We start from the raw sequence: 72,089 nt of genomic DNA, 5'->3' as shown, positions 1-72,089 counted from the left end.
GCCTACAGCCTGACACTGGGCAGTACCACCGCCTGACACAGTCTTGGAGACTGTACCATGACGGTTTCACCTGTTTGGTCATTGTTTGGGCCTTTTTCTTGGCCCAACATAGTCCAAACTTGGCCTAATTCTAATCCCTATTATGTGCTAACTATGAATTTTAAGACATTTACTAAGTTAAACAAAGTCTGTAAGTCTAGGTTTCTTTCGGCGTTCTTCCAATGAACTTCTGACGATCTTTCGGTAATGTTCCAATGGACTCCCAACAAGCTCCTAGACTTCATGATGATCTTCTTGGCGAGTTCCGACGAACTTCTTTGGCAAGCTTCAGGACTTCTCAGTCAATTCCAACAGAACTTCCAATGAACGTCCGGACTTCCGATGAACTCTCGAACTCCCAACGAAATCGTGTTCTAGACTTCGAGACTTCATTTTGCTTTATGTCTTGCTATCATAGTTAATCCTACACATGTAAAAACATACTTCGATATAGATAATTATTACTAAGCATAAATCATGTTGTCCGGCATGTTATTGGTCTATCGACACTTCGTCCGATTCTTCGACACATCGTCCTCTCTTGCGGCCTATTGCCCAATCGGCCAGTTGACCTCCGCAACTCCGATATCATTGGCGCAATTTTCGCTCTTCTTAGCCCGATGCTCGAATCCATGGCCCGAAGCCTTCTGTCGATACGTCATCCGATCCTCCGACGTCCAATCTTCTAACATCTTCCACTGGCCTAACATGATTCTTCCTGCTTTAATTGTCTCATCTTGATCGAAGCATCCTGTGTCACTCAAAATGCAGATCAATTCATAAATACTTATCAATTGGTTTCATCATCAAAATTCGAGATTTAATATAATTGACCTCATTCATCCTATTTCATAGATCTGTAGGTTTTCAAGGATATACATCTCCCTAGGTAACACATTTTTCTTATACACGTAATTTTTTAATTTTCAAGGTTTTTACACACCAATCTTTGCATGACGATAAAATCTTATTTTTCTGTGGGAATTCTGGGATTTTATTTTTTGTTCTTCCGTTGTGCATATAATGTCGCCCCAGATTTTCCAACACCCTGAAGTTTTGTGACAACGCAACACAGGTATTGCTCTCTCTCACATTTAGTGCCCTTGTGAGTAATGTCACTCTGGAAGTGAGTTTTATCACAACTTTATGCAGATGTTGCACAGAGTCTTTAGTGTCTTCTATCAGTCGATCGACTAGGGACTCAACCTTATCGATTCGAGATTCAGCTTCTTCTTACAAGCTCTCTACCCCAAGAAAGAAGCCTTCATTCACCTTGGTAGAGTTTCTCCAAGCTCGCTTCAAGAACATCTAGGTGGGTTTTCGCTGTTGCGAGTCTCTCCTTGTGGCTCTTTTCCCTGGTTAACACTCCATATTATGCCTCCTCTACTCATAGAGAGTAGCAAACTTCTCGCTCATCATGTTTATTGTTACGCTCCTCCTAAGAGGCTTCAATAACATGAGAGCGAGTTTGCACTTGCAGCCCACTTTTGACTGCTTGGGGTAATGGTCTGACTGGTCCAGTCTTGCTCAATTCACCATGATGTTTTGCCATTGTGAGATTGCAAAGTTTCTTCACTACTTGCTCGAATTGCTTGCCTGCTTTGATACCATAATGTCATAGACTTAGGTAGAATTACTTAAGCTATGTGACAATTTTCACGGACTTAGCTAGAGTTGCATAAGTCGTGAAGCACTCTTGTACCAACTTCTCAAACTTAGCTAGGATTACCTAAGCCATGAGGTACCCTTGCGATATATATATATCCGTAAAAGGTCAACCTAGTTGCAACCTCATGTAGGTCTAGAAGGACCTATAAAATATCAAATTGTTTAGTTTGAAAACGAGCGACGGACAAGTTCTGATGTCTCACGAAAGGAGAAGCTTTACAAGTAATTCGGTGAGTACCTTGAGTGTAAGAGAGAAAAAGAGAGGAAGAAAAAAATAAGGACTTTAAAAGGTTGAACGAACAATTATAATTCTGCAAACCTCACTGAGTGTCGGGCAAGAAGGCAAGTTCCCACCAAGTTAATATGCGAACTTGTGAAGAGTGTTCAATGCCCGACACTATCCCAAAAACTCATCCCCCCTGATGCCACCCGAGGGGTTCTAGGGTACTAAGATAGCTGACTTTTTTGCCATGTTTTAGCCATAACTCTTTACACAAAATTATGATTTGGGCAAAACTTATTTATTTGAAAATAGACTTATAGATCTTTTTTTCTATCCTGATTAAAAGATTTGGAGTACAATGCCTACCTAAACATCTATTTGAATTAACCTTGTGGATTCTACAAAAATAAAGATTATATTCTTTGATCTTTCGTTACTCGTTGTTTATAACTCTCTATTGGAAATTCTAATTTATATGAAATATCATTCTTTGTAAACTAGAATTATAGATCTATCTTTTAATACCTACTTGAAATATTTGAAATACAAATGTGTACCCAAACATCTATTAGAATCAACCCTATGAATTTTGGAAAATAGAGATGATGTTCTCTAAAATTTTGTTACCAAATTATTTGTAATTCCCTATTAGAAAATCTAATTCATATAAGACTTATTTTATCTGAAAGTAGATTGATATATCTTTCAAATAATATATTTTTTTAGTAAACTAGAGTATAATTGATTATTTAAATAATTTATGCAATATACCTCGTAGGTTCTGTCAAAACAAAACTTTTGTTAATTGTGCCTATTCTTATACTATCTCTTCAAAATTGAATTCATCTAAAATTTTTTCTTCAATTGAGCTTTATGTGATTTTTTTAAACTCTTGTATATTTTTTTTCTTAATTCTTTTTATATTTGAATGCATTATATAAAAGTTTATATTTGTCTCGTATTGTTTCGTATAGGTACATATATGTTTTCATTATTTTGTATATGCTTATAATATATGTCGATTTCATTACTCACTATTATTTATTAGTGTCCTACAAGTCAATCACGTAAGAGATAGTATATGTGACATATTGAATAATCTTTTTGGTTATTATTATTATGACATTTTATCTCTTTATATTGATGATGAATATACATATTATGACATCCCTAGATCTAAATAATAGGAATTAGATTATAATGAGATTATAATAATAAGACTAATTCGCCTATAAACATAGACTCTAAATATTTCTGGTCATAGGTTACTTGAGAGTAATATAAAGATAACCGGATAGATTAATGTGTTATATACTCATCCATATAATGGAGGTAGTTGATCTCATAGCTACCTGTGTAGGGACATTAGGGATATAGTATAGGTGCTTATTAGAGAATGAGTTCACTAAGTGGTCCACTTACGAAATGCTGGTTGGTTAATGATATCTCATTGTCAGATAATAATTTCGTAGTTCTAGTTATGTATCTAATCTATAGACTTAAGACATTAAGGATACCCTATATGAGTATGTTAGAACTCTTACAGATTCTAAGCTTAGGGTTGATCTCTTTAGGGGATCGACCTCCTTGGAACTCTATAGGGGTTTCTTCCTCCAAGTTGCTGCTCAAGGCTACTAAGACATATTCATCTATTGCTTATTAAAAGAGAATGAATACATGACTATTTATAGGCTTCTATACCCCAACTCCTAATAGGACTCCTACTCAAGACTCCTAATAGAACTCCTACTCAAGACTCCTACAGATAATCAGCTCCTAATGCTTCTCTAAAAAGCAACATCCAAACTAATCCTATCCTTAGTCGGCCTCTTTATGATCTTTAATTGGGATCGACTAGGTAGGTTTAACCTGAATACCCCTTTCAATGAAACTCAATAAGGACTCTCCTAGCTAGAGTCCTAATAGACCCGCCCTCTTCAAATCAGCCTTATCCTCGAGGCTGATAATATATGAATTCTAAAAATTTAATCTTTAAGTCATCATATTTCTCCCAAGTGGCATCTTCTGCTTGTAGGTTCACCCACTGTATTAGCACTTCAATAGAGAGTCATCGTCATTGAGTCACGATCTGTTGATCAATAATAGCACTCGACTGGGTCTGGAGTTATCCTTAAGTAGTCATATTTGGTAGATGACTTTCGGCTATCTCGTTTTGTCCCAGCTTGAGCTTTAAACACGACACATGGAAGACTAGATGGATTCGGGAGCTGGCGGGTAAGTCTAATTTGTATGCTACCGCTCTGATGCGCTCCAAAATTTGGTAGGGTCCATAGAATCAAGGTGAAAGCTTCATAGATGCTCTGGTCTGGATTGATGTTTGCTTGTATAGCTGGAGTCATAGGAAGACCCAATCTCCTACTGAAAATTCTCTTTCATCTTTGTGTTGATCATATTATTATTTCATCCTTGCTTGAGCTGCAGTGAGATTATCTTTTAGCAACTTCAGCATTTTGTCTCTGTCCTATAGTTTCCTATCTACTTTTTCTACTTTAGAGGTACCCAACACATATATTGGGATCACAGGGGGAGGTCGACCGTACATAGCCTCATAGGGAGTACAATTTGTGGATGAATGATAAGTTGTATGATACCACCACTTAGCCTAGGGAAGCCATTTTGTCCACTCTTTTGGCTGGTCGATAGTGAAGCATATGAGGTATGTCTCTAAGCACCTATTCACTACTTCAATCTGGCCATCGGTTTGTGGGTGATACGTCATACTCATTTTCAATTTAGTGCCTTGTATTTGGAATAACTCTATCCAAAATCTACTTGTGAAGACCCTATCATGATCACTTATAATAGATCTCGGCATCCCATGTAATTTTATAATATTCTCCATAAAGATTCGAGCAATACTAGAAGCAATGTAGGGATTACGAACAACACAAAAGTGAGCATACTTTGTAAGACGATCAACCACAACAAAAATTATACATTTTCCTTATAACGAGGGAAGTTGTTCGATGAAGTCCATTGATATATCAGTCCATATTGAGTCCGGGATGGGTAAACATTGCAGCTTTTCGGGACTTACCATTGTCTTGCCTTCATGTCGCTGACATACATCACATTATTCCACAAATTTAGCAATAGTATTTTTCATCCCTATCCAATAAAAATATTGCTTAATTCTCTTATAAGTTCTAAGAAACCCAGAGTGCTCGGCCATAGGTGTGGAATGCATCTCTTGAAAGATGATCTTTATGCAAGTAGAATTTGGCAAGTACAATGAATCCCTTATAGTGTAATTCTTTTGAGTCCCAATTATAATGAGCCACGAAGCTTGGTGTTTCCTCCAATTTTTTTATGATCTTACTAGTCTCCAGATCTTCCTACCATTCACTCTTAATATCCTTAAAGAAGTAACTGGTTGAAAGTAAAACGATAAAAAATTCAGCTTGCTCGGGTACCGACAAAAGTGCATCTGCAACAACATTCTCTTTCCCCTTTTTGTAAGTTATTTCATAATCATATCCAAGAAGCTTTGTTACCCATGTTTGCCGCTTGGGGGAAGATATTTTCTGCTCCAAGAAATATTTTAGGCTTTTATGATCGATCTTGATTTGAAAGCGTCACCCGATCAAGTATGTTCTCTATTTGGTCACCGCATGCACAATCGCGAGCATCTCATTATCATAAATAGTCATCTTGAGATGGGAGGGAGATAATGCCTTATTAGTATAAGTGAGGGGGTGGCCATCTTGCACTAGTACAATACCAATCCTGACTCTGGAGGCATCAGCTTCAATAACAAAAGTCTTCCCGAAGTCGGGTAGCGCTAGTATGGGCATTGTCATCATTGCAGCTTTAAGTTCATAGAAGACGATGGTGGCTTTGTCCAACCATTGAAAGGCATCTTTTTTTAGCAAGAAAGTAAGAGGTACACTAATCTTTCCATAGTTTTTCATGAACTTACGGTAGTAGCCTATTAAACCGAGAAAGCTGCGTAGCGATTTTCTATTCCTCGAGGTCGGCTAGTTCTGCATTGCTTCAATTTTATAGGAGTCAACCGCCACACCTTCCTCTGATATGATATACCCAAAATATTCTACCTTATGTTGAAGAAAGTTATACTTTAAATTTTTTGACAAAAAGAACATGTTCTCACAAAATCATTAAAACAAGTCATAAGTGCTGAAAATGACTTTCAAGAGAAGGGCTGTAAATAAGGATATCGTCGAAGAAAATCAGCACAAACTTATAAAGATAATTCTAAAAAATATCATTCATAAGGCTTTAAAAGGTGGAGGGAGCATTGGCGAGACCAAAGGGCATTACCAAAAATTCGTAGTGGCAGTTGTGTGTTCGAAAGGCGGTTTTCGGTATGTCTTTTTCGTACACTCGTATCTGATGATACCCAGATCGAAGGTCTAGCTTTGTGAAGATTTGTGCTCCTTTTAATTTATCAAAAATTCATCTACTAGTAGAATAGGGTATTTGTCCTTGACGGTTATAACATAGAGAGCTCGGTAATCAATGCACATTCGCTATGTTCCGTCATTTCATACAAGGAGCACCAATGAAGAGTAGGGGTTGCAGCTTGGCCAAATAACTCCTATTTCGAGCATCTCTTTGACAATCATTTCTATTTCATTCCTCTGTAAATGTAAATATTGATATGACTGAGTATTTGCTAGAGGTTTGCTTGAGAAAATTGGTATACAATGATCATACCGATGGGTAGGAGGTAAGTTACGCGGTTCATCAAATATATCTAAAAAATCAGCAAGCAAAGGAAATAGGTTTAGATTTTCAAATTTTGTTGGCTCTCTCTTAGTTTGCTACTCAAGTTGTACCAAAAAGTCATTGCATACTTTATGCAAAACCTTCTCCATTCGTTGTGTGTAAATCGTCGTTACGTCGCCCCTACGTTTCCCATGCAGCATCACCTGTTTCCCCTTATTATAAAATTTCATAATTAATTTCATAAAGTTCTAGGAAACATCACCTAATGTCATCAGTTATTCAATACTGAGCACAACCTCATAATCATCAAGAGGGAGGAGGAAGAAATATACAATTATCTCTTAGTCCTACAGTAGTAGTTTCACCCGCGGGCACCTACGATCACACTTCAAAATACATCCGTCAGCGATCTTAACATCAAACTTGCTACAATTCTCAATAGGTAAGGCCATCTGAATAGGAACCTTGCTATTCATAAAATTATTAGTGTTCCCAGTGTCAATAAGAACAGGGATTGGCTATTGCTTCAGAAGTCCTCCCACGCGGGTTCGTGTAATCGACAAGGGCATGCATTGTAATGTAAACCGGCTGTTGTTCTTCATCCATGACCACTTCCTCATACTCTTGGACCTCCTCCTCTATTTCTTCAAGAGGTTTAATAGGCGGCAGAGCCTTTTGCAGCGATGATTGCGGTTCCATGGCTTGTCACAATGCAAATAAAGACCCTTTGCTGATCGGTCATATAGTTCTTCTCTTGTCAATTTTTTTGGCAGCGAAGGATGGTTGGGAGTAGAAGGATGTTTATATGCCATGGGCCTAGGAGAGGTTTTCATCCTTCAAGCATCTTGGTTGAGCTCTTCTTCTTGTATTCAGGTGAAAGAAATCGTAGCTGTCATGGTACGGGGTTGCCATGCCTTAACCTCCCTTTTTATTTCTGGCTTGAGTCCTTCAATGAATGTTCTTAACAATTGATAGTTAGTCCAATCATGAGTAAGATAGGATAACTTCTCAAACCTGGTTTAGTACTCTTGAATCGTAGAGGTTTGTCGAATCTTTACGAGTTGGCCATCGATATTTTCATACTCTGTAGGTCCGAAATGATTCAGCAGTGCATTCTTAAATTGATTCAATGCCAAAGCCCCATGATTGGTTCAAAAAATTCATAAAAAAAATATATCAAAAAATGACACTAAAAACAAAATTGAACCCAAGAAAGAACAAATTATATGCTATGAATTCAAGAAGAAAGGACATTTCAAAAGCGAATGTCCCCAAATGAAGAAGAAACAACCAAAGAAGAAGAAAATGCTCAAATCAACATGGGATGATTCGAGCGATTTTGAAGACGAAGAACAAAGCAACAAGGAAATCACCAACTACGCACTAATGGCTATCGGAGATGAGGTAAGTGGTTTATTATATATAAATTTATCTTTCAATGAACTTTTAAGTGTTTTTCATGATTTGTTCGATGAATATAGAATAATAAGCAAAAAGTATAATTCTTTAAAAAAGGAGCATGTCCTTCTAAATACCAAATTTGAAAAACTTAAGCATGATAGTCCTTCATTGCCTACATGCATTAGTGTGAACACTTCGAAGTACTTAAGAAGGAAAACTTGCTACTCAAAGAAACTCTAGAAAAGTTTAAGGTTAGTAGCAAGTCCTTGAACATGATCCTTGCCAATAAGGGTCACATTCATAGAAGAGACGAAATCAGATTTGTGAGTAGGTCTCACCAAAATCTAACCACCTTTGTTAAAGGCCCTACCTTGCATGTATCACCCCATACCAAATGTAACTTTTGTTGCAAACTCAGACATGTTGCTCATAAATGTCCATTTAAGAGGTATAGTCCACATAAGTTAATTTGGGTCCCTAAAGGAACCTTAAATAACTCAATGCAAAATGATAAGTTAGGTAGATCTATTTATGAGGAACCCAAGGCAAAATAGGTACCTAAAAGAAAACACCCTTTCTTGTAGAAATATTTATCATCACAAGTTAAGAGCAAGAAATGGTACATTGATAGTGTATTCTCAAGGCTTATGACCTGAGATCCAAAATACTTTATAAAGCTCTTTAGCCAAAATAATAAATGAAATATCATTAGAATTAGAACTATCGGTAACAAAATGAATATGGTTTATATTCAATCAAATCATACTTGATGATTATTTGATCTCTTATGTTTCTAACTTCCATATACTAAAGAGGAAAAATTATCCAAATGAATAATGGTTGTTCTTGAGAATTCTTATGCATGAGTTCCTCTTTTATATTTTTCAGATTTCTTAATTTTTAAAAATTGAGTCTTTTTTTTCGAGATCATTCCTTCTCTTTGCAATTCACAAAATAAGAGATCTGATTCTTGGACCATAGGTATGTATGAATGATCATTTCTATAAGAATTCTTCCTTCTATTTACGAAAGTCAAACTTTGAAATGACTTGATATGATATTTATGCAAATAAGTGTTTGCACCACATAATGATTGTAATCTTACTTATCTCAAAAGAAAAAGAGGCAAGAGTATTTGCTTGCTGCATATCAAAAGAAAAATGCTAGATAAGGAAAACCTGCACCAAAACAAAGCACCAATGGTGGCACTATCGGACTAGCGGTAACACCGCCAGTACTCACTATCAGTAGGCGATAGCATCGCCCAACTGGCGATACCACCGCCCACAACTCTGCCCTATAAAAATACTTTTAGGACCAGTGGTAGAACTACAAGGGTAATCCTCAATTTTTTTCTCAATTCATAGATCTTGCTTTTTATAGTTTTCTCATTGATAATATGTTTGGTTCCATGGTATCTAGAAGATCCTCACGGGACAAAAAAAAGAGGAGAGTAGATAAAACCTATGATTCTATATTCTTTGATTCCCCTCAACATGCCCTTAAATTCCCAACCTTGGAATCTATAAGTGTTCATAAGGGAAAATATGTAGATCTAGAAGAATTGAGTAATTTAAAATAAATTCAATGCCAACTTAGTTGTCCTTCCAATCTTCCAAATAAGTGAACTCATTTATTCTAGACTTGTTTGTTTATTTTACAACAACTTGCGTGTTGATGAAAACGATGAGGTGTCCACTTATCTTTTAGGGCATCACATACTTATCATGGATAGTGTAATTTGCAACCTTATAGGAATTCCTGAGAAAATAAGAGGTTGCTACTTTAGAGGGCTATGAGATGAAGAATCAATTGAGGTTACATATTCTGAGGCATTAAAAACTATCTTTAGTAACCCAAATCTGTCCATCATTCCAAAAAGTTGTGAACATTTGCTACCCATTAGCACAAAATTGCTTCATCATAGAGTGATAAGTATTCTACGTCCAAAACAACATCATCATGATGAACTTAGTCAAATGGAATTAGAAACAATGGGACACGATAACTGTTTTGGATATCTGATAAAACAAAACATGATTGAACTATCAACAAAAGATATGATGCTTCCTTATAGTGGTTTAATCACTAGACTAATGCATGCACATAACATAGTTATTCCATCTGATGAAGAAACCTTAAAACTAGATTGATTCAATGTCATCAATAGAAACCTATTAAGGAGATTAAGATACATAGTAAGAAACGGAATTTGGACTAGATTACCTAGAAGAACTGAACCTCCCCCACCTGAACCAAAATCAGAAACACCTATCTATAGGGAAAGTCATTCTCCTCCTATCAGTCCCCTTGAGGTAGCACCTTCGACAGAGCAAGCACTCTCCTCATCTGTCGATCCAATAGTGACTCGACTGGATCGAATTGAACTACATCAAGTTCATATCTTAACCGAGATGCAGTAAATTCATCAGCAACTAAATACTTTGTTTATGTATTTTGATTTACCACCACCTAAATAGGTTATATATTTTCTTTTACTATTAAAAGGGAGTAGGGAACTAAAAAGTACCATGATGAGTTGTGCTCTATATATTCTTCTTACATTCTCTGATGTTTTGTGCTGATGTGCTTCGTGATGATGGTTTAATGCTTACAACACTTGAAGAATTAGGCATGATAAATCTTTTGAATGTATAAATTCCTTGGTATATTTTTCGAACTTCTCTTCTTTTTCTTTTTGTAACTTGAGTTTTCTTTTTAAATTGAGATCGCTTTTTCCTTCCAGTGATATTTACAAAAGAGAAGACTCAACTCATGGACTTTTGGTATTTACAACTTGATGTCTTGTTTTTCATGAGTTCTTCTTTCTTCTATTTAAAAGGAAATGATTTGATTTATGAAGATTTATTCATGGATTTTTTATCCTTCATTTGATGTTTCTTTCCCATGAATTCTTGCTTACTCTTCTCATGAAAGAAGAATTTTTATGGACTATGATGATCATTTCCAATGTCAGGGATGTTAAACTATCTGAATGCATGAGTTCGTTGTATATCTTTTTCGAACTTTCTTGACTTTTTATAAATAAAGCTTTCATTTATTTCATTTCATAAATAAAGCTTTCATGAAATCCAAAATTTCAATTTGCATGATATCAAATTTTCTTCATACTCTTGCTCCATCACTTATTTTTGATACACTTAGACCCTTCACTCATGAATTTGACAAATACATCTCTCACGGATTTCACTCTTATGAATTTTTAATGAGAAATAAATTTTATTGACGGATATTCATGAACTTTCAATATTTTGATTCTTCTTGATAAATACACTATTCATGAATCTTTCCTTCTTGATAAATGCATTATCGTAATAAGTTAAATTTTGCTTGAGACGATTGTCCATTTCCTTTTTATTGATGGCAAAGGGGGAGAAATATGGTAAACTTGGAATTATAAATATTTGACATAATGTGTTAAATGTATCGTATTATAAATGCTTGAATGTTTTGCGACTGCTAGAAATATGATTGGAATCGTCAAATACATCATAAATACTTGAAAAACATAAATACTTAAAATTATTTTATTCTTAAAATCATGCTTGATTTCGTATCAAAATGATTGTCTATCATTATGATTATAATGCTTAATTTCCTACTTACAATTGATATCATGCCTCAGATTGATGAATTATCATCTTTTATCGAAATTTGAATATTTTTAAAATTCATATTTGAAATTCGTATCATACTTGAAAATGATGATTGTCTATCATCATTCTATATTGGACTTAAAAATAGATGTCATGCCTTGATATCATTTGTACTATGATAAATATGTGATATCGTATTTTGAGATGGTAAATCATGATTGGTATCATGATGTGCATATCGATAAGTTTAATTGCATATAACTTATCGGTTCGATGATTGAGTTCAAGAGTGTCTTTTCTCAAGTATGGCATATAGATAGGGGGAGTTAAGGTTAACTTCGTCATCAATTGATTGTCATCATCAAAAAGGGGGAGATTGTTGAATCTTGGATTTTGATGATAAAATCAATTGGTAAATTATTTGATCTAATATATATGTTAAGAAATGTGTGTAGGATTAACTACGATAGCAATCAAGGCATAAAGCAAAATGAAATGCCGAAGTCAATATCGAGATTTTGTTGGGAGTTTAGAATTCAGCGGGAGTCCGGAGGTTCGTCGGAAATTCTACCAGAATTGACCGAGAAGAAACTCGTCGGAACTCGCTAAGAAAATCATCGTAAAGTTCAGGAGCTTACCGAGAGTCCGCTGGAAGATTGCTGAGAGATCATTGGAAGTCTGCTAGAAGATTGTCGGATGCTCGCCGGAAGAAACCTAGACTTACCGGGCTTGTTTTGTTTATTGTATGCCTTAAAAATCGTAGTTGGCTCATAATTAGGATTATGTTAGGAAGGTAATCTCATTAACCTTGTTAAGGGCTAATTGGTCCCGTAATTGGATTGGTTTGGGCCGAATTCAAGGCCCAAACAAGTTGTTAAATATTGTCAAGCGGTGGCATCGCCCAGGGTGGGCGGTGGAACCACCTGAGGCTCAACCTCCCAGGTGGTTTGGGCAGTGGTACTGCCTAGACTGAGCGGTGGTACTATCAGAGCCCAATCTCCAAGACTCTATCAAGCGATAGTACTACCAGACTAGGCGGTGGTACCACCTAGTGGCAGGCTATCAGGCGATGGTACCGCCTAGTGTCAGTGATGCAGGTGGTGGTACTATCCAGCATAGGCAAAGGTACCACCAGTACCCCAAAAACTCGGGATGAGATACTTTTTTGCTCCAATTTTAAAGTCATTAGGGCCTATAAATACCCCGTCCTTTTCTGTATGAAAGGGTAACAAAGTGTAATCAAAGTGTAGAAAAATCTTTAAATGTTTGGGTGTAAAAGTATCATAAAAGTGCAAAGAGTCCTCCTCCTCGCTCTCTTTAGCTCTGTAATCATCCAAGAAGAGGTGTGAGTCTTGTAAAGGTTTTTGTTAGGATCGGAGCGGCACTAAGAGGGGGGGGTGAATTAGTGCAGCGGATTAAAACTTCGATTTTAATCAAAATCTTTCGTACGTTAAGAACGAAACTTGAGAAATTTAACTTGAAGGCGTATTCTTAAAGTTGCGCAGTAAGAGTAATAAGGAACTAAAGCAGTAAGAAGATTTGCAGTAATGTAAATGACAATAATAAAAAGCAAACCAGAGATTACGCCGATTTTTAGAGTGGTTCGGTCAAATGACCTACTCCACTTGCGAGGCCCCTCTTCGATGAGGCTCCCACCTTCCACTAGCAAGTCTCTTGAAATGGAAGGGTAAACACCCCTCTTACAACCTTTTACAAGCAGCTCAACCTCTTACAAATTTTCAATAAGAAAGGAGGAGGAGAACTCTCTAGCAAATTGAAAACAAGACTTGCTAAGACTTTCTAAGACTTTTCTCTCAATAAAAAATGCTTCTCAAAAGTTGTTACCTCAGCTGAGATTTGAGGGGTATTTATAGGCCTCAAGAGGATTCAAATTTTGGGTTTCAAAATTTGAATTCTCTTAGGGTTCCCGGTGCTGGAGGTTCCACCGCCCAGCCAGGCGGTGCCACCGCCCAGCACTCGGGTGCTGGACGGTGCAACCGCCCAGCCAAGGAGGTGTCACCGCCCAGCTCTCGGGTGCTGGGCGGTTTCACCGCCCAGCCAGGCGGTGCCACCGCTTGGCTCTCCGATTCATTGGTTTGGCTTAATTTTAGCCCAAACCAAATCTGACTTTGGGCCCAGTTGGCCCCTAACCAGGATATAGGATTATCTCTTAATCCTAATCCTAATTACAAGTGAACTACATAACACAAAAACATCCTAAGCAAATTTTCAACCGCGAACGTCGAGTCTTGTTCCGGCGAGCTTTCCGACGAACTTCTTCCGACGGACTCCCTGCAAGCTCCCAATCTTTGTGATGACTTTAACGAGTAGCCGAGCCTTCTCGGTGATCTCCGCGAGCCTCCGACGATTTCTTCGACGAACTTCCGACACGTTCCCGATTTCTTCTCGGATGGTTCCGGCAGCATCTCCGATGATTCTTCGGTCTCTTAAACGTCCATCGAGCTCGACTCCGGTATCCTTGCTTTATGTTTGCTGGTTATCGTAGTTAATCCTGCACACTTAACTCAATAATATGGATTAGATCAATTAACCCACCAATTGATTATATCATCAAAATCCGAGATTCAACAATCTCCCCCTTTTTTATGATGACAATCAATTGATGACGGAGTTAAACATAACTCCCCCTATCTATATTCCATATTATGAGAAGATAAAAAACACTTGAATTCCATCCCATTGGATTCAAGCATAACCCGATAAGTTCTAATCGTAGAACTTTATCGTTATCCTCATTAAACAATAGTAAGTACGAAACTTCGATGAAAATCATAAGTTAAATGATACGGGACGAATTTTGCTACGACAGAAGATAAAGATTTTCAATATAAATTTCATGATATCAAACTTGTGATATTTTCAAGGATTTGCAAGTCATATAAGACATTCATATCACACAGAAGATAAAGATTTTCAATATAAATTTCATGATATCAATCTTGTGATATTTTCAAGGATTTGCAAGTCATATAGGACATTCATATCACATAAGTTTTTGTAATTCATATTAGTCATGCTATCATTCTGGTGCAAGTCATCACTTCTCCCCCTTTGTCATCAACAAAAAGAGACAAGCCAGCTAATTGATGATCATAGAAAAAGGTTTAGCATTTATCAAAGTTCATCATTCAAATTTGCCAGAAATAGTTTATCCAAAAGACATCATCATCTATGCAGATTAAGACAGTAGTTATCTAAAGGAAAGATCAGTTATCGTACAATCGATGACAAACATGAACTTGTTTTTAAAAGCAAACAGAACAGAATAAAAAGATACATCAATTTAATCATTAGGAGGTAATCCATAGTGCTGATACATGATATCTATTTTTTCATTCATCTGTCGTAGTGTCTTCAAAATTTCAACTTGTTGATTCTGAATTTGTTCTTGCTGTGATTTGATCTGAGATAGCTCCGCCATAATGATATCTTCAGAGGAGGAAACAGGAGCTGAAGGTGCTGCTCCAAAGGGACTAGGAGGAGGAGATTCATTTCCCATAAGAATTGGTGTTTCGGGTTGTTCTATTGGTGTAGGAATTGGATCCGTCCTTCTAGGCTGCCTAACCCATATGCCATTGCTAAGAGTGCACCTAAGTTTTTTTAGCAGGTTTTTATTTATTATGTTATATCGATCATTTTGAATAGATTCTTCATCGGGTGGTATGCAAATGTCATAGGCATGAAGAATTCTAGTGATTAACCTCCCATATGGCAATATAGTATCTTTAGTCATAATTTCCTGCATGTGTTGGCGAATCAAGTACCCAAAACAATTATGCTGACTGGTCATAATCCAATACATGGTTCCTATCTCTAATTGACTTACTTCGTCAAGATGAAATTGTTTGGGGAATATGATGCTTGTGATAATGTGATGAAGAATTTTAGAGTTGAAAGGCATTAAGTGTTCACAGCTCTTGGGTAGGAAGTCAAGGTTTGGATTTGCAAAAATTGTTTTCACGGCTTCGGAATAGGTTGCTCCTATTTTTTTGACGTCCCATTTACCTTTAAAATAGCATCCCCTATCTTTTTCAGTTATGCCAATTAGCTCACAAATGGTGCTGTCAAAAATTCTAATGGGTGTTCCTAGAATGTAAGTGCTTAGGCTATCATTGTCTTCATATAGGTTGGCATAGAACAATCTCACTAACCATGGATAGATTGGTTCATCTATTTGTAGTAGAGGTAGAGCTTCTAGTTGAGCAAACCACTTAATGGGATCTAAGTCCTCTAGTTCATCCAAATCAACGTATTTTCCCTTATGGATACATCGTGTTTCAAATTTTGGAAAGCTAAGGGCTACCTCTTTTGATCTAAAAAGGTCATGGTTATATGAATCTTCTTCAATCCTTATTCCTTTTGATCTCTTTGGTGCCATTTTCTAGACAAGATGATGATGAAATTGTGAAAAATAAGCAAGAGAAAGAGAAAAGAAATGAGGGATTTCAAGTGTTACCTTGTGGAGATTATGTTGAGAGATGGAAAGCTTGGACCACCAAGAATCCTTCTCCAATGTTTCTAAGAGGTAGAATGAGGGTTAGAGGGAATGGGAGAGGGTTTTGGAGGGGTCTTTCTTCGGGTTGGGGGCGGTGTCACCGCCGGCCCTAACCCCTCGGGTTAAAAGGGTGACTCGGTCGGTGTCACCGCCAAACTGGTCGGTGTCACTGCCTGGCGCCCGAGCGCCAGTCGGTCCAACCGCCTGATCTGGCGGTGCCACCGCTGGCATCACGCGGAGGAAAGAAAAAAATTTCTTCCTTCCTTTTGTTTAGCTTCTTCCCTCAAGATCATAATTTATACTTTAATGGATCATTTTGAATTGTAGAAGAAGGAAGAATTCAAATTTATAAACGAAGGGAAAAGAACGAGTCCTTTTTTTTTGTGAAGTTCATTTTAGGGACAATTTAGCATGCCTAATTCCCTTCGGATGAATTCAAATTGGTCTTCATTCAAGGCTTTTGTGAATATATCTGCTAATTGATGCTTTGTGTCAATGAATTCTAGAACAACATTATTGTTAAGGACATGATCGCGTATGAAATGATGCCTAACGTCGATGTGCTTAGTTCTAGAATGCTGAATTGGATTTTTAGTAAGGCATATGGCACTAGTATTATCGCATTTTATGGGAATATTTTCAAGGTGAATTCCATAGTCTTCTAATGTATTTTTCATCCAAATTACTTGTGCACAACATGCACTTGCAGCAATGTATTCGGTTTCCGCCGTAGATAGTGCAACTGAATTTTGTTTCTTGGAAGTCCAAGAAACAAGTGCATGTCCTAAAAATTGGCATGTTCCGGATGTACTTTTTCTATCTATCCTGCATCCGCCAAAATCGGCATCTGCATAAGCTATTAGATCAAAATTTTCAGATTTTGGATACCACAATCCTAAATTTGGAGTTCCTTTAAGATACCTAAATATTCTTTTAACACTCTTAAGATGAGATAATTTAGGATTAGATTGAAACCTAGCGCAAAGTCCTACACTAAACATAATATCCGGTCTAGTCGCAGTGAGGTAGAGTAGACTACCTATCATTCCCCTATATGTTTTTTGATCGAAACTTTCACCATTTTCATCCATATCTAACTTAGTCGCAGTACTCATAGGGGTGTTTATTGCTTTTGAATTATCCATGTTAAATCGTTTTAACAATTCTAATGTATATTTGGATTGGTTAAGAAATATACCATCACTAAGTTGTTTGATTTGTAATCCCAAAAAGAAAGTTAATTCACCCATTAAACTCATTTCAAATTCAAGACTCATACATTTGGCAAATGATTCACATAGTGATTCATCCGAAGAGCCAAACACAATATCGTCAACATAAATTTGCATAATAAGAAAATTATTTTCAAAATGTTTAATAAACAATGTAGTATCAACCTTGCCTTTGGTAAAATTATTTAAAATAAGAAAGGAACTAAGCCTTTCATACCAAGCTCTAGGAGCTTGTTTTAAGCCATAGAGAGCTTTAGTCAATTTGAATACATGATTAGGAAGAAGAGAATTTTCAAATCCGGGAGGTTGTTCGACAAATACTTCTTCGGAAATAAAACCATTCAAGAAAGCACTTTTAACATCCATTTGAAATAGTTTAAAATTATTACTACTAGCATAGGCAAGGAGCATCCTTATGGCTTCTAATCGAGCCACGGGAGCGAAGGTTTCTTCGTAATCGATACCTTCTTCTTGGTTGAAACCTTTGGCCACTAATCTAGCCTTGTTTCTAACCACGATACCATTTTCGTCTTGCTTGTTTCTAAAGACCCACTTAGTACCTATGACTAAGTGGTCACTTGGTCTAGGAACAAGCTTCTATACCTCATTCCTCTCAAATTGGTTCAATTCTTCTTGCATTGCAATGATCCAAAAATCATCTTTTAAGGCTTCGTCAATGCATTTAGGTTCAATTTGAGAAAGGAAAGCGGCGTTAGCACAGAAATTTTTGAAAGAAGAACGAGTTTGAACCCCTTTTGATGTATCTCCTATAATTTGCTCTTTTGGATGAGCATCTACATACTTCCATTCTTTTGGTAAAGAAATTTCGGAAGAAGATGCATTCAAATGGCTATTTTGAGGAAAGGGTTCATTTAAATTCAAATTATCAAAACCAAGATCATCATCAAAATCATTTTTCTTTAAATCACAAATTTTATTAAAAACTACATGAATAGACTCTTCAATTACTAAAGTTTTTTTATTAAAAACTCGAAAAGCTTTAGAAACGGAAGAGTAACCAAGAAAGATGCCTTCATCGGATTTAGCATCAAATTTTCCTAAAGCATCCCTTTCATTTAAAATAAAGCATTTACAACCAAAAACTTTAAAATAGGAGATGTTTGGTTTTTTGTTATTCCATAATTCATAGGGAGTTTTGGATAAGGATGGTCTTATTAGGACTCTATTCATGATATAGCAAGCCGTATTTACAGCTTCGGCCCAAAAGTACTTAGGTAAACTATGTTCATTCAACATAGTTCTTGCCATTTCTTGTAGGTTTCTATTTTTCCTTTCAACTACTCCATTTTGTTGAGGATTTCTTGGAGTTGAGAAGTTGTGATTGTACCCATTACTTTCGCAAAAATTTTGAAAGTCACGGTTTTGGAATTCACCACCGTGATCACTCCGAATTGATGAAATCATGAAGCCTTTTTCGTTTTGAGTGAGTTTACAAAATTTAGAGAAACACTTGAAGCAATCACTTTTGTGAGCTAAGAAATAGGTCCAAGTGTATCTAGAGTAGTCATCCACAATCACAAAAGCATATTTGCTTCCACCTAGACTTGTTGTATCAATTGGTCCAAATAGGTCCAAATGGATCAATTGTAATGGTCTAGTAGTGCTAATTTGATTTTTTGGTTTGAAGCTTGTTTTTATTTGTTTGCCTAGTTGACATGCATCGCATACTTTGTCCTTAATAAACTTTATATTTGGAATTCCTCGTACTAATTCTTGAGATGAGATCTTAGATATTGTTTTCATGCTTGCATGGCCTAATCTCCTATGCCAAAGCCAAGCATCATCATTTATGACGGAGAAGCACATTTCATTACTTAGTTCATCAAGATTGATGGTATAGACATTATTTTGTTTTAAAGCAATCATAGTCATGTTATGATTTGGTTTTTCAATAATGCACATATTTGATTCAAATCTAACGATGTAACCTTTATCGCATAGTTGACTAATACTCAAGAGATTATGTTTCAATCCATCAACTAGTAAGACATCATCAATGGAAAAATTAAATTTGTTACCAATAGTTCCCTTGCCAATGATTTTGCCCTTGTTGTTGTCTCCGAAGGTAACGTACCCTTCTTCTTTGCTAGTGAGCATAGAGAAATGAGATGGATCTCCAGTCATATGTCTTGAGCATCCACTATCGAGATACCATCTCTTGCTCCTAGCTTGTGGGTTTGTCTACAAAAGAGGATGATTTTTAGGTACCCATTTGATTTTGGGTGCCTCAAAAATTGACCCACTAACTTTGTTATTTATGATTGAATTCTTTATAGTTCCTTTAGGAACCCATATTAATTTTTGTGAACTAATTTTCCTAAATGGGCATTTGTAGGCAATATATCCGGATTTGCAACAAAAGTTGCATTTCATATAAGAGGAAACATGTAATGTAGGTCCTTTTATGAAAGTGGTAGGATTTTGATGTAATCCTTTTACAAATCCAATTCCATTTCTATTTGCGATGTGACCCTTGTGTGCAAGGATCATATCTAATCCTTTGCTACCAACCTTAAACTTGTTTAAGGTTTCCTTAAGAAGCAAATTTTCATTTTTTATTGCTTCTAAGTGCTCACACTTAGAGCATGGAGGAGTTTGAAGACTATCAAACTTATCTTGTAGCAAAGCATGCTCTTTCTTTAAGATACTTAACTTCTTGCTAACAGTTCTACATTCATCAAATAATTCATGAAAAGCGATAGATAGTTCTTCAAAAGATAAATCTTCATTAAATAAATCACATACCTCTTCTCCTAACGCCATTAGCGCGTAATGAGCAACTTGCTCGGTGTTGGACTCCTCTTCTTCGGATGCGCTTGAATCATCCCACGTTGCCTTGAACGCCTTCTTCTTCGATGTTCTCTTTTTGGCTTGAGGACAATCGTTCTTGTAGTGTCCCGATTTTTTGCATTCATAGCAAATCACTTGGTCCTTCTTTTGTTCAAATTTGTTTTTAAATTTGTTCTTTCTTAAGTATTTCTTAAATTTTTGAGTCAAAAGTGCAATGTCATTATCACTGTCCTCATCACTTGATATTCCTTTCAAGTGGTCTTCTTGTGATTTGAGTGCCATATCCTTCCTGTTCTTTGGAAGGGGGTTCTCGAGCTCGTCATGAGCTTGACATGTCATTTCGTAGGTCATTAGAGACCCAATGAGTTCTTCAAGAGGGAATGCTTTAAGGTCTTTGGCCTCTTGAATGGCCGTAACTTTTGGATCCCAACTTTTAGGGAGGGATCTTAAGATTTTAGTTACTAGTTCAAAGTTAGTAAAATCTTTACCAAGAGCTTTGAGTCCATTGATGACATCCGTAAACCAGGTGTACATGTCTCCGATGGACTCACTTGGTTTCATTCGGAAAAGTTCGTAAGAGTGCACAAGGATGTTGATTTTGGACTCTTTCACTCGGCTAGTGCCTTCATGAGTGACCTCAAGAGTTCTCCAAATATCAAAAGCCGAATCACACATTGAAACACGATTAAATTCGTTTTTGTCTAGTGCACAAAACAAGGCATTCATAGCCTTTGCATTTAAAGCAAAAACCTTCTTCTCCGATTCATCCCATTCGCTCATCGGAAGAGAAGATTTTTGAAATCCATTCTCGACAATAGACCAAAGCTCAAAGTCCATAGAAATGAGGAAGATTCTCATGCGAGTCTTCCAATATGTGTAATCCGACCCATTAAACAAAGGTGGTCGTGCAATAGAATGGCCCTCTTGCATGCCGGAGTAAGCCATCTCTCTTGGGTATTAAACCAAATATGAGAGATAACCTTGCTCTGATACCACTTGTTAGGATCGGAGCGGCACTAAGAGGGGGGGGTGAATTAGTGCAGCGGATTAAAACTTCGATTTTAATCAAAATCTTTCGTACGTTAAGAACGAAACTTGAGAAATTTAACTTGAAGGCGTATTCTTAAAGTTGCGCAGCAAGAGTAATGAGGAACTAAAGCAGTAAGAAGATTTGCAGTAATGTAAATGACAATAATAAAAAGCAAACCAGAGATTACGCCGATTTTTAGAGTGGTTCGGTCAAATGACCTACTCCACTTGCGAGGCCCCTCTTCGATGAGGCTCCCACCTTCCACTAGCAAGTCTCTTGAAATGGAAGGGTAAACACCCCTCTTACAACCTTTTACAAGCAGCTCAACCTCTTACAAATTTTCAATAAGAAAGGAGGAGGAGAACTCTCTAGCAAATTGAAAACAAGACTTGCTAAGACTTTCTAAGACTTTTCTCTCAATCAAAAATGCTTCTCAAAAGTTGTTACCTCAGCTGAGATTTGAGGGGTATTTATAGGCCTCAAGAGGATTCAAATTTTGGGTTTCAAAATTTGAATTCTCTTAGGGTTCCCGGTGCTGGAGGTTCCACCGCCTGGCTCTCCGATTCATTGGTTTGGCTTAATTTTAGCCCAAACCAAATCTGACTTTGGGCCCAGTTGGCCCCTAACCAGGATATAGGATTATCTCTTAATCCTAATCCTAATTACAAGTGAACTACATAACACAAAAACATCCTAAGCAAATTTTCAACCGCGAACGTCGAGTCTTGTTCCGGCGAGCTTTCCGACGAACTTCTTCCGACGGACTCCCTGCAAGCTCCCAATCTTTGTGATGACTTTAACGAGTAGCCGAGCCTTCTCGGTGATCTCCGCGAGCCTCCGACGATTTCTTCGGCGAACTTCCGACACGTTCCCGATTTCTTCTCGGATGGTTCCGGCAGCATCTCCGATGATTCTTCGGTCTCTTAAACGTCCATCGAGCTCGACTCCGGTATCCTTGCTTTATGTTTGCTGGTTATCGTAGTTAATCCTGCACACTTAACTCAATAATATGGATTAGATCAATTAACCCACCAATTGATTATATCATCAAAATCCGAGATTCAATAGTTTTCTCCTAAACCAACGAAAAGGAGAAAATGATATAAATAGGTGGTTGGTCTTCGCCTATTGAAGGAAGACTATTAGTGGACGTCGGTGACCTCAACGGTGGAGAAATCGGAAGTGGATGTAAGTTACAACGACCGAACCACTTATTAAATTTTTCAACGAGAGATCATAAGAGATTAATAAATCTATTTATGTCATTTTGAATCTCTTGAAAGTGATTTTGATGATTTTGATTTTGAATGAGTTTTTACCTATATCGTGATTTTGATTCCTCGGAATTATAATTTGAAATCTTTTATGAATCAAGATCTCTTATTATGTGTTCTCGTATTATTTAAGAAGAGATTTTTTATGATTCATGATTTTTTGAATTATAACTTGAGATTTTTTCTTTAATATATAAATCATAATCTTGACAACTTAAACTTTTTATGCATGAATCGAGATATTCTATTTGTTTCTCTGATGATTCTTTTTACTTTTTATACAAAAGAGGAGTTTTATCCAAATCATTCTTCTTTTCACTATTTGATTTATCCAAAAGAATCATAATTTATCTTTTCGATATTTATAATTTAAAATTTGATTCATGATTCCATTTATTCATGAAGTATATATCTAATTACCTAATTAATTTTTCTTGATATTCTTCATGTGATGATATGAAATTATGAATGAAATACTCATGATATTATATTGATGCGTACAAATGAGAAATTATGATCATGCATGGAAGGATTAATGTAATTTGACATTTTGATACCATGTAATACTCATGATTTTTTTTTTCTTTTCAATGAAACGATGTGAAAGTCAACAACTATCATTTTCTGAAATGATACCTTATTTTAATATGCCATATTGAAATAAGATTGATACTTTATCTTTGTCATGTTTTGAAAATTGATGTAAAGGGAAAAGAATTACAACATTGTATTCTTCCCTTCTTTTTTACAATGACAAAGGGGGAGAAAAACTGTCAGCTTGTACATTTCAAAGGGAAGCAAAGAACTTGCTAGCTTGCATATTTCAAGAATAATAAAATTACTAGCTTGCACTTCTCAAAAGAGAAGAAAGAACTTCCTATCTTGAACATCACCAAGAATAGCTAGCTTGCATGTTCTAAATGATGCAAAACTTGCTATCTTACCGGCTTGCATAATTAAACATTTGCTAGCTATACCTTTCTCCTTTTTATTGATGACAAAGAGGGAGAAGGTATGATGATCATTTGAGTTATGATGCTCTTTGATGTTTTGAAATTTGATGCTTCGAAATTATGTCTTTAAAATTTGATAGTTGCACTTCTCCTTTTTGTTGATGACAAAGGGGGAGAAATTATGATAATCATGCATGAAATGATGTATTGAAATTTGGATTATGCATGATTTTATGATGACATGTTGCTTGGACTTATAATTCTTTAAATTCAAATTTTCTATCAATATGGTATATTGATAGGGTGAGTTAAGGTTAACTCCATCATCAATTGGTTGTCATCATCAAAAAGGGGGAGATTGTTGAATCTCAAATTTTAATGATGAAACCAATTGATAATATTATGATCTAATCTACGTTTTGAGTGATGCAGGACTAGCTTCGATCAGGAGAGGTAAATTGATTAAAGCAGGAGGAATTGGATGTTGGGTCGGAGTTGAACATGTCAGAAGATTAGACGTTGGGTCGGAGGATCGGTCGACGTGTTGGTAGAAGATTTCATACCATGAATTTGGGTATCGGATCAAAGGATCGAACATTGCGCTAAGGAGATCGGAAGTTGCGGGAGTCAAAATATTGATTGGGCAATACGCTAAAAGAGAGGACGATGTGCCAAAGGATCAGATAAAGCGTTGGATGAACCAATGATATACCGGACAACGGATGATGTGTGCTTCGTAATAATTTGTCTAGATCAAATTAGTTTAGGTCATAATTAGGTTGGTTTAGAATTTAATTAAGTCAACTCAATTAGGGGCCAATTGAGCTTGAATTGGGACTATTTTGGGCCAAGAGAAAGGACCATTCAGTGACCTGAAGCCACATCAAGCGGTGGCACCACTGGAGTTGGCAGTGAAACTGCTTGAGGATCAACCTCCCAAGTGGTCTAGATGGTGGTACCATCAGCCATAAATGGCTATCAGGTTGTGGTACCGCTAGACTGAGCAGTGGTACCGCCTAGTGTCAATGCTGCAAGCAGTGGTATAGCCCAACACAAGTAGTGGTACGGCTAGTACCATGAAAATCGAAGATGAGACACTTTTAAGCTCCAAGTTTGAATCCATTTGGGGCCTATAGATATCCCTCTTATCCCTACTTATAACACATAAGAACTTAGAGCAAAAAAAAGAAAAACACCGTAGTAATCTTATGAGAACTTCTCTCAAGCTCTAAGTGTTAGTGAAGTTTAAAAGAGAAGGTAGTGGGGGTGTAAAGGTTATCTCCTGAACCTGTCAAAAGAAGAATCGAGTTGTATGGGTACTTGATCTTCGCCCATTAAAAGATGATTGGTAGTGGAAGCCGATGACCTCGAGTGAAGAGAAATCGGGAGTGGATGTAGGTCACGATAACCACTATAAAACTTAGTTGCATTTCTACTCTTGCTATTTACCTTTACCACAAACTGTCTTACTTGCTTACTACTTTCACTACGCTTACGAACGAGCTTTCGAGTTAAACTCATCTTTCTGACATCGGTTTTTAATCGTATGAAGATTTTCAAATCGACGTTTTCTATGTACGCAATAATTCACCCCCAACACCCTCCCCCCCACTTAGTGCCGACTCGATCCTAACATATGCATGTTCATATTTTCTTTTGTTTAGATATTATAATTATGTATAGGTGTCAAAAATACTATATACAGAGCGAAACCGTGTCAATTTTATCTAGTAAGTTAGTATTTAAATTTTAGATTATCTACTCTTCACTGCATTCCTATTGATAGCAATAATATGGATTAAAATGTGACATCCTACTTTAGTCATGCATATAGGGTATATGTGGAATTAGGAATTAGTTGTTACAAGTATTTACTTAATTCCAAATCCCACACAACCCTAAGGGAACCTACAAAAACATATATAGAGCCTAATCGTATTCCTAATGGGCTCAATTTAACTCAAATAAAACCTTTTTCTCATAAAATAATAGATTGTAAGTAACTCATACCAATCTCATATTAAAGTCATGTCAAATGCCTTGGAACAGTAAGAGATTTATATAATATATATTTAAAATTTAAATATAAATTTAACGTCTAGACTACTTAAAAGCATTTGTAAAAATTAACTTATATTTTGTAAAACTAAAATCCTAGGTTTAGCAAGGGAAATATTAAGTTTTTCTTACCTCAACCTTTATAGAGCTGGGTCTCTATGAGAAAACCCGAGAGAAAGTCTAATTTGGCTTAATAAAGATTATATTTTTTTTATCTAAACTCATCCTTCAATTTCACTTATGTATCTCAACATTTTTTTTTTTTCGTATAACAGTCGTCTTTGATTTATATTTTTATTTAATTTTTTATTAATTTATTATATCTAAATAGCTATATTTTTTTGTCTAAACTCATCCTTCAATTTTATCTATATATCTCAACATTTCTTTTTGTATAACTATCCTCTTTGATTTATATTTTTATTTAATTTTTATTACTTTATTATATCTAAATAGTTTATTATCCTCCACATACATGATATTTAAAGCTCAAACTTCCCTACTTTAATTATGGTTCAACTCGTTCTAAGTCTTGAGATTCACTTGATCAATTAAAATTCAATTGTTACTTCCAATCACTATATGTATACTTATTATCATCTCAAACTTCCCTACTTTAATTATGGTTCAACTCGTTCTAAGTCTTGAGATTCACTTGATCAATTAAAATTCAATTGTCACTTCCAATTAGTATATGTATACTTATTATCATCTCATATTCAAGTTGACTAGTACACTTTATTTTGTTGTACTAAAGAATTATGCCTTCTTGCTAAAAATATGCTTAAAGTAGACATTGATACTTATGCATGCTCAATTAAAATTTTATAAAATATTATAAATAATATATTTTGAAAAGCTTGTACTTAAACTTTAAAAGTAAAAAAAAATATAAATATATCATTTATCATATTTATAAAGTATATATATATATATCAAAAATCACATTAGTATATATATATATATATATATATATATATATATATATATATATATATATATATATATATATAATTTCTATTAATAGTTGTAATTCAATATATGAGACTCCAATACTATAACTATATACTTAAAATAGGAGAGAAAATAATTTTGGATTAAAAGAATTTTTTTTATAAAATAAGTATTATGACAGCAAAATACTTTTTCACTGATATGAATGTATGAGGTTAATAAAAAAAAATTCATAGATAATTAGGTATAATCTTAATAGATGATAAAAATGATATGAATATATAAATCCACAACTCATATAAACAAACGAGACAGTTAATGTTAATAATGCGAGGAAAGGTAAAATAATACATAAAAAATTATTATTGGATGATGTAGATAAAATATTTAGATGCTCTTAATTTAATTAAGATAAAAGATCCATATAATTTGCACATCTTCAATGCAAAAGGAAATTTGCTGATGTGAAATGGTTGTGGGGATGAATCGTCAAAATAAACACTGCTTGCATCTTAGAAAGTATATTAAGAGGAGATTTACGTGCCTCATGACTGAAGAAGGGAAAATTATCCACAACAAAACCAAAGCTCTGTATCAACTACTCCAAAGTCCAAAAAAAAGATGTACAAAGAGTGCTTCATGAGATATTTCTTGAGGTTTCATGAGATATTTCTTGAGGTTTCACCCGACACTTTCTGATGCAGCAGACACAAGCAGACCATTGTGGAGAAGGTGAGTAGGCAGAGGAGCTTTGCAATTAGCAATGTGAGACTTCAGCCTTGGGATATTAGGATGTGCACTGCGACACCTGTGGCAGCGCAACTCCATTTTCAGCAAGCTCTCATCTTCGATAACTGTTGCCACTCCATGCTTTTCGATTTCGTTGATTGCGTCAGCAGAATCACGAAAGAACAAGGTGTTGAAAGAGTTCCAGTGTTTCTTGTTCTTCAAGTGTGCCGAATCAAAATCTTGGCTTATGACATGAAGATGCAGTTGCCGCATTGATGGAACCTTGATGACAATCACATCAGACCAGAATCAGATTAAATAAGTAGATATAATGAGAAATTTGATGATAATGATGAACTTACTGAATGATATCCAAGTCTAAATATCAAAGAAGAATCCTCGCATAAGAACATCTTGGCCCATTTTAGCCCTGCAGAATGCATTCGCTTCAATAACGGAAGGTGTTCCTTGTGGACATCCACAAGACAATCAAGGCCGTCCAATCTCGACAGGACCAGAACATGTTTTGTCGCCTGCACAGTAATTGTGGCTAAAGAAAATGGACAGTGAATGACAAAACAAATATTGATTTTCAAACCTTGGGATACAGGTCATTTAAAACAACAAAGTCATCTGACATCTCCATCACAACATCCTTGTGTTTCTCAGGGTTCAATGCAATTACATGAAGTGCTTGGGCCCAAGCATTCCATGTCCTTTTTGAAACTTCAGCACAATTTTTTTCCTTCACCTCAAGACCTGGGTTGGAACTGCTCGTCAAGTTGCTAGAATTTTCATCCCAATTCAATACATCAGAATGAGTTTCAGAATGTGCATATCCATGACCGCCATGTGGAGTGCTGATTTTCTCCTTTGCAGCAGCATTGAAGGGAAAGCCTTTGCATTTTTTGTTTCTCTCTGAATCATACCAGCCCTCTCGCTTGATCTTTTGATCACTATGTGAGAAACAAGTGCCAGTTGTTCCTTTCAAGGGATTCTGTGAATTAGAAATACCACTTGAACTTCTTTTGCTTTCATTCCTCATTTGACACTTGAAGATGGAAGCAAAGTTTTCAAAAAGCGATGAGTAAGCATCATGAAGAATCTTGCAACCTTCAACATAGTCATTCTTTAGATAATTTGGTCTCTGTGGGTTCATGTTTGGTCCAAGAACATGAATAACATGAGTCACCCCTTCTCGTAAGTGGAGAGGTGAAGACGAAGGAAGAGGGACAACAACAGAATTCCCAGGACTAAGAGTTTCTGCTCGTTCCTTTGTTGCAATTTCAAGTGAATCACCTGCTGCTCTATATATTGCTGCATTGACACCTCCACCTCCTGGTTTCAGCCGCCTGCATGAAGCACCACTCTGATATATAAACATTCCCGGTTCCTGAGCAGATTATGTTGTAAAAATTTTCATTTATGATCTTCATAGGCAACGCAAAACGTGAAACTAAGGTTTACCGTACCATGACATACCGCCCTGTCACGAACGGTCGTCGCGCACTCGCAACAACTTCATTCAACAAACCATTCGTCGCTTTTGCATGCTTGAACAGAGATATGGCAGCTTGTTTTGCCTTAGTTTTGTGTTTTTACTTGTAAAAATACATGTTCGAATAGGTTGCAGCGCACAGTGCGACCGCTCACCGCACCGGGCCAAAAAGCCCCAAAATGGCTCCGTTTTCGCGTGTCGCGGGCTGTTTTCTGCAGCCCTCTATAGCGCGCAAAACGTCAGCCATCTCAGTACCCTGGAACCCCCCGGGGTGGCATAGGGCTGGATGGGGCTTCGGTATATTGTTAGGCATTGAAAAATCTTCACAAGTTCGCACGTTGACTTGACGGGAACTTGCCTTCGTGCCCGGCACCCTATCACGGACTTAGTTGGTTTGCCTAAGTCGTGCGGCACCCTTGCGTGTCCGTCCGCAAAGGTCAGCCTCCCCGAAGCCTCTCATTATCCCTTAGGACCAACAAAAGAGAGAACGGGTTAGAGAGAACGCCTCAATCGGGATCCACAAGCAAACATCTCCGAAAAACACTTCATAGACAATGCAAATTACAAACAGACTTTACAAGCTCTGAACAGTGGCACAACAAAGGGTAAAATGGTCCATTACAGACCGAAAATCTCTCGCACATGTCCACATGACACAACCTTTATTTACAAGCCTAAAGAGGCCACCAACTCAACTAAAATGGGACTATTAAGCCTTCAGCCGCCCCTCTACATGCTGTACAAGGCATGAACATGCCAAAAGACACGGACATACATAAGCATTACATCAAACATCTTGTTTAGAAGTTTGTCCGTGACATTCTCCCCCACTTATTCCTTCGACGTCCTCGTTGAAGCCTTTGTCGACACTGCAACTCCTCGCCTTTGCTGAGTCTTCAATCTTCTGCTCCAGCTACAATGCGCCTCTTGGCTCCTAACTGCTCTCCGCTACTGTTTTTGAGTAGTCGAACCTTTGATCCGCCATGCTGCTTCAACTCACCAATGACTCTGACTCTGGTGTGGGGTTGGCTGAGTTGTGTTGATCCTTGTTGATTCCTGCGGATCCCCCAGATGAAGGAAAAGACCATCCTTACTGCGCCAGTCTCTCAAATTCCTCATGCTGCTTGAACTGGGTGGATGCTTGTTGGAGCTTTAACGAGCATCGTCTCGCAAACTTTTGAAGTTTTGGGTCCTTCCTCCACAAAATTTGCTCATTGACTCTTCTTTCACTTAGTTGTCACATCCAAGTAGGTTCGCATCACTTCCGCTTTCGATTGGCATTTCGTTGGGAAATGAAGCGGACAATCTACTCTCAGTAGCACTGATCACCGTTGGTGAGGATTTGACAACTATTGTCTTTCATTATCTTCGAAGGGTCTTTGAACTTGTGCAGAGCTCCTCTACTGGATAGATAAGAGAATTGGGGTACTCGCTTTCGCCCATTCTCTTAAGGGTTGAGAAGGCAAAGGTTACTTGACTTCGCCCGCCTCCTCGAGGATGTACTCCATGCATCGAGCTGGTTACTAGCCTTCGCCTGCTCTTTGCTCACACTTCTGAAGCACTTGAAGTGTTTGCACTCCTTGCGTTGAGTTAGTTACTGTGATTCACCTTCTCAATGCCCTCGAACTTCTAGAATGCAGTAAGTTTTCACCCCAACTTGGAGTAATTCTCTCATAGGTTTGGTCGCCTCTGGGATTGTACCGTCTTCTCCATCAACCCTATCGCCTACTCCTCTGAGTAGCAAAGGTACAGCACCGCGTACTGCCTGCTTCGTTCCTTGGTTATGCACTCTTGCATGACCCGAAGTCCTTCACTTTCGGCTATCTTGATGAGAAGCACATTGACACCAGTCTTACGAAGTTCTTCGGCCTCTGCCCTTCAGCCTTGTCTCGGTACTTGGAGATTGCCTCTGCATTCTCCACCTCCTCGGCCCCTTTCATAACCAAGCGCTCTCCCTCCATGAGAGCAAGGGATCAATGACTTTCACGGAAGTCCCGCCTCTGCGGTACCATGGCGCTGCCATGCCCATGGCCCTACTATCCGTCGCCTCGCATCTGCATCCCTTTCCTTCACGATCAGTAGATATGTCTCCGTGGCACTCCTCTGAGTCCACCTCCATTCTAACTGATGCTTGATTTTGGGTAGCTAAGTCCCTCTGGACTCGTCGTCGCTTCTTCGCCCCTTTCGACCCCCTGCTTCAACACCTCTGTGTTCTCCAAGCAGTCCGTTTGGTCGATGGAAAGACAGACTGCAACTCCCATGCATGGCCTCTGCCATCACGTTGTAGGGTTTGCACCGGTTCTGTTCTCCTTAGCTTCCTTGGTAGCAACGTTCGCTTACTCGGCCTTGTCCTCTGACTTACCGGGCTCCCTTAAGCGAATATGAGCTCTGGAGCAGTCCAACTCTCCAGCTGCTTCAATCATACCTCTGTATGATCAAGTCCCTCCCATGGGACTCACTGGTACTTGCCTTCGAACTTTTCCCTTGGTGGAACACAGCCCCCATATGCTGATGACCAAGGCTTTCATTCGATGCAAAATTCGATACACGCACGGAAGACCCGCCTCTGCGGTACCATGGCCTTCACTCCTTGAATCCATAGCCCTTCTTACCGTCGTGTTGTTCACCGAAGTGGAGCTTCCAGTAGCTCCCGATCATACCTCCGTATGATCTAGTCCCTCACGGGACTATGTCGTGTGTATCGCATTTCCACGAACTGTTCCACCACGATCCACTGCACCATGTCGCCTCCTGGTGACATCTCCATTGCATTCTGATCCTTGTGGAATAAACTCGAATTGTGAACCCTCCATGTGTGGCCTCTGCCAATACATCGCAGGGTCTCCTCCACCTTCGATTTTGTTCGCTCCTTTGGCAATCGACCTTCATCCACCCACTCTTGGGTCACACCTAGATGAAGCACCGCTCTAGGACAGTCCGTCGCCTAGTAGCTCCCGAAGTCCACCGACTTCACTGTAATTTGTGCACCATTGTCTGGATCCTGGACCTCTGCCCCTACCAGCACAATCTCCGCTGCGCACCGCTTCCTTCATGGCAACTTGAATGGCAACACTATGGCATATTCTTCAAGAGTACCCGCCTCTGCATCCTCTTGCCCCGTGTTAAGGCCTTCTGAACCCAACTTCGTCTCCGCAAATTGAGTCGCCTTAGTTCCTCCATCAAATGCTTTTCCGAGATAAGGTGCATGTGCCCAGAAGCTCCCTTCTTCTTCGGCACCATGCAAGATGAGTCCGCTCCGTCAGAATGAAGGACCCATGGAACAACATGATCCTACTCTTGCCTCTGCAAGAGTTCATGTCCTTGACCTCTGTCTAAGGAAAGCCCTGTGCCTCTGCTCCATGTTCCAACTTCTATGCAGGCTCCCTTCATGCGGCTTGAGTACTTCGCCAAGTTACACCCAAGTTGCTCCGCTCCTCGTTTTTTCATTGAGTCGATGGTGGCCCTCGCGCCCACCATTCCAGGGGTCAGCCCTCCCTTGAGTCCGATCTCCATATCGACTCCAAGTGTGCCTTCATTTAAGTTGCTTTGGGTCGCTCCCCCACTTGATCTCGCAATGCATCCACCAATGCATTCTCTCAAGCGAGATCATGTGACGACTCCTCGCCGCTTGCTCAGTCCATCGAGCTTTGTGGAGTTGTTGTTTGTTGAGGTACTCCTCCTCAACATGTGAGGTCCGTCTCACATGATTCTCCCTCTGGAGAGCCGAGACTTATCCCTCCTGGATAACTGTCCCATTGGAGCAACATCTCTCTTCGTTTCGAAGACCACCATCCCCTTGGACTACTCCGATCTGCTGAACAAACTGTGCATTGTTCTGCCTCTTGCAAACGCACTTGCTAGATTGCGACTCCCCGTCAATACAGTCCCCACTGCACCCCTCAAGGCCTAGCAACATGCTGAACTCATTGCACACTTCAGCCTCCTACGGACGTATCCTTCACATGCCGAAGAGAAAGTTTCAATGCTCCATGGCGCCGAGTTTCGGTCGCCTTGGGATGGCCACGAACATTCCATCGTCCGCATACAAGCCCATGCATGAGTACCAGATTCTTCGAGTTAGCAATTCCCCTCACCTCTGTGAGCTTTGCATAACTCTTTTGGTCGTTGAGCAACTCATTCCACCTTGCATGGTCTCATCCTTTACCAAGCGCCTCGCTTGGCTTGAGCACCATCAAGTATGGTTGTCAACGTTGAGCCATAGGTCAAACTCAGCCATCCCAACCTTTGTGCGCTCCACATTCTTCCAAGCTTGCCTGTTCTCGTGGTGCCTCTTGCGCGAAAGGTTGGCCATTCCTCCGAATGCCAATGTCAGATACCCGCTCCTCTGAGCGACTCCTTTTCCCTACATCTCTATGCCTGTTTTCCCCCAAACAGTCGCACGTGTGCTGACTGCCCTCAACGCAGCCCCGCTAGGTCCCCAACGTTTGCATGCTAAGTGTTTCTATGAGTGCTTGTCCCGCTCTGATACCATCTATCACGGACTTAGCTGGTTTGCCTAAGTCGTGCGGCACCCTTGCGTGTCCATCCGCAAAGGTCAGCCTCCCCGAAGCCTCCCATTATCCCTTAGGACCAATAAAAGAGAGAACGGGTTAGAGAGAACGCCTCAATCGGGATCCACAAGCAAACATCTCCGAAAAACACTTTATAGACAATGCAAATTACAAACAGACTTTACAAGCTCTGAACAATGGCACAACAAAGGGTAAAATGGTCCATTACAAACCGAAAATCTCTCGCACGTGTCCACATGACACAACCTTTATTTACAAGCCTAAAGAGGCCACCAACTCAACTAAAATGGGACTATTAAGCCTTCGGCCGCCCCTCTACATGTTGTACAAGGCATGAACATGCCAAAAGACACGGACATACATAAGCATTACATCAAACATCTTGTTTAGAAGTTTGTCCGTGACAACCCGGTGAGCAGTTGTTTATGGACTTGCAACTGTTCGTTCTACCTTCTAAAGTCCTTGTTTTCCTCCTTCCTCTCTTTTCTCCTATGCACACAAGGTGCTTGCTGAATTACTTGTAAAGCTTCCCTCTTTGCGAGACGTCGGGACTTGTCCGTCGCTCGTTTTCAATCTAATCAACTTTTTGTTTTACAGGACCTTCGGGACCTGTACGAGGTTGCAACTATGCTGAACCTTTGCGGACGCATATGTCGCAAGGACGCCTCAAGACTTAGGCAATCCCAGCTACGTCCGAGAAGTTGGTGCAAGGGTGCGTTGCGACTTAGGCAACTCAAGCTAAGTTCGCGTCTTAGCCGCAAGGGTGCCTCACGACTTAGGCAATTCCAACTAAGTCCGTGACATTGTGGTATCAGAGCGAGCAAGCAATTCGAGCAAGCAGCGAAGGAACTTCGCAATCTTGCCATGGCCAAGCATCGTGGCGAATCGAGCAAGGTGGGGCAAGCCGGACCTTTGCCCCAAGCAGCCGTAGGTGGGTTGCAAGTGCAAACTCACTCTCATGTCGTTGGAGCCGCTTTGGAGGATCGTGGCAGCGAACATGATGAGCGAGAAATTGGCTGCTCTCCACGAGCGGAGGAGGCACAATCTGGAGCGCCAACCGGGAAGAGGAGTCATAAGGAGAGACTCACAGCGGCGGAAACCCACTTGGATGTTCTTGAAGTGAGCTTGGAGGAACTCTACCAAGGCCAGTGAAGGCTTCTTGGGGTAGAGAGCTCACAAGAAGAAGCTAAATCCCGAATCAACAAGGTTGAGGCCCTAGTCGATCGACTAACGGATGATATTAAAGACTCCGTGCAACATTTGCACGAAGTCGTGGCGGAACTCGCTTCTAAAGTGACAGCACTCACAAGGGCACTAAATGCGGGAGGGAGCAACACCCGCGTTGCACCGCCACAAAACCTGAGGGTACCTGAGCCTCATTGCTATGGAAGTGCTAGGGATGCAAAAAAGCTCGAGAATTTCTTATTTGGCATGGAACAGTACTTTCAAGCTACATGCATGATTATGAAGATACCAAAGTTTCAATAGCAACCATTTATCTGAACGGGGATGCAAACCTTTGGTGGCGAACCCGATGGAAGGAGATCCAACAAGGTCGGTGTCGGGTGGACACATGGGAGGACTTAAAGCGGGAGTTGAGAACTCGGTTTCTACCTAAGAACACAGAGTTCGTCGCAAGCAGGAAACTAAGACAACTCCGCCAAAGTACTTCCATTCGAGACTACGTGAAGCAATTTTTTGTACTAATGCTGGACATACAGGACATGTCCGAGAAGGATAAACTGTTCAGCTTCCTCGATGGTTTGAAGTCATCGGCTCAACAAGAACTACATCGAAGGAATGTCACCGATGTGATCGGGGCAATTGCTACTGCAGAAAGGTTCACCAACTTTGTTTCCTCTGAGGACCCGGGAAAAAGGAAACAATCTTCAGGAAATCGCCCTCCAAAATATTCTCGAGAGAAGGAGCCCGGGGGCGAACAAAGGAAGAAGAGTTCCCACAAAGAGCCAAGCTCAAAACCTAAGGCCCCGAAGACTGGCGGATGCTTCTTGTGCGGAGGGCTGCACATGGTGAGGGAGTGCCCACAAAAACAGGCACTCAATGCTTTAACAGCTTCCATCCATCCCCCCAAATCAAACAAGGGCAAAGTCGTCGCCCTTGGTTCAAGCAGTTCAGAATCTAGCAGTGACGATGAGGAGTCGCAGGGTCCCCGAATGGGAGCAATACGTTTGTTAAATGCATTGCAGGGTCAAGTGGGGGAGAACAATAAGGCAAAGTCATTGAAAGCAGGAAGTAGCGAGCTGATGTACGTGGACATTAAGCTCAATGGCCAAACAACCCATGCAATGGTGGACACGGGAGTTACCCAAAACTTTATTACCGATCGAGAAGCAAAGCGACTTGCGCTGATCTTGGAGAAGAACTCAAGTCGAATGAAGGCAGTGAACTCGGAGGCTAAGCGAATCTCCGGGTTGGCAAAGGGAGTTCCCATCAAGATCGGAACATGGAGCAGGAGCACAAACATGATGGTGGTGCCACTGGACGACTTCCAAGTGATTCTTGGAATGGAATTCATGCAATTGGCGAAGTTGGTGCCAATGTCGTTCCTAAACTCCCTATGTATGATGGGAGGTGACAACCCCTGTGTAGTTCCCGTCTCTCAGAGAGGAACCAGGGAACCCCAACAGATATCAGCATTACAACTGAAGAATAGGGTACGAAAAGGCGAATTAACATTCGTGGCTGCTATAAAGCTAGAGCCACTCGACCAGAAGGCCATTCATGAACCTGCTGCGGTGGGCGAACGTCCTGAAGGAGTTCACAGATGTTATGCCACCCGAGTTGCCGAAGACTCTACCGCCACGCAAAGGCGTGGATCATCACATCGAGCTGGAGCCAGGAGTGAAGCCTCCAACGAGACCACCATACCGCATGCCCCCTCCTGAGTTGGCAGAACTCAGAAAGCAGTTAGATGAACTACTAAGCGGTGGTCTCATCTGTAATTCTAAAGCACCATTCGGAGCTCCAATTCTCTTCCAAAATAAACAACATGGGAGCCTTCGATTATGCGTCGATTATCGAGCCCTCAACAAAGTGACGGTGAAGAACAAGTATCCAATCCCGCTCATCACGGACTTGTTCGACCAATTGGGCAAGGCCAAGTATTTCTCCAAACTCGACCTCCGATCGAGATACTGGCAGGTGCGCATTGCTGAAGGCGACGAAGCGAAGACTACCTGCGTGACCAGGTATGGAGCGTTTGAGTTCTTGGTGATGCCTTTTGGCTTAACCAATGCTCCGACCACGTTCTGCACTCTTATGAACCAACTATTCAAAGAGTATTTTAATAAGTTTGTGGTCGTCTACTGGGACGATATCGTCGTCTACAACCAAACGCTCGAAGAGCATGTGGAGCACCTTCGGACCATTTTCAAGGTTCTCAGGGAGAACACTTTGTTCGTGAAAAGGGAGAAGTGCTACTTTGCTCAAATGAAGATCTTATTCTTGGGGCATCGAATCGGTGATGGCTCCATTCGGATGGACAAGTCGAAGATGTAAGCTGTTGCGAAATGACGAACTCCAAAGAAGGTGCCAAAGTTGAGATCCTTCCTTGGTTTCGTCAACTACTATCGGCGCTTCATAGCGGGGTATTCGAAACGTGCAACTCCACTGACAGAGTTGCTGAAGGAGGAGCAGCCTTGGGGGTGGTCTGATAAATGTGAAGCTGCGTTCCAAGATCTGCAGGCTGCTGTGTTGGAAGAACTAGTGCTCAAATTGTCGGACTATGAGGAGCCCTTCGAAGTCCATACAGATGCTTCAGACTTCGCTATTGGGGGAGTGCTCATGCAGGAGGGTCATCCGGTGGCCTACGAGAGCCGCAAGCTCAATGAGACCGAGCGGCGGTATCCGGTGCACGAGAAGGAGATGATAACAGTGGTCCACTGTCTACGAGTTTGGCGGCACTACCTTCTTGGATCGCGATTTGTACTGAGGACAGACAACATCGCATTGAGCTATTTCCAAACTCATAAGAAACTCTCCCCAAAGCAAGCATGATGGCAGGACTTCCTGGCTGAGTTTGATATAGCAATGGAGTACAAACCCGGAAAAGCAAATGTCGTGGCCGATGCATTGAGTCGGAAAGTAGAGCGTGTGAATGCTGTACAATTAGAGGGCAGAGGCCAAGCAAGTCAGTTGCACTCCAACTTCCTTTCCAGGATCAGGGATGGACTGTACAGTGATCCCCAGGGAGTAACCCTGATGCAGCTCAACAAAGCAGGCAAGGCACGACGATTTTAGGTCAAAGAGGGACTCGTTTACACAAAAGGGAATAGGGTTTATGTCCCTCGAGTAGACAATTTGAGGAGTGAGCTCTTTAGAGAGTGTCACGATTCCCTTTGGGCTGGACATCCGGGCATTCACAGAACCTTAGCTCTCGTGGAGAGGGCCTTCTACTGGCCGAAGATGAGGACTGATGTGGAGGAATATGTTCGAACGTGTCTCACTTGCCAATAAGACAAGGTGGAGCAGCGGAAGCCAGTGGGACTTTTGGAGCCATTGTCCGTACCAGAAAGGTCGTGGGAGAGCATTTCCTTGGACTTCATATCAAGCTTGCCGACAGTAGGGGGACTCGGATCGATACTCGTGGTGGTCGATCGATTTTCAAAGTATGCAACTTTTATTACTGCACCCCTACACTGTTCAGCAGAAGAGGCGACCAAGCTGATGATGAAGAATGTGGTGAAGTATTGGGGAGTCCCGCACAATATCATCAGTGATCGAGACGCTCGATTCTTGGGACGATTCTGGACCGAGCTATTCAAAATGTTGAGGTCCAAGTTATACTTCTCCACAAGCCTCCACCCCCAGACGGATGGCCAAACTGAAAGGATAAACTCGCTCCTAGAGCAATATCTTCAGCACTACGTGAGTGCCAACCAACAAGATTGGGTGAAGCTGTTGGACATAACCCAATTCTCATACAATTTGCAGCAGAGCTTTGCGTCCAACAAGAGCCCCTTCGAGATAATTACAGGACAACAACCATCGACTCCTCACACCTTGGCTATTGGATACACTAGAAGTAGTCCGTCAGCATATCACTTTGCAAAAGAATGGCATCAAAATGCAAATATTGTACGGGCTTACTTGAAGAAGGCGGCCAAAAAGATGAAGAAGTGGGCCGACTTGGGAAGGCGACCACAAGAGTTCAAAGTCGGCGATTTGGTGTTGGTGAAGCTCCAACCAGCATCACTCCAATTCTTTAGGAACAAAGTACACAAAGGATTGGTGCGCAAGTATAAAGGGCCCTTCCCAATTATCAATAAGGTGGGCAATGTCTCCTACAGGTTGCAGCTGTCAGCATGGCTCAAAATTCACAATGTTTTTCATGCCAGCAACTTGAAAGCCTACCACTCAGATCCGCAAGATGCTTCCTGAAGTGTTCCAACTCGGCTACCCCCCACCAGAGCCTCCTACGAGAAGCGAGTCGAAACCATTCTGGCAGATCGCAAGATAAAGCTACTCAATGGAGTTGAGCAGACCGAGTACTTGGTGAAATGGCAAAAGCTTCCCCGAACTGAAGCCAATTGGGAGCCCGAAGACGCCCTACGACATGAAGAAGCAATAATCAACAACTACCAACAAGCATCAACGAGGGCGTCGACAGTTTAAGTGGGGAAGAATGTCACGAACGGTCGTCGCGCACTCGCAATAACTTCGTTCAACGAACCGTTCGTCGCTTTTGCATGCTTGAACAGAGATATGGCAACTTGTTTTGCCTTAGTTTTGTGTGTTTTTGCTTGTAAAAATACATGTTCGAACAGTTTGCAACGCACAGTGCGACCGCTCACCGCGCCGGGCCAAAAAGCCCCAAAATGGCTCCGTTTTCACGTGCCGCAGGTTGTTTTCTGCAGCCCGCTGCAGCACACAAAACGTCAGCCATCTCAGCACCCTGGAACCCCCCGGGTGGCACAGGGCTGGATAGGGCTTCGGTATATTGTCGGGCGTTGAAAAATCTTCACAAGTTCGCACGTTGACTTGACGGGAACTTGCCTTCGCGCCCGGCACCCGGCGAGCAGTTGTTTATGGACTTGCAACTGTTCGTTCTACCTTCTAAAGTCCTTGTTTTCCTCTTTCCTCTCTTTTCTCCTGTGCACACAAGGTGCTTGCTGAATTGCTTGTAAAGCTTCCCTCTTTGCGAGACGTCGGGACTTGTCCGTCGCTCGTTTTCAATCTAATCAACTTTTTGTTTTACAAGTCCTTCGGGACCTGAACGAGGTTGCAACTAGGCTAAACCTTTGCGGATGCATATGTCGCAAGGACGCCTCAAGACTTACGCAATCCCAACTAAGTCCGAGAAGTTGGCGCAATGGTGCATTACGACTTAGGCAACTCAAGCTAAGTTCGCGTCTTGGCCGCAAGGGTGCCTCATGACTTAGGCAATTCCAGCTAAATCCGTGACAGCCCGGTATGAGCGGTACATACTGGTCCGATAAGAGACCAGTATGGGTGGTACATATCGGTTTGTCGATATGCCTCACAATAACATGTGTCAATGCATCAGTACAATTGAGCACGTACTATACCAATGGCCAGTTGGTACACCAGTACGGACTAATAAGGCAAACCATGCATGAAACCATACAACATGAACTAATATGCAGATATAGCACTCAGAAAGTAGACGGCCATTGAAATAAGCAGCATAAACTAATTTGTTCATCAAGATCAATATAAGACTTAAGATGGCCAACAAAAATTTAAATTCTAGAGTTTACACCAGACAGATCTTATTGAATCCTAACTATAAATTCAAATCTTTGGGTAGCACCTACTATAGCATATTTACATGATATTAGGACACCCACAGCATAAACTCTAGTGAATGCCTAAAGTTAATAGACAATCTAACACAATTATGCCTTGACAAGGTGCATACTTAGTAGGTCAAATGTACATATACAAGCTAGAATTCTTGAAGAACCCTTTGAAGCCAACAAATAATTCATTTTACACGAGTGCTAAACTAGGTCCATGTTGTCGTGGGTGGTAATATTGAGGGATATCCTATCCTGAGTAGTGAATAAGCATACAAATGTATGCATAGCCATATTGGCCTATTATTTAAGTTTAATAGGGGCTGGCTTTTGTTATGGCAATAGTTTGTGGTGGTTCATCTATTATGATGGCCGGGTGTGGGACTTGGGGATGGGGGGCAACAATAGCAAACTTCACAATCACTTCTTCAAGCAGCAACTCATTGCAAGCTTTCTGATAGGCACTTTATTATTCTCATTTCTACTGTGCTTTTTTCACCATCTTGAGCCTTCTCTATGTTGCAGCAATTTGGATGATCAGCAATGAACCCGTCATCAGGTTCTGCAAAGTATTAAAGCACACATCATTTACTAAACATCTTGACCAAGACGTTACCAATGTAACTACATCAACAATTGGTGTTTTATTATTCAACACTGAGCTCTATATCATAGAACATTATCTTAAAATTGCATTTCACATACTCGTTTTCATTCAAATGATTAACACACTGGCAACGTCCAAGCCTTTGCTTGAGAATATATAGTTCATCATTTAATACATCCTTGCTACCAACTAAAGAAACTATACCCAGTTTCAATATTTCTGATATTACATGTTCATCTTTAACCAATGTGGACAAGTGGGTCCATTTCCAACTGTGGAGTACAGACACAGTTTTGGAAATCACCTAGTAGGTAATAACAATTTATAAGTTCTATTTAATTCTCCATACAGAAAACAAACTTTAGTCCCCGATAATTTACAATAATGAATGGAATGAAACCAAGTTACCCACCACATCTTTTCCACACGTTATACACAAAATAATTATTTAAACAAGGCATTCCAGAAGTCATGTTCCAAAAGAGTTCAAGTAAATAGGATGATCTTCAATCAGAGTATGAAAATAAAATCTTACCAGTTGGTAGCATTGGCTATGACATTACACCTGAAGTTTCCTTTTGTGTACAGCTGTGTAATGTCTCCAACAAACGTGAAAAACTTATTAGATTCGATATTCTTCTTTGCTGCCTTTTTCCTGACCAAGGATAAAATCTTTGACTTATCACTCAGGTCCACTAGAACAAGCCTGACACTGTCAAACTTATTCAAGAAATCAGAAACACTATCTACTATGATGTCGGATGCCTTCTCAAGGTCAAATTGAAAATCAGATGTCGAAATAGATGGAAAAGCCAGAGTATGAACATCATTACAGGAACTACCACCGACAAAAGATCTGTCTGAAGAGTTCTCATCATTCAAACTTCCCTGATCCTCATTTTTGTTTTCAAGTTCAGCAGTGAAGGTATTGCCTATAGAATCTTGTCTTGGAACATTTGCCTGAGTTAAATTTTGATCAGATGTTATATCCTTGCCTGCATCTTGATCTTGTTTATCTACTTTCTTCAGAAATCTCATTATTCCAAGCTGGACTTTGTCATCCTTATTCTTCTGTCCAAATACTCCAGCTGAAAGGTTGCCCGATGGACCAAGATTGTTGTATGCTTTAACAGCTTCTTTGACATCATTTTCACTGTGACAGAATGTTATCCGAGAGAATCCTTCACTTAATTTTGGTAACTCTTTCTTTTGTAGCATACGGTTAACAACTGCAGCAGCTTTCCCACCTTGTAGTTTCCCCTCATGCCCAGTCCGCTTTACTGACCGAGAAATACACAATCGAGCAGGAAGATCAAGAACCACTGCATGCACAGCTACTTGTGCTTCACCAAGTTTAACAAAATCAGCTCGTTGTTCTTGTTCAAGGTTGCATCGATCAATGAATACACTTTTACCATCTTTGAGTGCAGCAGCTGCACTCATTAAACACTGTGACTTTGTTCCCTGTTTGCCATTTGCGATGGTATCCTATAAGAATAATAGTAAAGTTGTGAGGAAAAAAGAAGACAAGGTGAATACATGCATTTTTTAACATGAGGAATTGGATGCAATACTGTAAATTTCAAACATCAAAATGAGTCTGAACAAGAATTTCCTTTAAGCAACATGAGCTAATTAGACCATATTTATTAGTCAAAGAAGAACAGAAGTAACAACCAAGAAAGAGAGTCCATAAACAACTCAAACTAAAGTATCTTTACCGAGGTTTCCAAAGAAACCAACCTCTCAACCTAGTGGGTCAAATATTTCATCTAATGGTATAAAAGATGGTTCAAATAAGAACATAAAAACTTAAGGAAAAGATGCACTTAGTTTATACCCAGAATAACCACTATAATAATAGAAAATTGACACAAGAGGATACCATAAAATTAAATAAATCAAATTTTCATTTACCTTCCCATCTCAAGGAACAAAAACTAAGACTGAAAGGTTCAAACAAATACCTAAACAGGAAATTGTCAGGAGTTAAGTTAAACAATCATCTCACTTAGAAATCACCATTGCACGAGACTTCAAGGTTCAATCAAATATCTAAACAGGAAGTAGAAATAAAGAAAAAAGTTTTATAATCCACATTGTTAACTCTTGCATGCAACAAAGATGGAAACAACACAGAAACCTACCTGCAATCTGATGTGTGCATTATCAAATTCATTCTTGAGCTATGTTGGAAGAAACAAATACGACCAAAATGTGAAATACTGAGATAAATGACTATGCATCAAATAATTATCAATCTGACATAAGCAATACTCATGTCATCAACGAAGAGATATTGAACCCTGAGCATCAGAAGAAGAGTTCGAATAACAAAACCAGCTATGACAAGACGAATTATAATGCAGCTCACGTCATGAAGGATGTACTGGAATCAAACACATTATACATTTCACATCCAGAGCCTAGATCAAATGTACAACTTGAATCGTTACTTAGGCCAATAAGTACACGGCAAGACACTTCATTTCTCCCTAAAATCGAAGTCACCCTACGCAAAGGAAACAACTTTATTGAATCCAAGATACACCAAACTCTGCAAGAGAAGCTGACGAATATGACAACAACAAATAGAATTCAGAGCCACCGCTTCCAACGAATCCTAAGATCAGTCGAGGCTCATCCTGCTGTTTCGCATGCAACGGAGAGTACAAAAGCAGAAAGCAATCGGATTTCGAAAACGAAGGCTTTACGCGACAATTAGGTCTCACGAATCCATCGATAGAGGGGAAACAGCAAAAAGGGGGCCGACCTGGCAAACGCGGACCCAGGGGCGGCGGGCGGCGGCCATGACGTCGCTGCAGAAGGTGGACTTCCCGCTGCCGGGGGCGCCCACGAGGAGGACAACGAGGCCCTTCTTCGCCTCTTCCCCGCCTCCAGCGGACGAAGGGTCATGGGGGTTTGGGTCGTTCTCCATCTCCCTCGACGAGGGTTTCAAGACGAAGCAAAAGAGAGACAAATGATGGTCGGATTTGTATCGAATATTAGAATTTAAATATCATTGATAACAAAATTATATTTATATATATATATATATGATGAATTTTCAGTAAAACGCTAACTTTCGATTTTTTTTTTCTGTAAAACATATGAAGTTTGAAAATTATTTATAAAGTATTATTTTTTAATGATCATTTATCTCTATCGATCACTATCCTTCGTTACACCTTTGTTTGTGCTTGGTCATGCCTCTGTTGTCTCCCTCCCCCCTTATGTCTTCGTGTGTACACTAATAATACCAACTATCATCCTCCATTCTCCTTATTGTCTACACCTCCACGTGCGAGCTTTACTAGTTGTCCCTTCCTCCTCTCCTCTTTATTGGTCTTTTGCACTTCAATACTGACATTCCTCCCTCCCCCCATAATCGCCTACACCTCCACGCGAAGGCTGATGGGTCATGTGATTACGTGTGGGCGAAGACATGATTAGAGTTAGGGCTATGATAAAAAATTTTTACAGTTATGGGAGCAAAATAATTTTGTTATCAATCGAAGGTGGGTGCTTTATTAGAATTTTTTAAATTTACGATGCTCTTAGGTGTGGGCGAAGACATGATTAGGGTTAGGGCTATGATGAAAATTTTTTAAAGTCGTAGGAGCAAAATAATTTTATTATCAATAGGAGGTGGGTGCTTTGTTAGAATTTTTTAAATTTACGATACTCTTAGAAAAATCCAAATATATATATATATATATATATATATATATATATATATATATATATATATATAACACTATTGTTCTGCCATATATATCGTTATATATACATAGATTCGAGAACGTACGTATGTTAAATAAAATTTCTCGAAAATAAAATAAAACGGTGTGCCAAAAAGACTCAAAATGTGGCTGCTGGGATTCGAGCCCAGGTCTCTACGGCCACAACGTAGAATTCTTACCACTAAACTACAGCCACTTGATGTGATTACCTTCTACCAAATTATAGTTTTTAGAAACTTAAACTTTCACAGAACCCTTGACGGTCGTTTTGACAGAAGGATGTTCTTGGTTTCAAACCCTAATTGCTATTCCCAATGGGTCACAGTTTAGCCTCAAGTAGAAGACAGAAAATTTAAGGCCTCCATACAGCATATTTTACAACAAAAAAAATCTATGCTCATGAAAGTCACAACACTATTCAAACATAGTGTTTGAGGTAATTCGGTCTAACAAAGGAGATGGCGAACTGAGGTTGGTTCATAATATAGTTTTGACAGATCCAAATAACTGAAGCTAAGAACAGGGGATTGTTGAAGAGAATTGAAGAATTAAAAGATGACCATGTGTCCGAAGGAAGGAAGATATCATGGCTGAAATTAGGGCACGTTAGCGCATGCCCTTTTTATTATTGTCATTATTATGAAGATATTAACGCTAACTAGTTCGAGTGAGTCCCGTGATGAATTTTGTTATATGGAGGTATGATTTGAAATTGTTGAGAGCAAGGATTATGAATTTAAGAAGTAAATATCATGGTATCGCAAAGGTCGGTATTTTGTATGTATACTAAATTTTGCATCGAATGAAATCTTTGATCATCAATGTATGAGGTAGTGTATCTTTGATGAATAATTTTGAATGCAAGTATCAATGAGTTCCGTTAGAGACTTAGTTATATAGAGATATGATCAAGGCAATTGAAGAGTTGGATTGCTCTGGAATTCATATTCGCTCAAGAAAACTTGACAAGTTAAATGACAAAATCGAATAAATAAATATTGCTATCAACAATGCAAAGGAGAATAGATTAGTATGAGCCCTATAATATGATAGCGGAGGACATAGATTAAAATTACAATATATCTTTTTATGGATCAAGGAGAAATGTTTGGCGAATATAAATGTGTTGAAGTAGGTGGTCGAAACGGGTGATGAAGCAAGGATACAACTAGATGGACTTAGTTGTCCAAAACTAAGCATTATAATGGGAGTGGACTCGAAGGAGGTCCACAATGCCATTGGGGCCGATGTACTGAGCATAAAAAAAGAGAAACATATACATATACGAGGTGATGGATAATGGGGTCATGAGCATAGAAGCAATATAGTATCATAGAAGCAGGACTTTCGTAGAATTATTGAACTTTTATTCTCATGAGGTCATTGATCTTTTACTCTCATAATCGATATTAAATAATTGAGATTCACAATTTTATAGTTGTTATGTTTTCGATGGTAGCGGATGATGACGTCGCTAAGGGTCACGGGTGGCTATTGTAGATGAGGAAGAAGAGTGACAACGAAACGCGAGGCAATAAATATAGATGCCAACACTCAACATCTATATCAGTATCGCTCAACAACTGCATCGACGTCGTTATTGATGTAGAGCGACGAAAAGGTCATCGACATTTGCATCGACACCGACATATATGAAAAGTGGCATCGACATAGATGTTGAGCAATGTCGCTCGCTCAACATCTAAATCGATGCCAATGCAGATGTAGATGTAGAGTAGTGCAGCTTTGCATCTACATCGACATCGACAATGATGTGAGGAAAGACGATGCTACTCTGCATTTATGTTAACATCGATGCAAATGCCAAGCAACTCTTTTACTACTTTACATCTGTATCGGCACCGACACAATTACCAAATGAAACCAACGCAAATGTAGAAAGTCAGACATTTATGTCATCGTCTCACCTCTCACTGTCGCTCTCTTTTCTCATCTACAATAGTCACTTGCGACCACTAATAATGTTATCGTCCGTCATCATCAAAAATATAATCGAGATATTGAAATTATCTTTTTATCTATCATTTGTATACTTCTATCCATAAAATCAATAACATTAGGATAAATAGAATTAGATATTTTATTTTCATAATTATAAAAATTTTAATATAAATTTTTAAGTACGAGAATAGGGATTCTAGAGAGGTCTAATTACATAAATAATTAGCCCGATCTCGTTCCTCGTTTGTGTTAAAAGGTCTTACTACTATCCTTTGCATCATATATGACGAGAAATGACCATATGACAAAACTGCATCAAGTAAATGATGAGCGAAAGAAACACCAAAAGGCTGTGAGTTGTCACCACGAATCAGAATATAATGAGCAGCGAAAAGAGCATGTAAACGAGACAGCAAGCGTAGGCTACGAGGCCGCGATGTTCGTCTCGACATGCCACCAACTCTACCAGAAGCCCCGTGCAAACCCTCGTCGACCACAGCACAGAAACTGCTGCCATCGCGAAGATCACAATCCCATCATGGGGCACAGAAAGCGACACTGCCGAGAACATCACCATCGGCAGCATGCAGTACCCAACCAGGCTCGAGCACCGGTACAAATCCAAGTTCCCGTTCCGTCCGGCGAGCATATTGAAGACCACATAGAGGTAGAGAGCGGCGACGATGAACCAACCCAAGATGATCCCAAAGTGGAACTTTCTGGCGAGAAGCTGGAAGAGACCGAAGACCATGAGGAAGAGGAAAGGGCCGGAGAGGTCGGCGTCCTCGTGGAGACTAGGGTTCACGCGGAGGGGGTTCAGGATCGAGAGGATATCCATGGATATGAAGGGGATGCTAGTGTTGGCGGGGCCGGGTTTCGAGGGGCGAGGACGCTGGAAGGGCGGAGCCTGGCGCTCGTGGGTAACGTTGGGGTTCCCGGCGGAGGAGGGGAATACCACTGGCGAGACGGAGAACTTCTTGACCGTCACGGCAATCGGTTGGAATCGGCTGAGTCGGGACTCGGAGACACGGAGACTCGGGGAATCGGGTTTCTGCCCCGCGGTGGCTCATCTCATTTTTGCTGACCGCCTTTTAATTTATTTTGGTAATTTGATACCTATCTTTCTATCATACTCGTACATAAATATAATTAAAAATATCCAAACCTGATTTATATTTAATTATATACGTACCAATACTAAAACATAAATTTTAATACTATTTTTTAGGATAATAATAATAATAATAATATATTTTAAATTTTCTTATTAATTGCTTTCTTTATAAACAAAGATATAATATTTTATTTCCTCAATAATTAATTATATATATATATATATATATATATATATATATATCCAAAATGCTCATATATCAATCGAATAAGCATAGAACAGATGATTTATTTTTTCTTCATTTTCTATGACTCACTAAAAAAAAAGCCACAAAAAAAATCAACAAAGTGTGATATTTAGTTTAAAAAGAATGATATGTACCTCTAGTTGACACATTTGAGAAATTTATCACACATCATGTGAGATGCTTGGTGTTAGTGAACAAAAGTACCGTGGCTAATGAGTCAGCACGGTTAGGTTCGGGGGTCAATGTCGGAAACTTATGGTGGAATGAGTAGGATGATGAGGTGGCTGCGCCCCTTGAGCATCTTGGGCGAGGGTTGGACCGACGGGGTCGGTTGAGCCCTCGTGAGTGGGTGGGGGTTGGCACTCCAAGACCTGCCGACTTGAGTGTCGTTTGTAGGGAGTTATATCCTCTCGTCCCCGGGGTGGTTGGTAGCTTTTCTTCGCAGCGTGGGCACGCCCTTGGGAAGAGGGGTGTAAGCTGGCGTTGGTTGGGATTCGGGCTGATGGACCACCCTCCTCTGCATATCGGATGATGACTCCAGGGTGAAGACGCCCGTCGCTCGGGGGTGCCCACCTCCCTGCAAAATGGCCTTCGTCGGGTGCTTCCCGACTTTGGCCCCTCCGACGAGCAAGTCAGTTCGGTCCGCCCTCATTTTTTTCTCCCCCTTGGCCGGGTGTCGGACATGGATTTTTATACCTACATGCGAGGGTTGGTTGCGCCTCGGTTCGGCGTAGCCGCTGACTTTCACAAGGGTGGGATGACTTTTCTACCGAGATGACATTTTTGGGGGTGCTTGAACGCCGTTAGATGGCACCACCCCGAGCTCTCGGGGTGGTCAAGTCGCATAGTGTATCGGTACCGAACCTAACGTGGCGTGCACCCCGTGGTTCTGACAGCGTGTGGCGTCGGATTCGTGGTTGACAGCGTGTGACATTGCTAGTGATTCATCTAGGGCCAAAATATGCCCTATCACTTCTCCTTCCCCTCCGGGGTGTGCCGACAGACCCCCAACGGACCAGGAGGCATGCTTGGGGCTGAGGGACGTGATTATACTGGGTGTTTCCGTGGGAGAGGTGGATTGACTCATCGAGGGTGATTTAGAGGGGTATGACCCCATGATGTAGGTAGGACCAACCCCGCTGATTGAACGATAGGGGTCTGACGAAGTGAAATCAAAACGTTGATGCCGGCGAGTCGAGGTTGTTGTGGGGTGATTTGGATAATGGATTAGGTCATCGGTTTGGGTATCAGATTGAGCGGGATGCGATCCGGGCGTTAGATTGGCTGCGAGGTGTGGCTCGGGCATTGGAGTTGGGCCTGTGGGCCGAGTGACTACATCCGAGCTCGAGTTTTGGTGCCGACGGGTCACAAATTGAGAGCGATTTAGCGTGACTCGGATAGGAGCTAGATCTGGGGGCCGAGTGGGTAGATTCGGCTCTGAATCGGACCTAGGGACCGAATAAGTTCGGTTCCGAATCGAGTTTGGGGATCGAGTTTGTGAGCTCGGCTCTTTATCGAGTTTGGGGACCGAGCGCATGAGCTTGGCTCCATATCGAGTCTGGGGACCGAGTTTGTGAGCTCGACTCCGAATTGAGTCTGGGAACCAAGTTTGTGAGCTCAGCTCCGAATCGAGTCTGGGGACCAAGTTTGTGAGCTCGGCTCCGTATTGAGTCCAGGGACTGAGTTTGTGAGCTCGGCTCCGTATTGAGTCTGGGGACCGAGTTTTTGAGCTCGGCTCCATATCGAATGCTGAAGGGTCGCCAGTCGAGGGTGATCTAGAGCGACTTGGGCAGGAATTGTGCTTGGGGCTGACGGGTCACCAGTCAGGAGCGATCTGGAGCGACCCGGGCAGGAATCGTGCTTGGGGCTGACGGGTCACCAGTCCGGGGCGATCTGGATCGACCCGGGTAGGAATCGTGCTTGGAGTTGACGAGTCACCAGTCGGGGGCGATCTAGAGTGACCAGGGCAGGAATCGTGCTTGGGGCTGATGGGTCGCCAGTCGAGGGCGATCTGGAGCGACCCGAGCAGGAATCGTGCTTGGGGCTGATAGGTCGCCAGTCGGGGGCGATCTGGAGTGACTCGAGCAGGAATCGTGCTTGGGTGCGAGTCATACCTGAACGCCATTGTGCCACATGGCGGGCTAGGTGGAGCGCCATGTGGCATGGCGGGAAACTTCATTTTGAACGGCCTTCGGTGGGGGATCTCGGGTGATGGGATGCCTCTAGCGAGGAGTTTGAGGCGGGCGAATTTGGCGAATCCGAGGGGTTGTGACGGGTCTTAAATGCCGCGACTGTTGCTCTCCTTAGGAAGCCCTAATCGCCACCTCGCCGTGGGTCACGCCCATCTTATAGTCCCCATCTAGGGCGGTTATCATCACTCTTGCAATCAGTCCTTCGTCCTGTGCCTCGACTCCTTCCTTGCAACTCCTCCATCCTCTTTGCTTCAATCCCTCACCTCGGAAATCGAGCTTCTTTCCTGCGACTCTAAGGTCGGGATGTCTCCATCTCCGTCTTCATCTTTGTCTTCGTTTTTGTCCCCTTCTCCCACTCCTTCTCCCTCGCCTTCTCCTTCTCCTCCTGCAAGCTCCTAGGATGAGGTAGTGAGTGTGTCCTCGGGTAGCGCCTCTTCAGAGACCTCGAAGGGTTCAACCGAGCTTGAGGCCCTCAAGTCCTGGCACGATGTAGACTCGGTGGTGACCGAGGATATTTTGAGAGTGCTCCAGGATCGCTACCGCATCCCGAAGTGCTATGGCCTACACACCCCTCGTCCGGGGCAATGGTCGTATGACCAGGTCCCCGACGGATTCAGGCTGACTGTGGGGGTGCTTGAAGTTGGGTTGCGGTTTCCAGTGCACCCCGTCATTAGGGATTGTCTTTACTTCTGGGGAATTTCCCCATCCTAGGTGTCGCTCAACTCCTGGCGCTACTTGATGGTTTTCATTTGGGAGCGTCGGGGGGCTGGGATCGAACCATCCCGGTCTCTGTTTCTAGCTTTCTTCCCCCTGGGGAGGGGACCAGGCGGATATTACTTGACCATCCATAGTAGTTTCAAGATTAGTGGTGTGCCCTCCAACAACAAAGGTTGGAAGAAGCATTTCTTTTACATCAATTGTGATCAAGAGTGGGGCTTCAGCACCGGGTGGGCTATTCAGTCCATCGATAATGCCCCGCCATCGCTCTCTGCTGGTGACACAACGATGGTGGATCGTCTAAAGGGTATCCTATCCTCTTCTCGGGTAATTAAAGAGATGATCGAGGAGTGGATGGTTGGAGCTGAGCTGAAGCCCCACCATCAGGGGTATGGCTATTCGTATATAATGACTCACTCGTTCATCCCATGTCGTCTGACCGTTGTCTATTCTTGCAGAAATGGTTGACCTATGATCAATGAAGAAGACGGCCATCACTAAGGCCATCGAGCCCCCGTCTCAGGACGGGGAGGGCTCTAGAGGTGGGATTGTCGTACTGGAGGGTACGCCGAAGAGGGCGCCGACATCACCGGCATCAAAGCGCCCTCCTAAGAAAATGAAGACGACAGTTAAGAAGACACTAGCAAGCCGGGCCACTCGCTCGAGCGCCTCCCTAGTATCACCTGGGGTCCTTGCCCAGGGGGAGGGCTCGAAGAGTAGGAAGGGGAAGGGGTCGGCCGGGTTGTCCGGTAGCGACCCTTCCAAGAGGGGGCTGGCATGCCCCTTGCCAGTGCAGGAGCTGTGCCGTATCTTCTCTTGGCCTGAGGGCGGGCAGTTCCAAGCCCAGCTTATGGTTGATCTTTCGGCTGGGGAGCCGAGAGCCCCCTACGCCACCCGGTGGTCGACTCTGAAGGTCGACAGCTACCCCTGGGGTGATGGAGAAACCGCCCAAGAGTTCGTCCGAGGGGCCTTGCACCCCTCGCTAGCCAAGGACCTCTACAGCTCTGCCTTCGAGGTCTTGGTAGAGCGGGCGACCAAGTTGCTCGTTTGGGTAAGTGATGGCTTCCCCTTCCTACCGATTCCTTCCTTTGTGGATGCTGACAACGATTCTCATGCAGAGCCAACACTACGGAATGGCATTGATCGACTGGGTCCTCGATGCCGGACGGGTGATCGGGCGTCAGATGGAGCTTGACGCCGCCCTCCAGTGGGAGAACCTGGAGCTGCGAGCCAAGGGGGGTCCGAAGGCCTTTGCCGCAGTCGAAGAGCACGCCATGGCGTTGGGTGAGGAGGTGGCTCGTTTCAAGACTGAGCTAGAAGAAAGCTGGTCACACATCCGTTCATCAGATGATGAGCTGCTGATTCTCTCCTAGGACGTCGAGGCCACTAGGTCGACGGCCCAGGCCGCCGAGGAGGCACTAGAGGAGGAGCGGCTGGGGCTGCCCAGAAGGGTCGAGGAAGCGGTTGTTGGGTATAAAGCATCCGCCGGGTTCAAGGGCGGCCTGGTGAGGTCGGGCCAGGTCACGTACGAGTACGAGTATCGGGTGGCCTGTGCTCGTTTCCAGGTGAAGTACCCAGACCTGGACCTGGAGTCGGACTCGTTCGTTGACCACCTGGCGGACCAGGATGTCGACATGCCTGCGAATGTCCCCTTCGATGATGGGCCGATGACTCCTCCCCCGAGCTAGGGGCTGCACCCCCTCTCCTTTTGTGTTTTGTTTTCTTTCTTTTTCTTTTTTTTTTTTGTCTGGTCGGGCTTGGGGCCGTGTTGCCCGACCGCTATATGTACCTCCTTTATAATCAAGAAGCACTTTCATTTTGGAACTCTGGCTTGCTCTTCTCCCCGACCGTGGATGCGCAGGCTCCCATATCTTTTCTGTGTCCCGAGTAGCTCCCCCTTAAGGGTAGAATTTCTTTAGGTTCGCAGCATTCCATGTTCTCAGCAGGGGACTTCCCTCCATAGTCTTGAGTCGGTAGGTTCCTTCTCAAACCATGTCATAGACTCGATAGGGGCCTTCCTAGTTGGGTGCAAGCTTTCCCCTTGCTCGGGTCGGGTCACTTACTTCTGCTCTTCAGAGGACAAGGTTTCTAACCTGGATCGGACGTAGATGGACCCTTCAGTTGTATATCCGAGCGGTCGCCTTCTTGTATGCCAAGGCGCACAGATGTGCCCTGGCTCTTCTCTCCTCAAGGAGATCTAGGTTAGCCCGCAGTCCCTCCTCGGAGTGCCCTTGCTCATAGTTAGAGGTGCGCAAGGTCGGGAATAACATCTCGGGCGGAAGGACTGCCTCGGTCCCGAATGCCAGGCTGAACGGGACTCCCTCGAGGCGATTTTGGGAGTTGTTCGCATTACCCACAGGACGCTGGGGAGCTCATCCACCCAGGCACCATGCGCGCCTGAGATTCTCCTCTTGAGGCCTTCTAGAATTGCTCGATTCATCATTTCGGTCCGGCCGTTGGTTTGGGGGTGTGCGACCGAGCTGAACTTCAACTGGATTTCGTACGATTGGCAATAGGCCTTGAATTTAGTGTTGTTGAATTGAGTCCTGTTGTCGGCAATGATAGCCTTCGGGATCCCGAACTGGGTGATAATGTTTTTCCATGTGAAATTCTGGACATGCTTCTCGGTAATGGAGGCCAAGGGTTCGGCTTCAACCCACTTCGTGAAGTCGTCGACCCCGACTATGAGGAAACGTCGCTGACCTGACGCCGGAGGGAAGGGCCCGAGGAGATCGAACCCCCATTTGGCAAAGGGCCAGGCCACATCTATCGGAGTCAGGGGAATTGTCGGCTGGTGTGGCAGTCGGGCATGTCACTGACATTGCGGGCACTGCTGCACGTATGACATGGCATCCTGGTGCATGGTCGGCTAATAGTACCCTTGCCGGAGGGTTTTGAAGGCCAAGGTTCGTCCATCGATGTACTCCCCGCAAATCCCCTCATGGAGCTCGACGAGGATGGTTTCGGCTTCTGACGGTGTGAGGCAGCGTAGGAGGGGTTAAGAGAAAGCCCTTCGGTACAACCTTCCACTGATGACGTAGTACCAAGCTTGAGCTCACCTTAACCATCTCGCAGTCGTCGAGTCGTCGAGCTCCTTCCCGCCCGCTTTGTAGCGGAGGATATCCTCTATCCAATTCGGTGGTAGATTCATTTTGGCGACCTCGTGAGTCGTTATTGTCGGGGTCGCCACGGACTCAGTGGCTGGGGCCAACCTAGGGATGCGGGTGGAGGTCGATCTGGCCAATGCATCGGCCCGCTCGTTCCGTGCCCGAGGTATTCTGGCGACTGAAAGGCGGTTAAATTGGTGGGCGAGTCACTTTACCTCCATTAGGTATGACACCATCGTTGGGTCTCGGGCTTCGCAGCTCCTATTGACGTGCCCCATCACCAATTGGGAGTCACTGAAGACTTCAATATCGTCTACGTGCAACTCCAGAGTGAGGCATAGACCATGGAGAAGCACCTCGTACTCGGCTTCGTTGTTAGTGGGTCGAAATTACAATTGGAGCGATCTTTCATGGGTTTCTCCCGACGGGTCTCTAAGGATAAGCCCGACCCCACCCCCCCCGAAAGTGGATGAGCCGTCTACGTGCAGCGTCCACATGCACTGGCTGCTTTGTCGCCCTACAGCCTGGTCCTCGGGAGCTAGCTCAAAAATGAAATCAGCCAGCACCTGAGCTTTGATGGCGGTCCTGGGGGAGTACTAAATGTCGAATTCGCTGAGCTCGACCGACCATCGAGCATATGACCCGATGTGTTAAAGTTGGAAAGGGTCTATCGCGGTGGTTGGTCGGTGATCACTTTGATCGTGTGGGCTTGGAAGTAGGGCTGCAACTTCTGGGCCATCATGATAAGGGCGAGAGCTAGCTTCGATCAGGGAGTATCGCGTCTCGGGCCCTTCGAGGATATGGATGATGTAATGCACTGGCTGCTGCGCCGATGGTACCTCTCGAACTAACACCGAGCTGATGGCTTGAGACCGCCAGGTAGAGGCCGAGGGTCTCGCTTGGCTCGGGTGAGGCGAGTTGGGGCAAGTGGGCGAGGCACACCTTCAGCTTTTCGAAGGCCTCCTCGCACTCCGGGGTCCAAGTAAGTTGTCGGCCCGCCGTAGAACCTAGAAGAAGGGGAGGCACTTATCGCCTGAACGCGACACGAACCTGCTAAGCGCTGCCAACCTCCCGGCTAGTCGTTGTACCTCTTTGACCGAGCGAGGGGAGTGTATCTCGGTAATGGCACGTACCTTCTCTAGGTTGGTGTCTATCCCCCACTGGTGAATGATAAAGCTGCGGAACTTCCCTGAGCTGACCTTGAAGACACACTTCGTTGGGTTCAGACGCATGTTGAACCGCCTGAGCGTTTAAAACGTTTCTGCCAGGTCGGCCAAATGTGTCATTGCAACCCTGCTCTTTACAATCATGTTGTCTACGTATACCTCCATGTTCCTCCCAAGTTGGTGCTTAAAAAGTTTATCGACCATTCTTTGGTAAGTTGCGCTAATGTTCTTTAGGCCGAAGGGCATCACCTTGTAACAATACGCTCTCCGGTTGGTGACGAAGGCAGTGTCTTCTTGGTCTTGGGTCGCCATCCGGATTTGGTTGTAGCCCGAGAACGCATCCAGGAACATAAGGCGTTCATGACCTGCGGTGGCGTCAACTAATTGGTCTATCATGGGGAGCGGATAGCAGTCGTTGGGATATGCCTGGTTGAGATCGATATAATCAATACACATTCTCCAACTTCTATTAGGCTTCTTAACGAGGACTACATTCGACAACCACCGGGGGCATTTAACCTTGGCGATAGACCTGGCCTTTATAAGGCGATCAACCTCATCTCCGATCACTTTCTGCCGGTTGGGGGCAAACCTTCTTAGCCTTTGCTTTACCGGCCGTGCCTCGGGGTTGATGTTGAGTCGGTGTTGCGCCATCTCTGGGTCAATCTCGGGCATCTCTTTGGGGGACCATGTGAATATGTCGACGTTCTTTCCCAGGAAATCAACAAGGTGGAGCTAGTCTTCTTCGGGGAGTGCAGTCCCGACCTTGACATTCTGGTCAGATCGACTCCTCTTCAGGGGTACCTCAATAAGTGGCACCAGGGGCTCGAGCGTCGCTCGTGGTACGGGTGTTCCACGGGGGTCGGGAACCGGAGTTGGGTGCGTCTTTGCTGGGAGAGTAACCGCAGTGAGGTAGCATCGCCTCGACTCCCCTGGGTCACTTCGGGCCTCCCCAACCCTAGCCGAGGTCAGGAACTTGATGGTTCTGTGGTAGGTGGAGACCACCACCTTGATCTTGTTGAGGGTTGGGCGGCCAAGGATGACATTGTAGGCCGAGGGCAGGTCGACTACCATAAAGGTGGTCATTATTGTTTTCGCTCTCGGTTCCTCCCCGATGGGGAGATGGAATCCCCCGTGAACCCTGTAAGTGCTGATGCCACAGGGGTGAGATCTCCCCTGGTCAAGTCGAGCCTCTTAAAGATATCGAAGTAGAGAATGTCGGCGGAACTCCTGGTGTCAACCATCACCCTCTTAACTCGAGCGTTGGCGATTTGGATGGAGATCACCAAAGCGTCATCATGGTGGGAGCGCTCGACCTCTCTTGCCCCAAAAGTGATTTTAGGCTCGTGCTCAGGCCGAGGATGTTTCTCCATCGTGCTGCGGGCGTAGGCCTTTCTTGTTGTCGTGATGCTGCCGCTAGTTACTGGCATGCCAGAAATGACGTCGATCTGTCTCTCGGTGGGTCCCCTGGGGCGTGGAGTCGCCTCTTGGGATTTGAGGTAGCATCCGAGGTGGCCTCTCCGGATTAGTGCCTCTATTTGATTCCGGAGGTCGCGACAGTCCTCTGTGTCATGACCGTGGTCTCGGTGGAACCTACAATATTTGGATTGATCTATGCGGGCGGCCTTCATAGGACGAGGTTGCTGCAAGAGACCCGTCTCCTTGATTTGGAGGAAGATCTTGGTGCGGGATGCATTTAGGGGAAGAGGCGGGGGCCTTGGGAGCGATAGCTCTTATCAGCTGAGCCCACGGCGGGGAGGTGTCGAAACCGCCGAGGTCATTCCCCGAGACAATTCAAACCTTGGCTTCTTGCCTTCTACGTGCCTCCCCGCCACTAGTGCCTCGGCGACAACGTACTGGTTGGCGCGTTGGAGCATTTCGAAGATGGTCGTTGGTAGCTTCTCGATCAATGACCAAAAGAACCTCGAAGGCTTCAGACCCATCAAAAAGGCCTGCAAGATTAGAGAGGGTTGAGCATCCAAAAACCCCCGAATCTCGGTGGCAAACCATGCCATGAACTGAGAGAGCGACTCATCCTCGCGCTGAGATAGTGCGAGCAGAGTGGCCATGGAAGGCCTGAGTCGCGTGCTGGTGAGGAAGTTTTACTCGAATTTCTCGGTGAGCTGGTCGAAGGACGAGACTGAGGTTTGAGGTAGTCAGCTGAACCACGTTCGCGCTGGCCCCCTCAGAGTGGTCGGAAACGCTCGACACATCAGCGCATCGGAGGTGCCATAGAGGGCCATCTGGGCCCGGAATATAGAGACGTGCTCCATGGGATCGAAGCCTCTGTCATATGTTTCTAGTGTCGGCAGCCTGAAGTTGAGGGGTACTGGCTTGTCCTGTACTTCCTGAGTGAAGGGAGACCCGCCCGAGGCGCCCTCGCTGGACTCGCTCTGCGATTTTCGAAGCTCGCGCTGGAATGCATCTAGGCGTTGGTTGACCCAGGATAGCTGGGCTCTAAGCGAGTTGTCCACCGAGTCGGACGATATGGTGTTAGGCTCAAGATGAGATAGCGTGACTCGACAGGGTGCAGGTGTGTTTTGCCCAGGAGGACCCCTCGGGTCCGTCGCTTGCTCTTGGGCTTCTCCGATCCCGACTTGCTCCCCATTCGGGGGTTGCTGGGTCAGATTGGTCGGGGGTGTCGCCAACCGCACGATTTGAGGGATGATTGGGGTGAGCGTCTGCATCATGCCCGCCATAGCCTACACTTGCTTGGTTAGGCTAAGGAACGCCTCAAGTGTCACGACCAAGGGCCCCGGGGCAAGCCTCGAGGGCGACAATCTCGGGTCGTTGAACAGACGCCAGTAGCGATTTGGCATCGAAGTCGGTATCCTCCCGTCCGTAAGGCCGGGGAGGGCTTGACTTTCTGGTTTGGTGGGAGGGAGGGAGGTCGGGAGTTCTCTCCCGGGGCAAGCTCTTGCCAGGTGTTCCAGCGACATGGCCCTCCTTCTAGTGCCAAAATGTTAGTGAACAAAAGTACCATGGTTGATGAGTCAACACGGTTAGGTCCGCAGGCCGATGTCGGGAACTTCTGGTGGAATAAGTGTGATGATGAGGTGGCTGCGCCTCTTGAGCATCTCGGGCGAGGGTCGGACCGGCGAGGTCGGTTGAGCCCTCGTGAGTGGGTGGGGGTTGGCGCTCCAAGACCTGCCGACTTGAGTGTCGTTTGTGGGGAATTGTATCCTCTCATCCCCGGGGTGGTTGGCAGCTTTTCTTCGCGGCGTGGGCACGCCCTTGGGAAGAGGGGTGCAAGCTGGCATTGGTTGGGATTTGGGTCGACGGACCACCCTCCTCTGCGTATTGGATGATGACTCCAGGGTAAAGACGCCCGTCACTCGGGGGTGCCCACCTCCCTATAAAATGGCCTTCGTCGGGTGCTTCCCGACTTTGGCCCCTCCGACGAGCAAGTCAGTTCAGTCCGCCCTCGTTTTTTTCTCTCTCCTGGCCGGGTATCGGACATGGGTTTTTATACCTATGTGCGAGGGTTGGTTGCGCCTCGATTCAGTGTAGCCACTGACTTTCGCAAGGGCGGGATGACTTTTCTGACGAGATAGCATCTTTGGGGGTGTCTGAGCGGCATCAAATGGTACCGCCCCAAGCTCTCGGGGTGGTCAAGTCACATAGTATATCGGTACTGAACCTGATATGGCGTACACCTTGTGGTTCTGACGACGTGTGGCGTCGGATTCGTGGTTAACAATTCATCTAGGGCCAAAATATGCCCTATCACTTAGCATAGAAACTTACAGTAAATAACCATCAATATGACCACCAACACTTGAGGAGGCAATTTAATGATGAATTGCGTGTGTCGTAACTTTATTTCCTTGCTGTTGAAGACAACATATAAAGCTTGATCATAGCCCTTAGCAACCTTTAATGCTATGGTATAGTGGCTGCTAAAATAAAAATAAAAAATAACAGCGAAAATATATCGAATTATGTATAGATAAATGAAAGCCGAAACAAGAAGATTGTATCCACCAAGAATCAAACAGCCCTCCATCTTTATTCTTTGTTGCTTTCTTTGAGCTTTCTGCTTTGGCCAACCTTCTTATGGCTGCGCCGGCATGGGTTTGTTCTTCAAGAAATGCTCGAAGAGCATCAGAGCTTGTCGGGGACGATGAAGAGGGACCTCATGTCCGGCTCCCGTAACAGTCACATAGGTTAGGCCTTTGTAGATTTGACTCCATCCACCAACCTAATGGATGCATCGAACACGAAAAGACACCGAAATGTTCTCCGATAAGCTTCATCATGAACGTGAACAAGTAGTAGCATCAGAGAGAGGATTCTTGTGACTGACCTTCCCATGGTCATACCATGGGTACCACTTCTCGAGGGTTCTTAATCTGAGAGCATCAATCGAGTATCTTGTTGCAGTTAAGGGGACTACAGCATCTGTATCACCACTGTCGCAAAGTGCAGCACAGCCATAGATATCAGAGGATGAACATTAGCAAAAATTCTATCATCAAAGCAAAACAAATGTGTTGTTTATAGAGGTTGTGAAGCAGTCTCTAGAAACTGAAATAGAATTAGTTCATCTGTTGATCTGAAGCTGGCATCCTTCACAGGTTGAACAGAATCGAACAATTCAGTGACATGCATCTGATTCAATCTCATTTGCGGAAGCATTTTCCAGTGAAATTTAATATCTACTCTTGCTTCAGGCAGTGTACCATAGACCATGCAGTTTGATGAATGAAGAAAAAGTCCATGTTTCCTTTATAGTGAAAGTTCATCATATACATATTGTTCATCATATGCGATAGATTTCATCATGTAAAAAACCAATGGATTTTAGTTTTCAGATATTATGTATTTAAAATAAGGGAAAAAAAAAAGACAGAGTTCCTCAAATGTACCTGAAAACCCATATCCTTAGGCCGGCAGCAATGAGTTCACGGTAAATAGGAAGCATGGACTTGGGTGAATCTCCCCAGTTCTCACTAATAGTATCGCTGTCATGCGTTTCGGGTGAACGATCAGTGGAATCTCAACTTACATGTAAATTTACAGTCATTCCAACACAAACCTGCATGTATCCCAACCATATGGTATTCCAGTAACGTTGGCATGCATCGCTCTTTGGACATCGGCACGGTTGTAGTAAATCCTGGAATACCTTTCTGTGCAGGGATCGTAAGCTCTGGACATCCAAGGCTGAGTTGGGAAGACAAAATTACAAGAAGCATAAGATGAAACACGGGGAATTCAATCGATGTCAAATTTGCGGTTTACTCGGGAGCGGATTGCTCACATAATGACCCCTTAGATTGCGCTTGAGAGATCGGGGATGATCGTTGCAAGGAAGCGTGTAGATGCTGTAAGGGTCGATGTTCCCCATCTCTGAGTCTGCGGTGTCGAGGGCGTTTACGCATGCATCTGAAGGGTGTTCGGAGGCTTGGTAGTCGCAGCGGACCCTCAGAATTCGGTAGGTGGCATCCGAGATGAGGCCATGAGTCCACCAGTACTCGAAGGTTCCAACATAATCGTGGTAATCATCGGTCACTGCATTGCCTACCTGCATTAGAGTAGAATTCACACATCAATCCTTACATATTTATGAGCTTTTACGTTAAGTCAGATTTAGTGTTGAACGAGCCAATAAAGAAGAAGGGAAATGCACGAGAATTAGTCAAACATCATGCGAACTAAAGAGGGATCGATACAGAATTCGACCTGATAAGGAATTTGATTGCAGAAAGGTTGCACAACTTACCAGGAATCCCCTGAAATTAATGGTCGCATTCTCAACGCCGACCTTCTTTCTGTACACAAGCTGGGACAGCTGAGGAACATAATGCCCTGTGTCGAAAGGGATGAATCAAATTTGGGTGTGAACGTATTGATTCGAAACAAGAAGAATATATGACAGAAGAATTAAGCCGGTGATTAATCTTATGAGACCTGCATAGCTCTCTCCAGCTATGTAGAATTCGCGATGTTTATACTGAGGAAACCTCTCGAACCATTTCACCAGGAAATTATATGCATCCACAGCTAGAAGAAGAAGAAGAAGAAGAAGAAGAAGAAGAATTATTTGAAACCGAAAAATTTTTCTTACAGAAAACTAGTAATCTAACCTGTTCTGTGGTCTCCAGAAGTGTGGAGATCAGAGGAAGTATTAGTGTACGAGAAGCCAACGCCTGCAGGCGAGTCCAAGAACAGCACGTTCGCCACTGCCGACACCAAATTCAATCGGAAAAGTTGGTAAAGGAAGGATTTTTACGAGCACACACACCACGAAGATGCATAAAAGTCGAATCTTTGAGGGAGAAGCCACCGGTGTTCCAAGCGTAGGGATTCAGGTAGAGGGTCTTCCCGTCGGAATCGATCCGGAAGGGGCCGAGTTCCTCGGATGCGCCGTAGGCGATGGAGGAGCACCCGGGGCCGCCGTTGAGCCAGAGGACGAGGGGCGCGGGCTGAGCGGAAGGCGGCGCCTCCACGAGCCAGTAGAAGAGAGCGCGGCCGGCGCGGGCGTCGACGGTGACGTAGCCGGAGTACTGGGCGAAGTCAACGCGGGGCTGGCCGGGGAGGCGGGCCACCCTGTCCTGTTCCTGCTGCTCCGCTGGCGAGCAAGAAGCCGCCGCTACCGCTGCTAAGCCCGCCACCAGCAGCAGCAAGCATATCCGAGAGGAGGAAGAGGAAGAGCCCGAGGAACGAGCAAGCAAGGACAGGGAAGAGAACCTCATTGGCCTTTTTCCTCGCTCTCCCTCTCTCTCTCGTTGATTGGTTTGGCTGTCGCGAGAGGGAGAGAGAGAGAGAGAGGGAGGGGAGTATATACTGAAACGAAAGGAGAAGGGTGGGGCCCACGGAAGAAGGCTGCCAGAGACATTGTATTATTATTGTTTGGTTGGCTACTGATATAGCAAGAAAGATTTCATCGCCGTTAAATCCGAACAGTACGGTGATGTTTTGGAGGCAGATTTCATCTCATTGACTTCAAACTTCTCTCATGACCAATAGAAAAGACAAATCCAATCTTATTCTGTGTTCATTTTAGGATAAAATGATGTTAGATCAAAAGATTTTGAGATAATCTAATTTGGAGTTCATATAATCTAAAGGAGGAATCGTAGATCGTTAGTTAGTTAGATATGATACGATAGTTTTACCCCTATAGAATTACATTAGCAGTGAACTCGTAAAATTCATGATTGTGTCATGCACATAGCTTTTAGGTAGTTGATGATGACATTAAAATGCATCATGGTTGACATTGACATATTGAATCATGTTTTTAGTTTTCTTAGACATGACTCAATATTTTATATTATGATAAAGTGTGAGCATTCTCATTACTTTTTAATCACTTCCAAGCATGATTATTGTTTCTTCTTTGTAAAGATTTCTTAATATAAGTGCAAAATAAAGATCATGAAATTTAATTATAATGCACTATAAATTTGTTTATATTTGTAAGCTTCTAGTAGTAAAATAAATTTAAAATGTGCAATTGAAACACTATACCTTTATAAGATGAAATTAATCTGTTAGCCTTACATGAGTTACTATAACTTGTAATGAATCTTAAATCAAAAGCACTTATAAAAAAAAAAAAATCTTAAATCAAAAGCTACATGTATATTTTTTTTGTTTTGCTTGAATAAGTTACTAGATTCATTTCATTTCTTATGCATTTAATATAAGTAAGCAGTATACACATGCATATGGATGGCTAAACTTATAAAGATTGTATAATATTTAGAAATAAATAAAGCTTAATCTGCAAATAATAATTTGAAATGTGGAAGTCTATGGTACATAGAAACAATATTGTAATGTTATTAATGTTACAATATACTTTTATGGAAAATCTTTATAATAAAATATTATGTGATGCATATATAAAATAATGTTATGCATATCTTACAATATGTTACTGCTAAATTTTCTTACAAATGTGGGAGCATTTCAAATTTCTTAAGAAATGTAGTGCTAACAATATCATGTTTATATTTATGAATTTATTTATTATATGTAATTACTTATCATCTTTTCAGTGTGATAATTTGTAAATATTTTGGCATGCTTCTTGATGACATTGTTATGTATTACAATTATTTGTTCACATGATTCATGTCAAACATAAAATAAATTATATATTTTATAAATTAAAAAAATTATATGACTATATAATATGTCATGATAGTTTTAACAAAGACACAAATAAGAGAACTATAATCTTAATATCATTAAGGGGATACGTTAACCTAGTTAGAACCCCAGGCCAAGGAGCATATTAAAAAATAAAGAGTAAAAAATATATTAATACATAAATAGAGCTTAACTCTAACCATTAATTTTATTACTTCTATGTAAATGTATATGAAGCGTATATCCCTAAAAGAGATATGAAACGATGTTTTTCATGAGATACGACTCTATACACATCCTTGATAGATAGAGACTCTCTTACATGAAAGTGATTATGTAATCACGATTAGGGATCTAGGTAATCTCTAGAAACTCTCATGAATAATCAAGATATACTGTACGATCCATGAATAACGAATGTAAATATCAATATTATATATATGATAGTTGAAATATAGATCAAAAGAATATTCTTTACATGAAACCATCTTATTAAGTGAAGTTTAAGTATTTAAAGACACTAAGCTCATTGCAATATCAGCACCGAGTAGTTTATTTTAATTAATTTTGAGGAAAATTTTGTATTGTCCCTATCATTACAACCTTTTTTTGAGGGCAGGGATGTTAATAAGGTATGACGATGGTGGCTGGCTAGGATTTATCAGTCTAATTTGGTTTTGATTTAATTTACATTAAAATTTTTGACTTGCATTCGTCTTGATGTTGAGAGATATTCATAATGTGATCCCTCTCTTATGTTGAAGTTAAAGAGTTTTATGTTACATATTTAAAAAAGAGAAAAGCCAAATCTTATTTATCGGACTCTTGTTTGTCTTTTATTATCATCTTTCATAACTGTAAGTGATCTTTCTCTTCAGTTGGAATATAGGAGTTGATGTAGCATATTTGTTGGCTTGATTTTATCTTTTTTTTCATTGATTAGGATGCTCAAGTATGTGATAAATTTTATTTATTTATTTTTATAAAATAATTAGTTTGCTCCCTAGTGATTATCATTAACAATATTATTGATTCAAAACTTTATTATCTTTTCTCTTTATCTTGAATTATGGAGCAGTAATTTTTCTTTTCCTTGAGAATTTTACTATATTATCATGATATGGAAGTATATAAATAGGATGGGTAAAGGAGCCTTTCCCTTGGCTTGATCTATGGCTTGAAACTAGGAGATATTAAAAAGTCCACCAATCCCAAGGATCCATAATTAATCCAATCCTATGGATCCAACAACAAACAATAGAAATATTGAGTTGTTTAGTCTTCGATCTTATCTTGTATATATATAGGTAAGATCTGTACATATAAAAGATACATGCAAATACATAGTATAGAATGCTCATTCTTTTTTTTTTATTCGACAATCGGCCCAATCTTTTTTCTAACATATTGGAAAAAGATTGGGCCATATAAAATAATGAAAATTTTTAACACATCCCAAGAAAACACCTAAAAGCTATATCCAATCATATAATATAATGACATTATTTATCATGGGTATGAAAGGTTGTGGGATATCCTAAAGCCCAAGTAATTTATGGGGATTCTCTTAATCTAAGTAGAATTGTAAGTGATTTATGTGCATCTTAGTATTGAGATAGTCATATGTGGTAACATTTTAAGTAATTTATGGTGCATAATTCACTTCCAAATAAATAGATTTTAAGGATATTTGACAATGAAGTTAACAAAAAAAAAAAAAAAAAAAAGGTAGCCGAAGATATCTATGAATTTTTTCATATTTATTTATAAAAATCTGACTAATTAGCTAATTTCTGAATTTAATTTACTAAGGGGTTGGATATACCAAATAAAAAAGAATATTTAAATATGATTTAAATACCGAAATTGAATATTTAATTTTCTCAACTGAATCCAAATTAAAAATGATTATTTAAATACCAAAACCTAAACTCAACTTGAACATCTATTTTTCTGTCAAATTAATTTTATCTTTGATTAATTTAAATAAATTAGGTTATTTTGTTAGGACCTTATGATTTTGTTATTGTTATAAATAAACTCAACTACTTACATAAAATTCTTTTTATCTTTTTTGTTTTCATTTTATTTTTAATATTTAATATTTTTTATTTTTTATCACGTGAACTCGAACATAAGAACTTCCTCACAAGAGAGAGAGAGAGAGAGAGAGAAACTTTATCCCTTATTTTGTTAGGACCTTATGATTTTGTTATTGTTATACATAAACTCAACTACTTACATAAAATTTTTTTATCTTATTTGTTTTCATTTTATTTTTAATATTTAATTTTTTTATATTAAACTACGTATAAGATATTATTACATGAACTCGAACATAAGAACTTCCTCAGCAAGACAAAAGAGAGAGAGAGAGAGACTTAATCCCAAAGAGGCTAACAAAATCAATTTGTTGACTCCTAATTCTTACGTATATCCAACAAACTATATAAATCATATTGATGCATTATCTTGATGTGACATTCATGTTTCATGGGAAGGTCAAAATGTAGCCAATCAAGAGAGGTCACATGGAATTCAACATGTTATCCTCTTTTGCTTAAGCATTAAATTAGCTCCATACAAATAATGCACTCTTTTGCTAGCAAACTTTACGAGTCCAAATGTTATCCTCCCACGTTATTATTATTGTTATTATTATTTTGAAGGCTTTCATAAGACTAACAAGATTCTAATTGTGATCCCATCTAATTTGTCATGTTTAGGTAATGAAATCATGTAAGCCAACATCATCTCTTATATTATTGATCCGTGTCATTTTATTAAAGTGAAAATAATATTTTATTTATGATTAATAATTAACATTATCTCTTATATCATTATTTTTTTCAAGTGAATAAATAATTAACATGAGATTCGATCCAAAAACTTACTATCAATATTCAATGTTCTTATCGGTTATTTAATGTCTACAAAATTTGTAGGATAAAAACTTTGATCCTCGTCCTTTGATAAGTATTGTTGATACATCATCATCAAATCAATATTTTATATATAAAAATTATCATGTTATTACGTGTCATCGATAAGTCCGAGCTTATAAATGAGAATTATTTATTTTAAATTTTGTAATCCTAAAATCTTTAACCTCTAGATGAGATAATATTTATCAATTTCTATTCTTGATACGATCACTAAAATATTTAGACGGGACAATGATAACCCCTCCCATGAGGCCATGACATATCAAGTAAATCCATATGCTACATTGTTTTCAGTGACAGACAATCCAAAGCAAAGCAAAGCAAACCTAACAAGTGACTTAATCACACTCGCATATGTACCAATAATTCAAGTGTTCGGGTGCACTATGACATCTTCCATCCATAAGAAGCACACATGCTAATTTGTTTTGTAGTGACATATAATACATGCAAACAGATGAAGGTATCTGACAAAGGCAGTAGTAAACAAAACACAGTACTCTTTTGTTCATTTTGAAGGTTGACTCATGCAATGGCATTCCTCGAGGAAGGAAAGAGGAGACCACATGGTTTATGGGCAACAAGTCACGGTAGGTGGACAGAAGTAATCCTCTGATAGCTATCAAACGAAGGAATAAGTAGGGGGAAGGAGAAGACAGGGAAGACAAAAGGAGAATAGTTGGGAGTAGGATCAAAGATGATTGCTTTCTTATGCATTGCAATCATGCTTTTGTCATTTGTAGGACGGGGAGAGAGTTCCATATACATAAATTTTTATCTTATATATATTTATATTTATTATTAGGCTGACAGTCCATTTAATTATATCGATTTTTTTTCACTTACTTTGTGATTTTTACTCTTCACGTTAGAAGGATTTTTTACATAAATCTCGATATTCTATTTGATTATGATTTTCATTTAATTCCACTGTATGTTACGATATTTGTTCATATACAAAAGTTTCTCCTTTTTTATCCCATCATATATATCTATGAATGAAATTATAAAACTTGATTACACAGATTGATCGAAAACTAAGAATCGACTTCTCATCCAATCTAATTTATTAATTATTTCATTTGAGCTTTTTTATTTACAATATAAATTTATTTGAATGTTTTCCATTGTAAGAAAAAAAGAAGTATTCTTTTTTTCTTTTTACACAGACTTTTATCCTTATATCTTCCATTTCCGTGAATCAAATCGATAGTTATGAATCCACTAATTAGTTTATTTAAATATTAAAAATCTGAAATATCCTCAGTTTTTATTTATGATCAAAGTATATTTTTATTATAAGAATGAAAAACGACCCTCCATTATATTTATTACTCTCTTATCACCCCAATGTCTTTTATTATATCCTAAGAAATAATTTTTATGATATTAATCATAGTTTTCATTTTTGTATAATGCATAATTATTATTAAACTTGCAGTCTAATCAACCTATTGGTTCAATCAATGATGTTAAGAATATGATAACCATAATTAAATGCAAATAATAATGATAATAATAATAATAAATATAAAAATTGATTTGAGATTTGAATCCTAATCTCTCTTTACCTGTAGTTACTTGGTGATGAATGAACCTATGATACTGAGTTCCTCTTTTGTTGGGATGGGCATTTTATAACACAAGTCATCACCAAACATAAATTATGGAAGTTGATGTACAACCAAGTGCTCACCACATCTACCATGTTAATCAAAACATAAATTATGTATATATTTTATTATTATTTAAATAAATATTTTATCATATTTATATTTTATGAACATGATATATGATGTGCCCATATTATGGATTTTAAAAATTAATATATATATTTTTTTTAAATATTATGCTCAAAATTCTTTCCAATGCTATTTTATATGAATTGATGCTAATTTTAAGTATGTTTTGTAATGAAAAGTTCTGATCCTTTGGTGTAATAAGTTTGAGTGATAAAATTATAACCATTATGTCATGGATTATAGGTTGAATTATTAGCAAATTGGTAATAAAATTTAGGTGAATTTATAGATTAGGTATAATATTAGGAGGATTCTACCCAAATTATTACTATAAATCATTATTTATATTAGAAGTTATAAGTGATTTAAGATGCAAGGTACTTAATTTAGGTATATCATGACCCTATATTCTAATTTGATATATTTTCAGCTCCATAGCACACTCGATCACCGAGGACTATGGCTCCTTTGATGAAAATCTAATTTTAAGCCTAAATAGATAAATATAAGATTAACTTAATGTAAAATAATTATCATATATATTATATATATTTAAATATATTTTTGAAAGTATATTTTGAATATGATGAATGTCATAAGTTAACCGTAGTACAATATTAATGTACACCTTATATATGAAGAAAGATATATGAATTACAATAAAATTAAATGATATACACATATATATTATGATATACGGTGTAGAAGTACTTACATATGTTATGATGTGTAGTGTACGAATACACACATATGACATATAATATTTGAATACACACACATATATATATATATATATATATATATATATATATATATATATATATATATATATATATATATATATGCCATGGAGGATGTTCAAGTTCATGAATGTGCTATAATTTTCTATAGCATGTTCTAAGAATTATTTTTGTATATGAATTATGATGTTCAAATTTTTACTTCTCATTGAAATGTGTAAGCTAGTTCATGAATTACAATATTCAAGTTTTTACTTCTCTTTAAAATGTGCAAGCTAGTTCATGAATTACACATATATGCATATCTCAAGAGAAGCAAAAACTTGTTAATTTGCACTTCTAAAAAGAAGAAAAAACTTGCTAGCTTACACATTCCAAAGAGAAGTAAAAACTTGCTTGTTTCTCCTTTTCATTTATGATAAAAGGGGAGAAGTTGACTGTACTCTTTTTAAAATTTTGATGATTTAAAATTATACATGCAATGATATCTTAACTCAAATTATGATATACCTTGATGATTTGAAATTATGTATGCAATAATATCTTAACTCATGTTATAATGTACCTTGATGATTTGGAATTATGCATGCAATGATATTTTAACTCATGATTTGATATTATGATGCATACAATGATATTTTAACTATGCATATGAAGGATTGGACATTACGCCAAGTGTTAGGATCGGAGCGGCACTAAGAGAGGGGGGGTGGGTGAATTAGTGCAGCGGATTAAAACTCGTAAGTTTGAAATCGATTTCGTAAATATGTAGAGATTTTGATTCGATGAAGAATGACTTAGCTAAAATAGCTCAAGTAAGAGTAGGGAGATGAAAATCGAACGATTTGTAGCTAAGTAGAGAAATGATTTAGAAACTTAAATACTCACACATTCAAGGAACATCACGATGTATAGTGGTTCGGTCAAATGACCTACATCCACTTTCGAAGCCTTCTTCGATGAGGCTCCCAACTTCCACTAGCAAATCACTTTAAAGGGGAATGACCAAATACCCCTCTTACAACCTTCTTACAAGTGGTTCACACTCTTACATATTTTTTTTCAAAGAGAAAGAGGGAGGTGAACGCTTAAGCTATTGAAAATAAGACTTTGTTAGAGTTTTTTCTCACTTTCTAACTTCTCAAAAAGGTGTGATCTATATTGAGAATTGAGGGGTATTTATAGGCCCCAATATGATTCAAATTTGGGCTCCAAATTTGAATTACTTTTGGGTTTCTCGGTGCTGGCAGTGCCACCGCTTGTTAGTGTCTGGCACTGACAGTGTACTAGCGGTGCCACCGCCGGACCTCTCGGGTTCTGGGCAGTGCCACCGCCTAGTCCGACGGTGCCACCACCTGGACTATTCCAGCTCACTGGTTGGGCTCCAAACTTGGCCCAAACCAGTCCAAACTTGGGCCTAATTGGCCCCTAACCGGATTATATGATTAACCCTTAATCCTAACCCAAATTATATGTAAACTATGAAATTAAGACATATCCTTAAGCAAATTTTTAACCGGCAACGTCGAGTTTCCTTCCGGCAAGCTTTCCGACGAACTTCCGACGGACTTCCGATACACTATCGGATTTCTTCTAGCGGACTCCCAACAGGCTCCCGGTCTTGTGGTGAGTTCAACGAGTCTTTGGCAAGTATTCGAACCTTCTTAGTGATCTCTACGAACCTCCGATGATCTTTCCGACGGACTTCAGAAAACTTCGGCAAGTCCATGATCTTTCTCGGTTGGTTTCGGTAGCACTTTCGATGATTCTTCAGACTTTCGGTAGACTCTCGAATACCCATCGAATTTGACTCCGGTAAACTTGCTTTATGTCTTCAAGCTATCATAGTTAATCCTGCACACTTAACTCAATAATATGGATTAGATCAATTAACCCATCAATTAACTTAATCATCAAAATCCGAGATTCAATAATCTCCCCCTTTTTTATGATGATAATCAATTGATGACGGAGTTAATCATAACTCTCCCTCTCTATATGTCATATTATGAGAAGATAAAAATACTTGAATTTAATCTCTTTGAATTCAAGCCTAAACTGATAAGTTCTATCCGTTGAACTTATCGTTATTCTTAATAAGCATGAGCAAATACGAAACTTCGTATTTCTCATAATTTTAAGGCATGAAAATTATTTTCAAGCTGAATAATAAAAAATAATTATCATTTCAACAAGAAATAATAACAATTTAAAATTTCAACATGGATCTCATGATATAAATGCAAGGTATGATTTTATATGATCATGAGATAATTGTTTATCATATATAAAAAAAAAATGATAAACATGATACGACAACCAATCTAAAACTTTCACATGCGATATGCTCAAAAAGTTTTACGATGCTTTTAAGGAATATAACACATATAAGACATTTTTCATTGCATCATGCAACATATAAGCTATTGCAATACAATACATATAAGTCATGCTAATTTCATATTTGCATAAGTCATCAATCTTTTGCACATTCTTCTCTCCCTTTGTCATCAACAAAAAGGAGATGAGTTTTCAAGCATAAAACTCGTGATCATTGAAGCCATTCATAAAATCATGCCATAAGAAAAAAAATCTTAAAAAGGAGATGTCAAAATTGACAAAGCTTCAACTTGGCATTAAGATCGATTATTCAAGGAAGACATCAAATCATCCAAAATAACATGAAGGTGCCATCAAAATGTTGACAAAATTTTGGAAAGAAACATCTAACATCATATACTAGGATAATGTCAAACACATGTCAAGGTAGCTTAGAGGCTTACAATAATAAGAAAGGTTTAACACAATGATTATTCCTTAGGAGAAATTCCAGAGTTCTTATACATGGCATCTATCTTCCGGTTCATCTGTCGTAGTTCCCTCAAAATTTCAACTTGCTGTAATTGGATTTGCTCTTGCTGTGATTTGAGTTGCTCTTGTTATGATTTAATTTGATTTAATTCTACCATGATGGGATCTTCAGAAGATGAAGCAGGAGCTGGTTATGAAGGTGCTGCACCAAAGGGAGTAGGAGGAGATTCATTTCCCTTAAAAATGAGTGTTTCAGGGTGTTCTAGTGGTGGGGAAACTAGATCAGTCTTTCTAGGTTTCCTAATCCATATGCCATTGCCAAAAGTATACCTAAGTCTCTTGAGTAGGTTTTTGTTGATAGTGTTAAATCGATCGACCTGGATTTTCAACTTGCCTTAGTCCCTTCTAATAAAGTCAAATTGATCTTCATTTAAGGCTTTTATGAAAATATTTGCTAATTGATGCTTTGTATCAATAAATTCTATAATGACATTATTATTATTGACATGATCTCGTATAAAGTGATGCCTAATGTCAGATGCTTATTTCTAGAGTGTTGAATTGGATTTTTGGTTAGACAAATAGCACTTGTATTATCACATTTTAGGGAATGTTCTTTAATTAAATCACATAGTCTTCCAACGTATTTTTCATCCAAACAACTTGTGCACAGTATGCAGTTGCAGCTATGTATTCGGCTTCCACCGTAGATAGTGCAACCAAATTTTATTTCTTGGAAGTCCAAGAAACAAGTGCATGTCCTAAAAATTGATATGTTCCGGATGTGCTTTTTCTATCTATCCTACATCCGCCAAAATCGGCATCTGCATAAGCTATTAAATCAAAATTATTAGATTTTGGATACCATA

The 72,089-nt window shown here is 40.8% G+C and overlaps 4 protein-coding genes and 1 non-coding gene across 5 annotated transcripts; all 5 read right to left on the bottom strand.

Moving 5' to 3' along the window:
* Positions 1 to 26,968: 26,968 nt before the first annotated feature.
* LOC135671490 (transcription factor bHLH140-like) lies at positions 26,969 to 43,624 on the bottom strand. The gene is made up of 5 exons (XM_065179652.1): positions 43,405 to 43,624; positions 41,167 to 42,119; positions 27,814 to 28,567; positions 27,578 to 27,748; positions 26,969 to 27,497 (listed from the first exon to the last, which is right to left on the bottom strand). Exons 1-5 carry the CDS (start codon positions 43,567 to 43,569, stop codon positions 27,168 to 27,170), a joined length of 2,373 nt encoding a protein of 790 aa, XP_065035724.1. The 5' UTR covers positions 43,570 to 43,624; the 3' UTR covers positions 26,969 to 27,167.
* An 874-nt stretch (positions 43,625 to 44,498) lies between these two features.
* On the bottom strand, positions 44,499 to 44,570 carry TRNAH-GUG (transfer RNA histidin (anticodon GUG)). The gene has a single exon. It is a non-coding gene; the product is annotated as a tRNA-His (tRNA).
* A 2,136-nt stretch (positions 44,571 to 46,706) lies between these two features.
* Positions 46,707 to 49,822, bottom strand: LOC135671393 (uncharacterized). Its single transcript, XM_065179497.1, has 2 exons — positions 49,518 to 49,822; positions 46,707 to 47,343 (listed from the first exon to the last, which is right to left on the bottom strand). The coding sequence occupies exons 1-2, from the start codon at positions 49,820 to 49,822 to the stop codon at positions 46,707 to 46,709; spliced, it is 942 nt and encodes a 313-aa protein (XP_065035569.1).
* Positions 49,823 to 55,964: 6,142 nt separating this feature from the next.
* On the bottom strand, positions 55,965 to 56,948 carry LOC103974013 (uncharacterized). Its single transcript, XM_009388728.2, has 2 exons — positions 56,680 to 56,948; positions 55,965 to 56,472 (listed from the first exon to the last, which is right to left on the bottom strand). Exons 1-2 carry the CDS (start codon positions 56,946 to 56,948, stop codon positions 55,965 to 55,967), a joined length of 777 nt encoding a protein of 258 aa, XP_009387003.2.
* A 1,721-nt stretch (positions 56,949 to 58,669) lies between these two features.
* On the bottom strand, positions 58,670 to 61,647 carry LOC135671394 (serine carboxypeptidase-like 27). The gene is made up of 9 exons (XM_065179499.1): positions 61,169 to 61,647; positions 60,969 to 61,064; positions 60,793 to 60,885; positions 60,605 to 60,690; positions 60,143 to 60,406; positions 59,918 to 60,045; positions 59,748 to 59,843; positions 59,186 to 59,291; positions 58,670 to 59,080 (listed from the first exon to the last, which is right to left on the bottom strand). The coding sequence occupies exons 1-9, from the start codon at positions 61,575 to 61,577 to the stop codon at positions 58,934 to 58,936; spliced, it is 1,425 nt and encodes a 474-aa protein (XP_065035571.1). The 5' UTR covers positions 61,578 to 61,647; the 3' UTR covers positions 58,670 to 58,933.
* Positions 61,648 to 72,089: the final 10,442 nt, after the last annotated feature.

This window comes from Musa acuminata, unplaced genomic scaffold (assembly GCF_036884655.1).
Source record: "Musa acuminata AAA Group cultivar baxijiao unplaced genomic scaffold, Cavendish_Baxijiao_AAA HiC_scaffold_1139, whole genome shotgun sequence".
In the NCBI taxonomy this organism is placed as follows: Eukaryota; Viridiplantae; Streptophyta; class Magnoliopsida; order Zingiberales; family Musaceae; genus Musa; species Musa acuminata.
The sequence above is the reverse complement of the archived record's forward strand: the minus strand, read 5'-3'. Positions and strand labels throughout refer to the sequence as shown.

Coding starts and splice junctions, on each gene's coding strand:
- LOC135671490 (XM_065179652.1), bottom strand. CDS start 43,569: ATGGAGAACGACCCAAACCCCCATGACCCTTCGTCCGCTGGAGGCGGG. Junction 28,568..41,166: donor ATAGCCAATGCTACCAACTG/GTAAGATTTTAT, acceptor TGCTTCATGCAG/GCGGCTGAAACCAGGAGGTG. Junction 27,498..27,577: donor TTAGACTTGGATATCATTCA/GTAAGTTCATCA, acceptor ATTGTCATCAAG/GTTCCATCAATGCGGCAACT.
- LOC135671393 (XM_065179497.1), bottom strand. CDS start 49,822: ATGGCGTTCAGGTATGACTCGCACCCAAGCACGATTCCTGCTCGAGTC. Junction 47,344..49,517: donor CTCCAGATCGCTCCTGACTG/GTGACCCGTCAG, acceptor GTCCCGACTCAG/CCGATTCCAACCGATTGCCG.
- LOC103974013 (XM_009388728.2), bottom strand. CDS start 56,948: ATGGCCACTCTGCTCGCACTATCTCAGCGCGAGGATGAGTCGCTCTCT. Junction 56,473..56,679: donor GTAGAAGGCAAGAAGCCAAG/GTTTGAATTGTC, acceptor CAAATATTGTAG/GTTCCACCGAGACCACGGTC.
- LOC135671394 (XM_065179499.1), bottom strand. CDS start 61,577: ATGAGGTTCTCTTCCCTGTCCTTGCTTGCTCGTTCCTCGGGCTCTTCC. Junction 61,065..61,168: donor TCCCTACGCTTGGAACACCG/GTGGCTTCTCCC, acceptor TGGTGTCGGCAG/TGGCGAACGTGCTGTTCTTG. Junction 59,844..59,917: donor TATGGTTGGGATACATGCAG/GTTTGTGTTGGA, acceptor AACGCATGACAG/CGATACTATTAGTGAGAACT.